Source organism: Heterodontus francisci, chromosome 33 (assembly GCF_036365525.1).
Source record: "Heterodontus francisci isolate sHetFra1 chromosome 33, sHetFra1.hap1, whole genome shotgun sequence".
Lineage (NCBI taxonomy): Eukaryota > Metazoa > Chordata > Chondrichthyes > Heterodontiformes > Heterodontidae > Heterodontus > Heterodontus francisci.
Genome location: NC_090403.1, coordinates 22,460,420 through 22,532,508, shown reverse-complemented (window position 1 = coordinate 22,532,508; position 72,089 = coordinate 22,460,420).

The window sequence follows — 72,089 nt, the reverse complement described above, 5'->3', positions numbered from 1 at the left end:
AGGAGCAGTAGGCCCTGAAAAGGGTCGGAAAGGTAAGCTCATTTTATTTTTCAAAGGTAACCTTGTGGGCCCGGAGGAGCAGGACTACTCTTCTGAGCCCTGTATGAAATCCTTGGATCTCCCTTCCCCTGGCTTCCCGTGAACACCTCAGACCCTCCCATTCCATTTGTTGGATACCAATCAGCCAACTAAGCCCCAAAGATATGGGGAGCAGGAAGCCTAATATGGTGGGCAAGAAGCTCATATTGGGAAAGGAAAAAAAAATGCATAACCAAATAAGGGATCTAATGTCTATTTGAGGTTCCCACTGCAAGGTTGATTTGCCCTGCGGAGCCGGTGCCAGAATGTTTACCCCACAATGTCGAATTCAGTTTTACCCTTGCTCCTAAATCCTTGAAATCTTTCTCTGAATAGTGTATTAATGCGATTGTTATTTTTTTACCAAGTGTTTAATGGACCATGCACTGACACTGTGAGACAGTTGGTGTACGTGTACCTGTCAGTATTGCAGTGTTGCACCATTCAGGATCAGAGTTTTGTTCGCAGTGGACCCAGCCCGTTGGAGCAGTAGCTGGGCTGCACAGGTTTACCTCACCTTATCCAGCTGTGCCACTAATCTTGTCGTACCTGGAATGGCTGATGATGAACTCCCTCGTCACCTGTCACCTACTTCTTGACAGGGAAGAAAGGTTTGCAATGGCCAGATCATCTGTTTTTTAGTGATGTTCGTTGAGGGATAAATATTGGCCAGAACACTGGGGATAACTCCCCTCCTCTTCTTCCAAATAGTGCCATGGGATCTTTTACATTCACCTGAGAGGGCAGACAGGGTATTGATTTAACATCTCACCCAAAAGACAGCACCTCTGACAGTGTGGCACTCCTGCAGTACTGTACTGAAGTGTCAACCTAGATCTTGTTCTCAGGTCTGTGGAGTGGGGCTTGAACTCATCACCTTCTGGCTCAGAGGCAAGAGTGCTACACTGAGCCACAGCTGACACCTAATAACAAAATAGCAGTGAGCAATAAATGCTTCGGGATCTCCTACCAAATAACAGGGAAGACTTCTTCTTTGTGCTATGTGTAACAAGATCATCAACGCACTTATAAAAAAAACACACACAAAGTAAAGTATATTATTTAAAAATAATATAGACCCTATTTCCAAATCACCTGCGGTGGAAGCACGACCCTGAGGAGACATTCATTCAGTATTAGTTTGATTTTGGTTAATCAGTGATATCTTTTGGATTAAATTGCTCTTGTAGCGATCCCTGAACAAATTAACTTTCCAGTTCCAATTTGTGTTCAGAGTCTGGGCTTTGAAGCTTTGAGTCCTATATACCTGCGTCATTACTGCTGCAGTGTGTGCATATCACACCTACTCAGCAGCACCAAACGGAAACAAAACCCACTGCTTTTCTATTTTAAAGCTGCATTCAACTCTTTCATGACCTAATGTAGGTGGATGAAATAATCGATGCGCTTTGCTTTGTATAATACATACAATTATTAGGTGGGATGGCGAGCAGAGTTTCGACCTGATTTTGAAGTCTCCATTCCAATATAGAACAAACCACTGATTTTCTTTGGAATTTTCTTTTGATCATTAGTTTCCAGCACAGCTGGAGATTATTGCAGCCATGAGCATAGGAACATGGGAACAGGAGGAGCCCCCTCAGGCCTTTGAACCTGTTCACCAGTCAACGAGATCATGGCTGATCTGTGGCCTAACTCCAGGTACCTGTCTTTGCCCCATATCATGAAATATCTTAATAACAAAAATCTATCATTCTCAGATTTAAAATTAACAATTGATCTAGAATCAATTGGTATTTATGGAAGAGAATTCCAAACTTCAACTACCCTCTGTAAGTAAAAGTGTTTCCCAATTTCACTCCTGAAAGGTCTGGCTTTAATTTTTAGGCTATGCCCTCTAGTCCTAGACTCCCCAACTAATGGACATAGTTTAACTCTACCTACCCTATCTGTTCCTACTTGAACACCTTGGGATCGATTTTCACTGCCTTTCCCTGTCACTAACAGAGTAAAAAGAGGCTCCGAATGTGGTTGGAGCCTTAATGGCCCATTAATACTAGCATTGCGGCCAGCACCATTTTGTAAGGGGCTTACAGCTGGGTGTCCGAAGTGACTGCCTGATTCAAGTGACAGGCCACTTTTAAGATGGAAATCTGGGTCCTGGACATAAATATGACTCAGATCAGCATTTTAGGGAGAAATTGGTTCGAGCCTAGGCTGTGCACACCCCGACCTGTTCAGCAGGCGATGGAAGTGAAGATGCCCACCAAAGGTAAGTTTGAATTATTTATCTGAACCTTGCTCAAAAAATAATGGCACATTAGTGGCAACTCTGTTATTAATGCACAAATCGGTCAGCAAATTCAGGGGATTAAGAAATATGCGTGAATTACGAATCACCAGAATTTGTTGGTTATTTTTAAGTATTGCTGGATTTGCACATTAATTACTCATTAAACTTGCCGCAGAAGGTTAGGGCTAGAACCTAACAGCGTAAGTACCTTTTTAACAACATGATCATTGTTAATGCCTTACCGATGGACCTCTTTGACCCAGAAAGGGAACAAATTAATCCGCTCAATCTCATTCCTGCATGTAGTAAACTGTTGTTAGAGATTTTAAAATTGTCCTGCGAAAGAGTGTGGGAAAAATTCTAACAGCGTAACATAACAACAGTGACTACATTTCAAAATGTACTTCATCGGCTGTAAAACACTTTAAGACATCCTGAGGGCTTGAAGGTCTGTATAAATGCAAGTCATCATTTTACTTTCTTTCTTATTTTTTATCTTTATAAGGTGCCCTCTGATTTGTTACCTTCAGCAACTAAAGACTCCAAATTCCTCGGATCTTTCCTCAGAACCTATTTGCCTGACACTGGGGATTGGATTGTTGCCTTCTACGTCCTGCTTCCAAGCCTTGAATATTTCCTCAGTCACCAGAACCCGATTCACATTGCTTAAATTGTAACTTGACCAGAGCACTATATAGCATCAGCATGACTGCCTCAAATATATGCTGTACTGCATATTCTTACTATGCAGTGAAAACACACAATAGGCATTGCATAGCAAACTAGTTCATAGTGTGACGTAGTTTGAGACATTTGGAGAGATGTGATAGGTGCAAAACTTTCTTCTAATAAGTTGAGTAGATGTTTAGTAGAAGGATTCTCAATCAGACTCTATGTTATGGTTCGGATGATTAATGTTTCCTTTATAAATGTCAAAGCTCTGATGAGCTAGTGTTTAAGTGTACTGTCTGGTATACTTGTGGTATTGAGCTAAACCCATGACCTAGAAGGTCAACAACAACAGCAAGTGCATAGGAACACCATCACCTCCAAGTTCCTCTTCAAGTTACATACCATTCCAACTTGGACATATTTCACCATTCCCCCATTGTCCGGGTCAACATCCTAGAACATCCTCCCTACTAGGGATTGTGGGAGCTCCTTTAACACAGGGACTGCAGCAGATCAAGAAGGTGGCTGAAGGGTACCAGCAATTCTCACGTCCCAAGAATTAAATTAAAAAAATACAGATTGCAGATGGGATCACAATGAAAGGGAGCTCTGTGGGAAAATTAAATCTTTCATAGTAATATCAACAAAGCCATAATGCAAACTACGCATTCATTCAGTTCCCCTTCAAGTACAGGGTTAGTGGGAAAGGGCCTGAAGTGATACCGAGTGCTGCACTCCAGGAAGGTCTCAGGTTGGGTCCCAGTTTAATGATCGGATCTTGGCCAGAAGCGGGAGGAAGGGATGCTGCAACTGATTTCAATGTTCTCAGGCCAGCCGGGGTTCATCGCCCTGACTGTAATACATCAACCCCTGTTAAAGGGACTCTGAATGAGGCCATGATGGAGCTTAGCCATGATGGCATCTAGAGCCAAATAGTCCATTGACATGAAGAATAGGCAAGGTATCAAATGGCTGGTGTCACCTCTGGAACTGCATAATGATCATGACAACTGAGGGAAAACTTTCTGGGGCTTTTCTGGTTATAAGAAATCCAATTCTTATATAGAACAAACTTAAAGGCTTTGTATCTGAATGCACGAAACATTCGGAATAAAATAAATGAGTTAACAGCGCAAATAGACACGAATGGGTATGATTTAGCGGTGATTACTGAGAAGTGGTTGCAGGGAAACCAGGTTTGGGAATTGAATATCCAAGGGCGCTCAGTATTTCGGAAGGATAGGCAGGAAGGAAAAGGAGGTGGTGTAACTTTGTTAGCAAAGGAAGAGATCAGTGCTGTAGTGAGAAACGATATAGGCACTGGAGATCAAGACATAGAATCAGTCTGGGTAGAAATAAGAAATAGCAAGGGAAAGAAGTCCCTGGTGGAAGTAATCTATAGGTCCCCAAACAGAAGTTCCGCAGTTGGGCACAGTATAAACCAGGAAATACTGGGGGCTTGTAAGAAAGGTACGGCAATAATCATGGTTGATTTTAATATTCATATAGACAGGATTAATCAAATTGGCAAGGGTAGCCTCGAGGGAGAATTCATTGAATGTATTAGAGATTGTTTTTTGCAGCAATATGTTGTGGAACCAACCAGGGAGCAGGCTATTCCAGATTTGGTATTGTGTAATGAGGTGGGTTTAATTAATGATCTCATAGTTAAGGATCCTCTAGGGAACAGTGATCATAGCATGCTAGAATTTCAAATTCAGTTTGAGGGTGAGATGCTGGAGTCCCACACTAGCGTTCTGGAGTTAAACAAAGGTAATTACATAGGCATGAGGACAGATTTGGCCCTAGTGGACTGGGCAGGAAGACTAAAAGGTAGGACAGGTGACGAGCAGTGACAGATGTTTAAGGAGATAGTCAATTCCTCCCAACTAAAATATATTCCAGAGAGGAAGAAAGATTGTAAGAGGGGAAAAAACATCCATGGCTAAGCAAGGAAGTTAAGGATAACATAAAGATAAAAACTAAGGCATACCCCATATTGCAAAGGCCAGTGGCAAGCTGGAAGATTGGGAAACTTTTAAAGATTAACAAAGGGTTACTAAAAAAGTAATAAAAAGACCAAAGGTAAATTATGAAAGAAAACTAGCACAAAATATAAAAACGGATAGCAAAAGCTTCTATAAGTATATAAAAGGGAAGAGAGTAGCTAAAGTGAGTGTTGGTCCCTTGGAGAACGAGACTGGGGAGTTAATACTGGGGAACACAGAAATGGCGGAGACACTAAATCAGTATTTTGCCTCAGTTTTCACGGTGGAGGACACTAGTACCATCCCAATAGTAACAGGTAATGCAGAGGTTATAGAAAGGGAGGAACTTAGAACAATCATCATCAGTAGGGAAAAAGTGCTGAGTAAACTATTGGGATTGATGGCAGACAAGTCCCCAGGGCCTGATGGCCTACATCCTAGGGTCTTAAAGGAAGTGGCAGTGGAGATAGTGGATCCATTGGTTATAATATTCCAAAATTCCCTGGATGCAGGTAAGGTTCCAGTGGATTGGAAAAAAGCTAATATAATGGCCTTATTCAAAAAGGGAAAGAGGCAGAAAGTAGGAAACTATAGACCATAGTTTAACATCTGTCGTTAGAAAATTGTTAGAATCCATTATTAAGGAAGTAATAACAGGACATTTAGAAAGTCAAAACACAATCCATCAGAGTCAGCATGGTTTTATGAAGGGTAAATCATGTTTGACTAATTTGCTAGAGTTCTTCGAAGCTGTAACAAGCAAAGTGGATAATGGGGATCCTGTAGATGTAGTATATCTGGACTTCCAGAAAGCATTCGATGAGGTGTCGCACAAAAGGTTAATACACAAGGTAAGATCACATGGGGTTAGGGGCAATTTATTAGCTTGGATAGAGGATTGGCTAACCAACAGAAAACAGAGAGTCGGGATTAATGGGTCTTTTTCTGGTTAGCAAGATGTAACTAGTGGGGTGCCACAGGGCTCGGTCCTCGGCCCCCAACTATTTACAAACTATATTAATGACTTGGATGCAGGGATAGAAGGTACTAATGCCAAATTTTCAGATGACACTAAAATAGGTGGGATAGTAAGTTGCAATAAAGAAATAAGAAATTTACAAATGGATATGGATAGGTTAGGTGAATGGGCCAAAATTTGGCAGATGGATAAGTGTGAGGTTATCTGTTTTGGTCGGAAGAACAGAAAGGCAAATTATTATCTAAATGGAGAGAAACATCAGAGTGCTTTGGTGCAGAGGGATCTGGGTGTCCTCAAGCATGAATCGCAGAAAACTAGTATGCAGGTACAGCAGGTAATAAGGAAGGCAAATGGAATTTTGGCATTTATTGCTAAAGGAATAGAGTGTAAAAGTAGGGAAGTGTTGCTGCAACTGTACAAGGCATTAGTGAGATCGCGCCTGGAGTATTGTGTACAGTTTTGGTCCCCTTACTTGACGAGGGATGTAGTTGCATTGGAGGTAGTTCAGAGGAGGTTCACTAGATTGATTCCAGAGTTCTATGTTTCTGTAGATATAGTTCTTGGGTCTCAAGGGATCAAAGAGTATGGGGCCGGAACAGGTTGCTGAGTTGGATGATCAGCCATGATCATAATGAATGGCGGAGCAGGCTCGAAGGGCCGAATGGCCTACTCCTGCTCCTATTTTCTATGTTTCTATGAGGGGTTTGTCTTATAAAGAGTGATTGAGCAGTTTAGGACTTTACTCTCTGGAGTTTAGAAGAATGAGAGGAGATCTAATTGAGGTATATAAGATTAGAATTAGAATTAGAACATTACAGCGCAGTACAGGCCCTTCGGCCCTCGATGTTGCGCCGACTTGTGAAACCATCTGACCTACACTATTCCATTTTCATCCATATGTCGATCCAATGACCACTTAAATGCCCTTAAAGTTGGCGAGTCGACTACTGTTGCAGGCAGGGCGTTCCACGCCCCTACTACTCTCTGAGTAAAGAAACTACCTCTAACATCTGTCCTATATTTATCACCCCTCAACTTAAAGCTATGTCCCCTCGTGTTTGCCATCACCATCCGAGGAAAAAGACTCTCACTATCCACCCTATCTCTTTTTTTTTTCTTTTTCTCTTTTGGGCCTCCTTATCTCGAGAGACAATGGATACGCGCCTGGAGGTGGTCAGTGGTTTGTGAAGCAGCGCCTGGAGTGGCTATAAAGGCCAATTCTGGAGTAACAGGCTCTTCCACAGGTGCTGCAGAGAAATTTGTTTGTTGGGGCTGTTGCACAGTTGGCTCTCCCCTTGCGCCTCTGTCTTTTTTCCTGCCAACTACTAAGTCTCTTCGACTCGCCACAATTTAGCCCTGTCTTTATGGCTGCCCGCCAGCTCTGGCGAATGCTGGCAACTGACTCCCACGACTTGTGATCAATGTCACACGATTTCATGTCGCGTTTGCAGACGTCTTTATAACGGAGACATGGACGGCCGGTGGGTCTGATACCAGTGGCGAGCTCGCTGTACAATGTGTCTTTGGGGATCCTGCCATCTTCCATGCGGCTCACATGGCCAAGCCATCTCAAGCGCCGCTGACTCAGTAGTGTGTATAAGCTGGGGATGTTGGCCGCTTCAAGGACTTCTGTGTTGGAGATATAGTCCTGCCACCTGATGCCAAGTATTCTCCGAAGGCAGCGAAGATGGAATGAATTGAGACGTCGCTCTTGGCTGGCATACGTTGTCCAGGCCTCGCTGCCGTAGAGCAAGGTACTGAGGACACAGGCCTGATACACTCGGACTTTTGTGTTCCGTGTCAGTGCGCCATTTTCCCACACTCTCTTGGCCAGTCTGAACATAGCAGTGGAAGCCTTACCCATGCGCTTGTTGATTTCTGCATCTAGAGACAGGTTACTGGTGATAGTTGAGCCTAGGTAGGTGAACTCTTGAACCACTTCCAGAGCGTGGTCGCCAATATTGATGGATGGAGCATTTCTGACATCCTGCCCCATGATGTTCGTTTTCTTGAGGCTGATGGTTAGGCCAAATTCATTGCAGGCAGACGCAAACCTGTCGATGAGACTCTGCAGGCATTCTTCAGTGTGAGATGTTAAAGCAGCATCGTCAGCAAAGAGGAGTTCTCTGATGAGGACTTTCCGTACTTTGGACTTCGCTCTTAGACGGGCAAGGTTGAACAACCTGCCCCCTGATCTTGTTTGGAGGAAAATTCCTTCTTCAGAGGATTTGAACGCATGTGAAAGCAGCAGGGAGAAGAAAATCCCAAAAAGTGTGGGTGCGAGAACACAGCCCTGTTTCACACCACTCAGGATAGGAAAGGGCTCTGATGAGGAGCCACCATGTTGAATTGTGCCTTTCATATTGTCATGGAATGAGGTGATGATACTTAGTAGCTTTGGTGGACATCCGATCTTTTCTAGTAGTCTGAAGAGACCACGTCTGCTGACGAGGTCAAAGGCTTTGGTGAGATCAATGAAAGCAATGTAGAGGGGCATCTGCTGTTCACGGCATTTCTCCTGTATCTGACGAAGGGAGAACAGCATGTCAATAGTCGATCTCTCTGCACGAAAGCCACACTGTGCCTCAGGGTAGACGCGCTCGGCCAGCTTCTGGAGCCTGTTCAGAGCGACTCGAGCAAAGACTTTCCCCACTATGCTGAGCAGGGAGATTCCACGGTAGTTGTTGCAGTCACCGCGGTCACCTTTGTTTTTATAGAGGGTGATGATGTTGGCATCGCGCATGTCCTGGGGTACTGCTCCCTCGTCCCAGCACAGGCATAGCAGTTCATGTAGTGCTGAGAGTATAGCAGGCTTGGCAATCTAACCCTATCTAACCCTCTGATTATCTTATATGTCTCTATTAAGACACCTCTCCTCCTCCTTCTCTCCAACGAAAACAACCTCAAGTCCCTCAACCTTTCCTCGTAAGACGTTCCCTCCATACCAGGCAACATCCTAGTAAATCTCCTCTGCACCCTTTCCAAAGCTTCCACATCCTTCCTATAATGCGGTGTCCAGAACTGCACGCAATACTCCAGGTGCGGTCTCACCAGAGTTTTGTACAGCTGCAGCATGACTTCGTGGCTCCGAAACTCGATCCCCCTACTAATAAAAGCTAACACACCATATGCCTTCTTAACAGCCCTATTAACCTGGGTAGCAACATTCAGGGATTTATGTACCTGGACACCAAGATCTCTCTGTTCATCAACACTACCAAGAATCTTCCCATTAGCCCAGTACTCTGCATTCCTGTTACTCCTTCCAAAGTGAATCACCTCACACTTTTCCGCATTAAACTCCATTTGCCATCTCTCAGCCCAGCTCTGCAGCCTATCTATGTCCCTCTGTACCCTACAACATCCTTCGGCACTATCCACAACTCCACCGACCTTAGTGTCATCTGCAAATTTACTAACCCACCCTTCTACACCCTCTTCCAGGTCATTTATAAAAATGACAAACAGCAATGGCCCCAAAACAGATCCTTGTGGTACACCACTAGTAACTAAACTCCAGGATGAACATTTGCCATCAACCACCACCCTCTGTCTTCTTTCAGCTAGCCAATTTCTGATCCAAAGCTCTAAATCACCTTCAACCCCATACTTCCGTATTTTCTGCAATAGCCTACCGTGGGGAACCTTATCAAACGCCTTACTGAAATCCATATACACCACATCCACTGCTTTACCCTCATCCACCTGTTTGGTCACCTTCTCGAAAAACTCAATAAAGTTTGTGAGGCACGACCTACCCGTCACAAAACCGTGCTGACTATCTCTAATGAACTTATTCTTTTCAAGATGATTATAAATCCTGTCTCTTATAACCTTTTCCAACATTTTACCCACAACCGAAGTAAGGCTCACAGGTCTATAATTATCAGGGCTGTCTCTACTCCCCTTCTTGAACAAGGGGACAACATTTGCTATCCTCCAGTCTTCCGGCACTATTCCTGTCGACAATGACGACATAAAGATCAAGGACAAAGGCTCTGCAATCTCCTCCCTGGCTTCCCAGAGAATCCTAGGATAAATCCCATCTGGCCCAGGGGACTTATCTATTTTCACACTTTCCAAAATTGCTAACACCTCCTCCTTGTGAACCTCAATCCCATCTAGCCTAGTAGTCTGAATCTCAGTATTCTCCTCGACAACATTTTCTTTCTCTACTGTAAATACTGACGAAAAATATTCATTTAACGCTTCCCCTATCTCCTCTGATGCCACACACAACTTCCCACTACTATCCTTGATTGGCCCTAATTAACTCTAGTCATTCTTTTATTCCTGATATACCTATAGAAAGCCTTAGGGTTTTCCCTGATCCTATCCGCCAATGACTTCTTGTTTCCTCCTCTTGCTCTTCTTAGCTCTCCCTTTAGATCCTTCCTGGCTAGCTTGTAACTCTCAAGCGCCCTAACTGAGCCTTCACGTCTCATCCTAACATAAGCCTTCTTCTTCCTCTTGACAAGCGCTTCAACTTCTTTAGTAAACCACGGCTCCCTCGCTCGACAACTTCCTCCCTGCCTGACAGGTAAATACTTATCAAGGACACGCAGTAGCTGCTCCTTGAATAAGCTCCACATTTCGATTGTGCCCATCCCCTGCAGTTTCCTTCCCCATCCTACGCATCCTAAATCTTGCCTAATCGCATCATAATTTCCTTTCCCCCAGCTATAATTCTTGCCCTGCGGTATATACCTGTCCCTGCCCATCGCTAAGGTAAACCTAACCGAATTGTGATCACTATCACCAAAGTGCTCACCTGCATCTAAATCTAACACCTGGCCGGGTTCATTACCCAGTACCAAATCCAATGTGGCATCGCATTGATTAAGGGGATTGAAAAAGTAGACGTAGAGAGGATGTTTCCTTTGTGGGGCAATCTAGAATGAGAGGTCATAGTTTTAGGATAAGGGGTAGCAGATTCAAAACAGAGATGAGGAGAAATTACTTCTCTCAAAGGGTCGTGAGTCTGTGGAATTCACTACCCCAGAGTGCAGTGGATGTCGGGACATTGAGCAAATTTAAGGAGGAGATAAACAGATTTTTAATTAGTAATGGGTTGAAGGGTTATGGAGAACGGGCAGGAAAGTGGAGTTAAGGCCGAGATGAGATCAGCCATGATCGTATTGAATGGTGGAACAGGCTCGAGGGGCTGAATTGCCTACTACTGCTCCTAGTTCTTATGTTCTCATTTATTGATTGACAATAAATCTTCAGTAGAACCGACCTTCTGTGAAAGCAGAAACATTGGCTTTTGGGTGGCTCTCTCCCAGTTGTCGGCCTGCCCTTCGTTGCTGTCCCTGCCATTTTCTTTTGGATTCCAATGGCCAACTCTTGGAAGGACAAGGCTTATTCATCCACTACTTTTACTGCCAGACAATAAATGATAGCACTATCAGGATAACCAATAGCGCAGCATTCCATTCTACAACCCTCGCGGCACTGCCAGGGCATCGTGGAATATATACCTTGAGTGCCATAAAAAGGACTGACCTGCATTTCTGTACCTGGTTTAGAACCATAGAAATGTTATGGCACAGGAGGAGGCCATTCCTCCCATCTTGGTGCTGGCTGAAAAAACTAGCCGTCCAATCTAATTCCACCTTCGAGCCTTGCAGGTTACAGCACTTCAGGTACATATCTAGGTACCTTTTAAAAGAATTGAGGGTTTCTGCCTCCACCACCGTTACTGGCAGTGAATTCCAGACACCCACCACCCTCTGGGTGAAAACGCTTTTCCTCATGGCCCCTCTTATCCTTCCACCAATCACACTCCAGATCCGCCTCCTCCCAGGTCTGCTGCCGACTGCCGCTGCTCTGGTCTAAGGTAGGTAAGGACCTCGAGCCCCACTCTTTATTTCTACAGGTCCCGTTCTGGATCCGTCTCCTCCCAGGTCCGCCACCAACTGCAGCTGCTCCGGTCTTTTTGTTCTTTTTGGCACAGGCATTGACAGCATTGAGACATTATTGCCTCCCCGTGTTTAATGTCATATGAAAACAGTGGCCAATAAAGAGACAGTGTCAAATGTATCAATGTTGTTTGTCAAGATACTCGCAAAGGTTCGCGTTTAAAACATTATCACCGCTTGCCTCAGAACTGAAATGAATTCTGGCTGACTTCACTTTCTTTTAAAAAACATTGGCATCAAATACCCTGCCATCTGATTGGCAAAGAGAATCCATTCAGCGCCATATGTAGCACACAGGAAGATATTTTAAAACTGTATCAAAGCTTAAAGTACTCACATTAAATCACTCTGGGTGTTCTTTTACATTCTGGGAACACATCCCACTTGCTCATCTTGAGGAGGATGAAAAGAAGCAGAGGAGGGATGAGAAAGGCGAAGCAGCCCCTGCCCACATTCACCCTTACCCAAACTCCTATGTCTACAGATTGAGTCACCTGTACACCAGATCTGCCTTTGCTGCCTACGCTGCGTTAAGCAGGAAGACATGGAATTATGTTGTCTCCTTGAGTCAGAGCAAGAGACAAGTTCCAATGGTTGTCCAAGTAACCACAGCCCTCAACTTTCACATTGCTGGATCATTTTGAGCAACAGCAGAGGATTTTCCCTATATCTGAACCAGCTGTTTATCAACATATACATAGATGATAGCTGCTTAGTTTGTCAAGGCAAACTCCTTCACTACCTGCACCATCGAATGGAGTCAGCAGCACAAGGGAATATTACACTTTTTCTATGTCATATCATTCCCCAATGTACAGGGCATTATTGGTGGGACATGTATTCGTTTGGCCCTGATTCACTATCTGACAGCCTACATGAATGAACAGGGCTTCCACTTCATTAATGTGCAACCAGCCTGTGACCTTGTACACAAATTCAGGCATGTGATAACAGTTATGAGGCTACTATTGAAGATGTGAAATAAATATCAATAAATCTAGTCATTTGTGAATTAGCACCCAAAAAGTAATCAAGATACCTGCCAGATTATCATAAAACCACAACTGCCACCCTAACCGCTCTGGCCAATATGTTACTCCAGTTCCACAGTAATTGGTAGATTGTTAATGTCCGAGCAAACCACTCAGTGTAAACAAGGGAAAATCAGTAAACCTAGGCATTATTTCAGGGCAAGACTCAGGCAATCTCAGCCCAGTAAACCCAGCCAAGACCTCCTCACAAGAGTTGGGAGGGTTGGCATAGTTACATGCACAAAATCCCATCTTCCAGCCTACATCACAGATTCCTCCATCACTATCCTTTGGTATATCTTGTCCCACCAGCAGAATAAATCCACCAGAGGTGGAGGCGCATTCAGGTGGGATTGGCCTTGAGAAACCTCAATAATGACCCCAGACCCAATGAAATCTCATGGTTCAAGGTCGAACAAGGTTAAGAAAACTGTCTAAAAGCAAAATACTGCAGATGCTGGAAATCTGAAATAAAAACAGAAAGTGTTGGAAATACTCAGCAGGTCTGGCAGCATCTGTGGAGAAAGAAGCAGAGTTAACAGTGAACTGTTCATTATTCTGCTATTAAAACTATCTCTGGACTAATGCTTTGTCTTTTACTGCAACTATTAGCACTCCCTTTGCCTTCTATTCCATGACACCTTTGCCATTTAATCTCTCCTGCCCTCCACCCTATCACTGACCTCCCCTTTTACACTTCTTCCCCCTCCCCCTTTCACTTGCTCAAAGACTATTACATTTCTTACCTTTGCCAGTTCTGATGAAAGGTCACAGACCTGAAATGTTAACTCTGCTTCTCTCTCCACAGATGCTGCCAGATCTGCTGTGTATTTCCAGCAGTTTCTGTTAAGAAAATTGCCTGCTGATCACCACCTACAGCACCACACCCCCACCCCGCTCACTCAACTGACAATCAATACTTCTCCAACTTGAGCATTACTTGAGGGAAGCAAGGACACAGAATGTATTCTGCCTGGGCGACTTCAATGTGCACCACCGAGATTGGCTCAGTTGTACCACCACTGGGGGAGTCCTGAAGAACTGATCTGCTAGACTGAAACTGGAACTAATACAAGGGAGTAACCAAGGAAGTGGCTTATAAGATTGCCAGAAAAAGTGGTAAGCAAGAGGATTGGGAGCAATTTAGAATCCAACAGAGGAGGACCAAGACACTGATAAAGAAAGGGAAAAGAGAATATGAATGCAAGCTAGATAGAAACATAAAGGCAGACTGTAAAAGCTTCTTTAGTAATGTGAAAAGGAAAAGATTAGCAAGGACATATGTGGGTTCATTACAAGCAGAGACAGGAGAATTTGTGGTGGAGAATGGGGAAATGGAGGAGAGACTAATCAATTACTTTGTGTCTGTCTTCACAGAGGAAGACACAGAAAATCTCCAAGAAATACAAGGGACCAAGGGACTTGTAAAATGAAGAACTGAAAGAAATTAGTATCAATAAAGAGGTAGTACTCGAAAAATTAATTGGATTGAAAGTTGATAAATCCCGTGGAACAGATTAGCTACATCCCAAAGTATCGAAGGAGGTGGCTACGGAGATAATAGATGCATTTGTGGTTATCTTTTGAAATTCTATAGATTCTGGAAGGTTGGAAAGTAGCAAATGTAACCCCACTATTTAAGAAGGGAGCAAGAGAGAAAACAGAACTACGGACCTGTTAGTTTGATGTCAGTAGTAGGGAAAATGTTAAAATGGAAATGGGCGGCACAGTGGCGCATTGGTTAGCACCGCAGCCTCACAGCTCCAGGGACCCAGATTCGATTCCGGGTACTGCCTGTGTGGAGTTTGCAAGTTCTCCCTGTGTCTGCGTGGGTTTTCTCCGGGTGCTCCGGTTTCCTCCCACAAGCCAAAAGACTTGCAGGTTGACAGGTAAATTGGCCATTAGCAATTGTCACCAGTATAGGTAGGTGGTAGGGAAATATAGGGACAGGTGGGGATGTTTGTTGGGAATATGGGATTAGTGTAGGATTAGTATAAATGGGTGGTTGATGGTCGGCACAGACTCGGTGGGCCGAAGGGCCTGTTTCAGTGCTGTATCTCTAATCTAATCTAATAACTGGACATTTGGAGAATAATGATATGATTGGGCAGAGTCAACATGGATTTGCGAAAGGGAAATCATGTTTGACAAACCTGTTTGAGTTTTTTGAGGATGTTACTTGTAACATAGTTAAAGGATAACCAGTGAATGTGGTGTATTTGGATTTTCAGAAGGCTTTTGATAAGGTCCCACACAGGAGGTTAGTAAACAAAATTAGAGCACATGGGATTGGGGGTAATATGGATTGAGAATTGGTTAACAGACAAAAAGCAGACAGTAGGAATAAATGGGTCATTCTCAGGATGGCAGGCTGTTACTGGTGGGGTACCGCAAGGATCAGTGCTTGGGCCACAGCTGTTCGCAATCTGTATAAATCATTTCGATGTGGGGACAAAATGTACTATTTCCAAATTTGCTGATGACACAAAACTAGGTGGGAATGTAAGTATTGAGGAGGATGCAAGGAGGCTTTTCGGGCATTTGGACAGGCTAAATGAATGGGCAGGAACATGGCACATGGAATATTATGTGAATAAGTGTGAAGTGATCCACCTTGGTAGAAAAAACAGAAAGACAGAGTATTTCTTAAATGGTGAGCGTTTGGGAAGTGTTGATGTCCAAAGGGACCTGGGTGTCCTTGTTCATGAGTCACTAAAAGCTAGTATGCAGGTACAGCAAGCAATTAAGAAGGAAAATGGTATGTTGGCCTGTATTGCAAGGGGATTTGAGTACAGTATTAAAAATGTCTTGCTGCAATTGTATAAAGCCTTGGTGAGACCACACCTGGAATATTGTGCAGAGTTTTGGTCTCCTTATCTAAGGAAGGATATACTTATCATAGAGGGAGTGCAACGGAAGTTCAACAGAATAATCCCTGGGATGTTGGGATTATCTTATGAGGAAAGATTGCAGAAACTGGGCCTGTATTCTCTAAATTCGTACAGGGCATGACAGGGTAGATGTGGATAGGATGTTTCCCTTGGCTGGTGAGTCTAGAACCAGGGGCAGGCCATTTAAAACTGAGATGAGGAGGAATTTCTTCACTCAGAGGGGTATGAATCTGTGGAATTCTCCATCCCAGAGGGCTGCGGAAGCTCAATCATTGAGCATGTTCAAGACAGAAATTGATAGATTTGATAGACATCAACGGATATGGGGATAGTGCGGATAAATGGCAGTGAGGTAGATGATCAGCCATGATCTGTTTGAATGCCACAGCAGGCTTGATGGGCTGAATGGCCTACTCCTGCTCCTATTCCCTATGTTTCTATGTTCCTATGATCTCATTCTCACCAACTTACCTGTCATAGACACATCTGGCCACAACACAGCTCCTGTGAAGACCAAGCCTTGCCTCCACCCTGTGGAAATCTTCCATCATGTAGTGTGGCTCTACTGCTGTGCTAAGCGAGATAAAGTAAAAACTGGTCTAGCAGCCTAAGACTGGGCATATATGAGCTGCTGTGCACCATCAGCAGCAGCAGAGTTGTCTACCATCACAATCTGTAATCTCATTTTTCAGCACATATCACATGCCTGCATAAGCAACAATCCAAGAGACCAATCTTGATTCAATGTGGAGTGTAAAGGGAGAGGTAGCATCCAGCCAATTCGGTTCAGTCCATATGATATTAAGAAGCGACAGAGTGCACTGAACACAACTATGGCTATGGGTCCTGACAATAACTCAGCTGTAGTACTGATGACCTGTGCACCAGGACTCACTGCTGCTCTAATCAAGCTGTTCCAGTACACCAGTGACGACATCTACCTGACAATGTAGGAGATAGACCTGGTGTGTCTTTTCCAAAAAAAGCAGGATAAATCTAACTCAGCCAATTACCGCCCTATCAGCTTACTCCCAATCATCGGTAGTGATGGAAGGAGAATTGAAGAATTACACTGACAACCAATTTAAGATTGTCAGTAGGGCTCGCAGTGTGATGCATTTGCGCGTACTGGAAGCTAGATATATTAATACACAGGGCCCTGTTATTTACAGACAGAAAGAACATGTACACACATTACGCCTGTTTCAGCTGAACAAAATAAGTGACAGCCATTCGCTGGTTCATTCCTCAGGACAATACCTTGACCATTCAGAGTCAAGTTGCCTGGTTTAAATTTCAAACAAAGCTTGACAGTTAACTGTCAGTCACCGTAAACTGGTGCATTCTCCATGGCAACGCCTGTACCAATCAGAGTTCACTTTCCAACCAATCAGCACTCTCTTCTCATGCAGTATATGTTGTTGTTTTCCCTTACATTGGTTATTCTTGTGTATTGTCCTGATGAGTACAAGCCAAAAAGCTGCAACAACATGTCTCTATTTACAGCAATTATCAGTTTATTATGAAACAAAATTTAACCAGTAATGAAGCAAGGCATTAACACACAGATTGAAATATGAAAGTTTCCCTTTTTAAATTCCTCACACACAAACTGTCACACACACTGAAAAAATACAGAAATTCTCTCTACAGAGGTCTGTTACAAAAAAAAAGACAAAAAAAGGAATACTTTGGCCAAATACTTGCTAATTCTTGATGAAAAAATAAAGGATATGGAAAGATGTCTGTTGTCCCTCTTTGGAGTGGTGTCCCAAATATGCATAGATGGCTATCACTGGGATCTTTCTAGAGTAGTTCTTTTCAGATGACGTTGAGGATCAGTTTGGCAGGCTTTTCAGGAGAAATGCAGCATCAGTTTCTCTATTTCTTACATTTGATTCTCAGGATGTTATCAAAGAGATGGAAGAGGGTGCTGATAGTGAATGCTCTCTTGGCTGGTTTTCTCCAACTGTCTTCAAAACAGTTCATACCCCAACACGCTGTCCAAAGCGAAACCAAAAACAATATCTCAAGAGCCAAGCCTCCTGACCCCTATAAATCTTAACCTGTTAATTCTCAGTAAACATCTTCCCTGGTCACCAAGTTTCTGTTGTTTATTGCTTAAAGCACATGACTTCCAGCAAGGCTATTTTTAAACAACATCTCAGTGTCCTTTCAATGAACTGTCAACAACAAAGCAAAGTCCAGCTTCAATGAAATCTTCAGCCTTCCAACGAATTCAGCTCCACAATTTAAATATAAGTCCTCAAAAACATATACATAACAAAAAAATAGAAGCACTTTTGTAACACTCTGCTAATACTAATTATCTTACGTCCTTTACTCTTATTCACCCCTTGATTACCCTCTAATTCTGGGATATAATTTCTGTCTTGTATTGTGAAAATAGACGCTAAATATGTGTTCACTGTCTCTGCCATTTCTTCATTCCTCATGATATTTTCTCCCATCTCTGTCTCTAAGGGACCAACATTTATGTTAGCTACTCTCCTTTTTATGTACTTTTAAAAGCTCTTACAATCTGTTTTTATTTTCCTGGCTAGTTTACTCTCGCGTTTTATTTTTTCTCCTTTTTATCAACGTTTTAGTGGTCATTTGCTGGTTTCTAAAGCACTCCCAATCCTCAGGCTTACTACTATTCTTTGCCACATTATAAATCTCTTCTTTTAATCTGATACTATCCTTAACTTCCTTTGTAAGTCACAGATGGATCTTTCTTGCTGAGTTTTTGTTTCTTAATGGAATCTATTTTTGTTGAACGTTTTGAATTGTTTCTTTAACCACAGTACCTTTTAGTCGATTTACCCAATCAAACTTAGTCAGCTCTCCCCTCATACTTGTGTCATTGGCTTTGTTTAAGTTTAAGATTCTTGTTTGGGAGTGGAGTATGTCGCTTTCAAACTTAATGTGGAATTCAATTGTATTGTGATCACTTTCTGTCTGTTATAAAGCCAAAGGTTCATTGACAATTCCACAGTACTTAGCTCCATTCACAAATTCTCTGATAATACCTACAACAGAATCTGCATAATACCCTGACTTGTGCAATTAATTGACAAATAACATTGGAGCCACATTAAGTGCCAGGCAATGGTTATCTCAAATAAGACAAAGCCCAGCAATCTTCCCCTGACCTTCAATAGTATCATTGCTACTGAGCCCCTTACATTCAACATCTTGGGGACACTGTTAACCAGAAACTTAACTGGACCAGCCATTTCAAAACTGTGGCTGTAAGAGCAGGACGAAGACTTGGTGTTCCCCAATGAGTGGCTCACCTCCTGACATCTCAAAGCTGCTCCATCATCTACAAAATACAAGTCAGGAGTGTGATGGAATATTTGCGACTCAGCAGGATGAGTGCACCTGCAACAACATTTAGGAAGATTGACACAATCCAGGGCAATTTGATCAGCATCCCTGTACTGGATATGTTCTTCACCCCCTCTATCACTGTTGCACTATGGCTGCAGAATGTACAATAATTAAGATACACTGCAGCAACTTCTTCCTCTGTGACTTCTATCATTGAGAAAGTTAAGAGCAGCAACGTCATGGGGCCACCATCGCCTCCAAAGCATCGTCCCCACCTCCAAGTCACACATCTTGGCCATTCCTTCATCATCACTGGATCAAAATCCTGGAATTCCCTACTTAACAACATTGTGGGAGCACCATCACCACGCGGACTTCAGCAGTTCAAGGAGAAGACCCCTTCATCTTCAAGTGCAAATAGGGATAGGCAATAAAAGTAGTCTGGCTAAGATTGCGCATATCTCAAGAACAAATTAAAGTTTTAACTGGATTGTTCCAGTTTACATTTTTTAAAATTCATTCAAGGGATGTGGGCATCATTGGCTAGACTGGCATTTATTGCCCATCCCTAATTGCCTTTGAGAAGGTGGTGGTGAGCTGCCTTCTTGAACCCCTGCTGTCCTTGGGATGTAGGTACACCCACAGTGCTGTTAGGAAGGGAGTTCCAAAGAGTAACATGCAGCTGGAGCCTGAGGACATTCTGCCACAGAGGGATTAATTGTTATTATTTGGAATGCAGTCAATATATTGTCAGGCAAGCTGATGAGGGAAATCTCAGCTTCAAGCTTCTTATCCAACTGTATCAGCAGAAGCCATCCCACTTCATGTCATGTTACATTGGATGGGAGTGTTGGGATATACTGCACTGCCCTGATGTGTGCACTTGTGACAGGCTGACAGTGCACTTTTTGTTCCTTGATGAGTTCCATGCTTAAGGAGAAAGAGAAACAAATAATATTGATAATGATTAGGACTGACACAAACTAAAACAGAGAGACTAATTAATCCATGCCCTCTAGTAAAAGGCATTAGAGGAAAATGAAGAAAATTCCAAGTGACATGGGATTAAAAATGTCTTGGCCTATGATTTGATTGCTTGATATAGAAATTGACAAAACAGAAGCTAGTGTTGGAAGCAGGTAGACTATTAACCTCGTATGATTCCATGTAAAGAAAATGTTTCAATGTTTCATTAACAAAATGTGAAAGCTTCGACTTTGAACATCAGTCATTTGCATAACACTGAACAGCTAACATATCATTACAATTAGTTGGCAATATATATTTTTTGATGCTGTCATTGTATCAAAATAATTGTTCAACCACTGCAACCTGCACCTCTTTAATTCACCAAAGCTTGGGCTGATTGGCCTGCTTTTGCGTTGTTGATTCTGTGTAATTCTATGTAATGTGATGCCAGCTTTTAGAGCATTGTATTAGTCAAGTCTGGAGGTGTCAGAAGGCATGAATGAAGGTTGCAGCATCAGCTAGCCTAAGGGGCAGAGTGTGTGATATCACTAAGGTGGACATAGATGGTCTGTGTGATGGAGATGAGGGGTCAGAAACACAGCTCAGGGTTGAAGAGGTCACCCAGGTTGCGATATGTCTGGTCAGAGAGGGGCTTGGAATCAGTGGGAAGGGTATAGAGTTTTTGATGGGGGCTGAATATGATGGCTTCAGTCTTATCAACATTTAACTGGAGGAAATTGCAGCCCAGCCAAGACTGGCTGTTAAACAAGCAGTGTGACAAAATAGAGGTTGTGGAAGGGTCAAGATATATGGTGGAGATGTTGAGTGTGGTGTCATCGGTATACATGTGTGTAATGTAATGTAGTGGTGACTTCATCTTTAAGAAACTGTACCTAAAAGGTCACTGATGCAACTGATGACATCATCAGGCATATATAATGAATAGACACCATTTTGAGAGGCACATTCAGCACATGACTATATAAAGGGCAGACACACATCAGCAATGAAAAGACCTGTACCTGAAATCATACAATGTAGATAAGTAAGACAATAAATAGTGTTTGTGTTGAATCTGAATATAAAGCCTGTGGTTATCATTAATGAAGACTTAAGAACAGAGCATAACACTGCAATGTGCAAACTGACCTCATGTCTATAGATGATAGCACATGTAGATGAAGAAGAGGAGGGATACATCCTTGGGAGACTCCAGATGTAACAATGAAGGGGCAAGAAGGGAAGCCATTGGTGGTGGTCTTTGGTTACGAGTGAATAGATAAGAGTGGAACCAGGCGAAGGCAGTTCCACTGAGCTAGCCAACGGAGGAGGGACATTGGAGGAAGGTTGTATGGTTGACTATGTCAAAGGTTGCAGTGAGGTCAAGGAGGATAAGGAGGGAAAGTGCACCACAAGATATAATTTAAGACTGATTACAAACATATCAAAGGTGTGGAGAGATTTAAATATGGAGTTGCAGGAAAGATGGGCATGACTTTGAGAGGCAACAGCATGTTCATGGACTTTGGAGATGAAAGGGAGGTTAAAGTTGGGGTGGTAGTTTTGCAAAAACAGAGGAATGAAAGGTGAGTTTTTTGAGGGGAGAGATGATAATAGTGGCTTTGAAAGGGAGAATGACAGTAACTGAGGACAGGAAACCATTTACAGTGCCAGCTAGCATGGAGACCAGGAAGGGAAGTCAATGGTCAGCAGTTTAGTGCGAATAGGGTTGAAGAAGTAAGAGTTGAGTCTGATGTAGCAATGACCTTGGAGATGATACAGGAGTTAGTAGGAGAGAAAGTACAGAAAATAAGGTCAGGAGACAAAAAATTGAAAGGTTTGAAAGGCTCCTCTAAGACCTGAAGTGGCGCGTATCCATTGTCTCTTGAGATAAGGAGGCCCAAAAGAAGAAGAAGAATTAGCCAGCAGCCATATTGCAGTAAACCATATATTTATTTAGTGACTGGGTGAAGAAAGGGAATGCCTGAATGCATTTAAAGGAGTAAAACATAAACTCTGTGTAAAATAAACACAATTAAAAAAATTAAAAGCCTTCTCTAAGCTTTCTGGAGTTTTTCCTAGAATTTCTATAGTCTGCACCCAGCCGGGGACAGAATGCTCGTGGGGTAATTAATTACTTATTTTTGTTTGAACTCAAAACAACTGAGAATCTCTAAGTACATCTAAAGCACCAAATGTGTATAATTAGTGCAGAAGAAGCACAATTAAAAGGTTTCCAAGGCTCTTGTTTGGCTTCATTGGCTTCATGGATAGGACAAGGAACCAGCAGATATATTCACTGTCCGAAACACAATGGTGTTAGGGAAATGAGGAGAGAGAATTAGGGGTGGAGAGGCAGAAAGGGGAGGGGAGAGGAATAGAAGGAAAAGGTGAGGAGGGGAAAGAATAAGGAGGGAGAGCTGGGGCAGGGCAGAGGAGAGGATCAGAATGCGGGGTGCAGAAGGGGATGAGCACAAGGAGAGGATAAAGTATTAGGAGGGAGACAGACAAGGGGGAGTGGACAGGAGGGGATAGGATTAGGAAAGAGGGACAGAGAATGAAGGGAGGGTTAAGGAATAGGAAGAAGAGGCAGAAATGGGGTGGAGAGGAGGGGGAGAGGTTTAGGAGGGATGGGCAGAGGGGTATGGGAGAGAATAGGATTAGGGCTGGTTCTGTGCGGGGGAGAGAGCTAGGATTGCCCATTCACCAACTCCAGGATGGACAGTAGATTTACCAGTCATATGAAAAGTGGGGGCAGAAGGAAGGAGTCAATTCTGAATTGCTTTATCAGTGGGACGGAGCTCAAATCCCTTTCTCAAGCTCAGCCAAGGGGGTTGAATCCCCATTTTACACTCAAAGTGGGTTTTAATCCTGCTTCTATGGTCAACCTGGGGGAGGGGTGGGTTGAATCAGATTCTACTCCCAGAGTGGGTGGGTTTCAGTCCTAATTCTGTGCTCAACTGGTCCTGGGTGAGTGGAGTGGAATTCTGACTCGATGCTCTGTAGGGTGTGGGTGAACTCTCGACTCCACAATCCAGGGGGAATGGCAGGGATGCTATGGGAGGATCTAACACTCTGGGGAATCATAGAATGATACAGTACAGAAGAAGTCCATTTGGCCCATCATGCCTGTGCCACAAAAGAGCTATCCAATTAGTCCCACTCACCTGCTCGTCCCCCGTAAATCTGCAAATTTTTTTCGTTCAAGTATTTGTACAATTCTGATTTGAAACCTCTGCTTGAATCTGCATCAACCATCCTTTCAGGCAGTGCATTCGAGATCATAACAACTCGCTGCATAAAATAAATTCTCCTCATCTCTCCTCTGGTTCTTTTGCCAATCTGTGTCCTCTGATTACTGATTCAGCTGCCAGTGGGAACAGTTTCTCCCTGTTGCCTTTACTAAAACTCCTAAATGGAGGGGCCAGGATCAGTAAAAATATCAGGCTATCCACAGGCTGTGAGTTTTGTGCGATCAGACTGGTGAGCAGTTAATTATTTATCATTCACAGAAATAGCACCAAGCTTTGCATTCACTGGGTGTGCTGGAGTTGGCTCTTCATAAAAACAGAATAGGAGCTGGAGTAGACCATACGGCCCCTCGTGCCTGCTTTGCCATTCAATATGATCATGGTTGATCTTCAACCCAAACTCCACTTTCCTCCCCAATCCCCATATCCCTTGATTTCTTTAGTGCCCAAAAATCTATCTAACCCAGCCTTGGAGCCTCTTGGGTCGAGAACTCCAAAGATTCACAACTCACTGAGTGAAGAACTTGCTCCTTTTTTTTATCCTTTCATGAGATGTGGGCCTGGCTGGCCAGGCCAGTATTTATTGCCCATCCCTAATTACCCTTGAGAAGGTGGTAGTGAGCTGCCTTCTTGAACTGCTGCAGCCCTTGGGATGTAGGTACACCCACACTGCTGTTAGGAAGGGAGTTCCAGGATTTTGACCCAGCGACAGTGAAGGAATGGCAGTATAGTTCCAAGTCAGGATGGTGTGTGGCTTGAAGTGGAACTTGCAGGTGGCATCTCCTGCCCTTGTCCTTTTAGGTGGTAGAGGTCACGGGATTAGTAGGTGCTGACGAAGGAGCATTGGTGAGTTGCTGCAGTGCATCTTGTAAATGGTACACACTGCTTCCACTGTGCATCAGTGGTGAAGGGAGCGAATGTTGAAGGTGGTAGATGGGGTGCCAATCAAAAAGGCTGCTTTCTCCTGGATGGTGTCAAGCTTCTTGAGTGTTGTTGGAGCTGCACCCATCCAGGCAAGTGGAGAGTATTCCATCACACTCCTGACCTGTGCCTTGTAGATGATGAACAGGCTTTGGGGATTCAGGAGATGTGTTCCTCACTGCAGAATTCCCAGCCTCTGAGCTGCTTTTATTTAGAGATACAGCACTGAAACAGGCCCTTCAGCCCACCGAGTCTGTGCCGACCATCAACCTCCCATTAATACTAATCCTACATTAATCCCTTATTCCTACCACATCCCCACCTTCCCTCCCACCTATCTATACTAGGGGCAATTTATAATGGCCAATTTACCTATCAACCTGCAAGTCTTTGGCTGTGGGAGGAAACCAGAGCACCCGGCGAAAACCCACACATTCACAGGGAGAACTTGCAAACTCCGCACAGGCAGTACCCAGAATCGAACCGGGGTGGCTGGAGCTGTGAGGCTGCGGTGCTAACCACTGTACCACTGTACTGCCCCAGCATTCTAGCCACAGCATTTATGTGGCTGCCCCAGTTCAGTTTCTGGTCAATGGTAACCCCCAGGATGTTGATAGTGGGGGACTCAGCGATGGTAATGCCGTTGGACATCAAGAGGAGATGGTTAGATTCTCTTTTGTTGAGATGGTCATTGCCTGGCAATTGTGTGGCGCAAATGTTACTTGCCACTTATCAGCCCAAGCCTGAATTTGTCCGGGTATTGCTGCATGTGGGCACAGACTGCTTCAGTATCTGAGGAGTCACGAATGGTGCTGAACATTATACAATCATCAGCGAACATCCCCACTTCTGACCTTATGATGGAGGGAAGGTCATTGAAGAAGCAGCTGAAGATGGTTGGGCCTAGGACACTACCCGGAGGAACTCCTGCAGTGATGTCCTGGGACTGAGCTAATTGGCCTCCAACAACCACAATCATCTTCCTTTGAGCTAGGTATGACTCCAACCAGCAGAGATTTTCCCTCTAATTCCCATTGACTTCAATTTTGCTAGGGCTCCTTGATGCCATACTCGGTCAAATGCTGCCTTGATGTCAAGGGCAGTAACTCTCACCTCTCTTCTGGAGTTCAGCTCTTTTGTCCATGTTTGGACCAAGGCTGTAATGAGGCCAGGAGCTGAGTGGCCCCAGCAGAACCCAAACTGAGCGTCAATGAGCAGGTTGTTGCTGAGCAAGTGCTGCTTGATAATACTGTCAATGACACCTTCCATCACTTTGCTGATGATTGAGAATAGACTAATAGCGTGATAATTGTCCGGATTGGATTTGTCCTGCTTTTTTGTGCACAGGACATGCCTGGGCAATTTTCACATTGCTGCGTAAATGCCAGTGTTATAGCTGTACTGAAACAGCTTGACTAAGGGCACGGCAAGTTCTGGAGCACTAGTCTTCAGTACTAGAGCTGGAATGTTGTCATGGCCCATAGCCTTTGCAGTATCCAGTGCCTTCAGCCGTTGCTTGATATCACGTGGAATGAATTGGATTGGCTGAAGACTGGCATCTGTGACTGGCATCTGGCACCTGCTGGGGAGCTCAGTGTGAGGCCGAGATGGATCACCCACTTGGCACTTCTGGCTGAAGATTGTTAAAAATATTTCAGCCTTGTCTTTTGCACTGATGTTCTGGGCTCCCCCATCATTGAGGATGGGGATAATTGTGGAGCCACCGCCTCCTGTTAGTTGTTTAATTGTCCACCACCATTCACGATTGGAATCCTCATCTCAGTCTTTGAGAGATACAGCACTGAAACAGGCCCTTCGGCCCACCGAGTCTGTGCCGACCATCAACCACCCATTTATACTAATCCTACACTAATTCCATATTCCTACCACATCCCCACCCATCCCTATATTTCCCTACCACCTACCTATACTAGGGGCAATTTATAATGGCCAATTTACCTATCAACATGCAAGTCTTTGGCATGTGGGAAGAAACCGGAGCACCCGGAGGAAACCCACGCAGACACAGGGAGAACTTGCAAACTCCACACAGGCAATACCCAGAATTGAACCCGGGTCGCTGGAGCTGTGAGACTGCGGTGCTAACCACTGCGCCACTGTGCCGCCCAATATGATATGATTGCCTATATGATTGACCCCTGATCCTAAGACTGTGGCTGTTGTGTCTCAGGAGCCATCTCGGGAGGCAAAATCATTTGTGCAACATTAATTTTTACAATGACATTTAAATCTTCTACTTTGCTGGTTGAGTTCACACTTCAGAGGTGGTGTCTGGGCAGTGAGACAGGGAAGTGCAGAGAGAAAAGGATGTCAGCTGACTTTTTTTCTCAGCTTGACAGCGTGGACAGCATGGAGGAAGATGATTAACTTTGTGACAAGGGAAAAGAAATGAAATTTTAATGAAACTATGAAACTGTGATGAAAAATCTACAACTTAGGATGAAAACATTCCTGAAGTGCAAAGATGACGGTACTGGACTACAAAGCGTACCTAAGGTGGACTTCCTGAGCCTGCACAAAGTCAGCTGAAGGCTAGACTGTGAAACTGCAGTGTGACAAGTTCTCATAGATTAAACACATTGTAAATGTGGGCTGGAATCTTACTTCGGGTGGGAGGCCCCACTCATTGACCAATAAGTCTGGGGCGAGCCCGCCTCCACCGGGCCTGGGGAACCACGCTGGGTCTTTACACTCACCAGGCCCTTAATTGGCCTTGGGCAGAACTTCCACCACTCTGAGGTAGGAAATCCCGCCTAATGTAGCTGCCTGCCAATCAGCGGGCTGGCAGCTTTAAGTCCCAGCAGCGCCACCGGGAGCGGTGGCCACTGCTGGGACTGCACCCAGCCAACAGAAGCCAGAGGGACAGCCCCGGAACCAAGATAAGTTTTTGGAGTCTCATCGGAGACAATCGGCCAGGCCCCAGCAAGGCAAGGGGTGTCGGTTAGGAGTGGGGGGGGGGGGGGGGGGAACGCTGTGCAGTGGGCACAGTGTGCCCTGTTAGGAAGGCCCCCCCAGCCTGCAAGAAGGCCACCAGGTTTTACTTGGTGGCATTCTGGGGGTCTTTGCTGCCCGGCCCCTATGGTAGAATGCCAGCGGTGGCTGAATGAGGCCCTTAAGTGGTAGTTAATTGGCCACTTAAGGGCATTGATTGGCCTGGGGCCGATGGGCCATTTCTTGTCACCGCTGCCCCACGTAAAGTTGCAGCGGGGGCAGGAAGGCATCAGGAACAGCACCCCCCCACCCCCCCCGTTTCCCATTCAACTTTATGGCCCCCCCCCCATGCCACCAGCCGCACGAGTGGGGGGTGGGGGCGTAAAATTCTGGCTGTGGACAACAGCAATTAAATAAAAAAGGGTAGAAATTGGTTCACATCTGTTTTATGGCATCAGATCGGTGCTGTACACACTGGCCATGCCTGAACATATAGGCACTGTGAGGTAAAGATATTGGTCCCCATTAACATTGAATATACAGAATACCAGTGCTATTCACGCTGTTCCTTGGCAGTTCGTCCAATTGGGGACATGAAAATGGCATTTCTTAAAGAGAGCCCACATGTCTTAACATGGTGGGGGGTGCACTTTGATTGCCAAAGGCTAACATTTTCCCTCAGAATTCAGACGCTGCTGTTATAGCTGCTCTGAGGATCCCCACGTTCTTATGTTGCACTGGAGATCTTGGTAGAGTCGGTCCTCCGGAGGAGTGAGATGCTGTTCCCACCATGGAGCCAAAGAATTTCCAGACAAGTAGCCAGGAGCAGTGGCAAGAGTGGTAAAGGAGGTCAATCCCAGGAGCATTGTATCCAGGAAAAGGAAGAAAGACCCGCATTTATGTAGCATCCACAGGGCAACCTAAAGTGCTTTACAACCAATGAAGTACCTTTGAAGTGTAGTTGCTGTTGAAATGTAGGAAACACAGCAGCCAATTTGCACACAGCAAGATCCCACAAACAAAAGTGCGATAATGATCAGATAATCTGTTTTAGTGATGTTGGTTGAGAGATAAATGTCTTTCTTACTCTGTGTTGCCTGCCAGTGAACCTCCAAAAAGAGTGACAAAACATGCAACATGAAGTCAAGTGACCTATGTGGAAATAGGATTTTTGATAATATATTGATAAAAATATATGTATATATATATATATTTAGGATAGTTGGGCAATTCAGCTGAATTCAGTTCACATTTAAATCACAGTTTATTATCCCAGCTCTGCACAACAGCATTGTGTTTCCAATAAAGCTTTTGTAAAGTTCAGGCTGAAGCTGTTATTTGAAACAATTCTGTTAAACTCTTTATTGGGCAGCATCTGCTCGGCGGATTCTTCATTCTTTGAGTGCCAGATTGATGCCAGGTTTTATTGATGGTACATAGAATGAAAGTGGCATGCTGCCAAACTAATAAATAGAAACGAACACCATGCTCATCCCTCAAGTCTGGGGAAAGGTTTATTACTTCTACATATTTTTCCCATGATAAGGCAAGATGATACAACAGCACAGGGTGAGAAAAGCCAGGCCAATAAACAAAAGAAACTGTCTGCCTGCATTTTGCAAAGGCCTTGTAAAAGGATCTAAACAACAGAGGTTTAAAGACAGAATGGAACAGCAAGATTCATTGGACTCAATGTTCCTGGGAATTGCACCGTTACGTGGCACAGTGACTTCTGAACGGCATAAAAATGAGGGAAGTATGGAGTAAGCAACGTATCCCATTAATTACGCCATTCCATATTTTCCTCGGAATTTCTGTCCTTTTGCTGTTACCCTCGCCAAAGACAATTGGACGGTAATTATCATAGATAATAGTGACATGGTAATTAACGTAGCTCCGCCACCATTGAAATTAATGGTCTCGCCATTTTCCTGTAGTTCAGCCAGTTTTCACACTGCTGCCACTTAGACTTAAATCTAAAAGACAAAAAGAACTTGCATTTATATAGCATCTTTCATGACCTCAGGATGTCTCAAAGCACTTTACAGCCAATGAGGTATTTTTAAACTGTAGTGGAATGTAGGAAATGCAGCAGCCAATTTGTGCACAGCAAGCTCCCACAAACAGTAATATAACATTGTGATAATGATACTCTTGCAAAGTGCCTTAGAATGTTTTACTATGTTAAAGCTATATAAATGCCAGTTGTTGTTGACCAGATCATCAATTTGTACTGATGTTGGGAGAGGGATAAATACTGGCCAGGACAATGGAGAGAACTCCACAAACAGTGCCCTGGATCTTTTATGTTATGTTCACCCGAGTGCACATTTGGGGCCTTGGTTTAATGTCTCAACTGATGTTAAATATAATGCTGCTGTGCCTGTCGGTGATGTGATATCGACTTTATAAAGCATTCCCCAAACAAAACTGTTCCTTTTAGAAAATGTTGAGAATAATTTGGAGCTCCTAAAGAATTTGTTTCCTTTCAGAGGACAAATAGCAATGATCCCTTTGCCAAAGACACAGTGAGGAAAGAGGTTCCAGCAAAATGCCTGAAGCTCAAGCAACAAACTAATGTTCCGGATAAAAATAAACATCCATAAAGCACCAGAGAGTTAGTTTCACTAACTGGTGCACATTTGCTGGCCTCTGTTAGAGTTCAAATTAAAGCCAGTTTCAGAAAACGTCAGTTAATGGCCACCCTGTCACTATTTGTCTTTTAAAAAATGAGATTTCAAAAGACCTTACAGCTCAAATCCAACGGGCAATTACTCAATGAAAATAAAAACTGGTTGAAATGTGCTGTCAGCAATCCCAACTTTGATATTTATTTCTATCATTGTAAAAAGTGAAGCAGCTTAATAAGAATTACAATCCAAAGTAGGGTTTACTATGAAATGAACCTCTTGTAAACCTGCTTCAGTATAATTCTGCATACATGATTGAAAAAAATCAAGACCATATGAAGAAAAGTGACTATAACCATTATTGCCTCTCTCCTGTAAAAAAAAATCACTGTAGGGTATTTGAAGTAGTTTTCCAGTAATATTGGGCTTCAGTTCACCGCTGGAGGATCAGGGCAACCAACGGCCTAGCTCAAGGTGCTGAATCTTTGCGACGGAGGAGGAGGAAACATGAGTCGGGTTTGTTTCGGGTCAGGAACCCACTTCCGGTGGGAAACTGATTAAAGTCAAGATTTTCACATGGATGATCTCTTAATTGGCATGCAGGCAGGTTCGCTGTCCAATTAAGGGGGGCAGGCAGAGGCCTTCCAGCTTCAGACGAGCACCCAGCTGCAGTACAAGGTAAGTAACTGAGAGGGTGCCTTAACAAGAAGATGCTCTCTCAGTCATTTATTAAAAACTATTCTAAAAAATAGAAAAGTCCTCCACAGGGTGGTCATTGGTTGCACCTCCACCCAGGTGGGTAGAAGGCCTATAGGCCTTCCAGGGGCGCTGGGACCCCAGCCTGTAGCTGGGTGCCCACCTCCGGGCAGTTGATCTGCCCCTGTCCCATCAGGAAACTAGAGGCCAACTGGGGTATACTAGTTGCCTCCTTTATTTACCTTTAACAAGGTTCTTAATGAGCCTAATTGTTTGCCACCACTTGGGGCGAGCAGCCCTACCCGGACCCTGAACTCACCTCCTTCAGAATGACTGGCACCAGGGATGGCGTCCCAAAACTGTCACACTGGCCGTTGCCGGTATTTTCGGCCCTCCCGTCCCACCCCCCGCAACCCACCTTCGTTCCTATCCTTGGGAAGAGGCCTGAAAAATCAGTCCCCTGATGTTTCTTCTTGAAGTCCTGGTCAATATTTATCCCCAAACGAGCACCACTAAAACAGATTATTGTTTCATTATTTCATCGATGTTTGTGGGAGTTTGATGTACACATATTGGCTGATGTGTTTCCTACATTACAACAGTGGCTATACTGGGAAAGGTACTTCATTGGCTGCAAAGCACTTTGAAATGTCCTGAGGTCATGAAGACACTATATAAATGCAAGTTCTTTGTTTGTATTTACATTCAGTTACATATGTAAATACACACAGACATTTAATTGTCAATGTGGAAAATTGCCCAGGTAGGTCCTGTTCACAAAAAACAGGACAAATCCAATCCGGCCAATTACCGCCCCATCAGTCTACTCACGATCATCAGCAAAGTGATGGAAAGTGTCATTGACAGAGCTATCAAGCGCCATTTAAAAGCAATAACCTGCTCATCAATGTTCAGTTTGGGTTCCGCCAGGGCCACTCAGCACCAGACCTCAATACAGCCTTGGTCCAAATGTGGACACAATAGTCGAATTCCAAAGGCGCAGTGAAAGTCATTGCCCTTGACGTCAAGTGTGGCATCAAGGAGCCCCAGCAAAACTGAAGTCAATGGAAATCAGGAGGGAAAGCTTTCCACTGGTTGGAGTAATACCTAGCACAAAGGAAGATGGTTGTGGTTGTTGGAGGCCAATCATCTCAGCCCCAGGACATTGCTGCAGGAGTTCCTCATGGTAGTGTCCTAGGCCCAACCATCTTCAGCTGCTTCATCAATGATCTTTCCTCCATCATAAGGTCAGAAGTGGGGATGCTCGCTGATGATTGCACAATGTTCAGTACCATTCACAACTCTTCAGATACAGAAGCAGTCCATGGCCACATGCAGAAAGACATGGACAACATTTGGGCTTGGGCTGATAAGTGGAAAGTGCCAGGCAATAACTAGCTTCAACAAGAAAGAATCTAATCATCTCCCCTTGCCATTCAACGACATTACCAGCAGCGAATCCTCCACTGCCAACATCCTGGGATTATCATTGACCAGAAAGTTAACTGGACCAGCCATATAAATACAGTGGCTAAATGAACAAGTTAATAACTGAGAATTCTGTGGCAAGTAACTCACCTCCTGAGTCCCCAAAGCATGTTCACCATCTACAAGGTGCCAGTCAGGAGTGTGATGGACTACTCTCCACTTACCCGGATGAGTGGAGCTCCAACAACACTCAAGAGGCTCGAAACGATCGAAGACAAAGCAGCCCAATTGATCAGCACCCCATTCACCACCTTAAACATTCACACCCTCCACTACCTCGCCAAGGCTCCTTCAACAGCACTTTCCAACCCTGTGACCTTGACCACTTATACGAACAAGGGCAGCAAATACATGGGAACACCAGCACCTGCAAATTCCTCTCCAAGTCACTCAACATCTTGACTCGGAACTATACCATTCCTTCACTGTTGCTGCTGGGTCAAAATCCTGGAACACGCTCCCTAACAGTACTACGGGTATACTTACATCACAAGGACTGGAGCGCTTCAAGAAGGTGACTCACCACGACCTTCTCAAGGGCAATTACATATGGGCAATGAATGTTGGCCTTGCTGGCTACGTCCACATCCCAAGAACAAATAAAAAAATAAAAATAAAGGGACATTGGTTGAAATGCAATTACATTTGTGATGGAAAACCCACATACCAAATGGAAAAATATTAATTTTGTCATGCAAAACTTTGCCTGAGACCTTTTACTGCACATTATTACAAATAAGAAGACGGATAAAGCCTCTCTCCTGCCTTCCAGAACCAGAAAAGCAAGCCCAAATTGTGCACGTGGCCCTAGCGAGGACTTCAAGACTTTAACATCAACGAAGTATTTGAATTCCATCTATTATGGACTTTATTTCAACCTCCCAATTTTATTTTCCCTCGGTATTCTATTTGTCTGTGTGTGTGTCTCTCATATGAATGTGAGCGTGGATACATCGCGTTTTTCAGTAATTTTAACTGGGTTAGAGTGATAAGGTTAATAAACTTGCATCTTCCTGGTTAAAAATCAAGAAAACCTGTCTGATTGGTTCATTTCCAATTATAATTAGAGGAACAGTGAGCAATTGCTCACTGAGGTAGTAAGTTAAACCACTGTGTTTAAACAATAAACCCTGTTGCAGTCAAACCAGAGAAGGGGCAAAAGGGGAGCCTGAGACCCCTTCCTTGCCTGGTCGTAACACATTTTAAATATGCCATTTATTGCAACGATTGCACGGTTGTCAGTGGACATGGTCACTTGAAGCTTATTTCAGCATCAGGAACACTACTGATAGAAGGGGGAGTGAAAAAATAATGATCTCTTTCTTCTTTTCTCATGAATCACATGTGTTAAAGCAATATTAGAAATCATTAAGTTAACAAAAGCATGGCTGTTTCCAGCAGTGTTAGTTGTAATGGGGAGGACAAAGCAAGATTGTTGTTTATTCAGTCAGTTAATGTGGAGCTGATGTTTTGCTGGCTGGTTTTATTTTTCTTGTACATTCACAGGATGTGGGCATCACTGGCAAGGCAAGCATTTATCGAGCATTCCTAATTGTCCTTGAGAAGGTGATGGGGAACCACTTCTTGACAACTGACTGGCTTGCTCGGCCATTTGAGAGGGCAGTTAAAACTCACATTGTTGTGGGTTTGGAGTCACATGTAGGCCAGAGTGGGCAAGGATGGGAGATTTCCTTCCCTAAAGGGCATTAGTGAACCAGATAGACTTATACAACAATCTAGGAACATTCCCACTCCTCCTGGCCCACATAATTGCTTACCTGCCTGGGCCTCTTCCGGCCCACGATGCCCCTCCCAACAGGTGTGGCCTGGAGGTGGGGCCAGGGTGTGGTGTGGAAATAGCATTGTTCCTCTGCTCCCACCCTTGACTAAAATTACACAATGGATCTTAATGACATAATTAGGCTCCAATCTGTAAAATTATAGAAGGATCCGCTGCTTCCCGCAGGCGTCCAACCCGCCTGCTCAAAAAAGCAATTTAACATCGGGACACGATATGGTAAGTGATTGCCTACATTTTAATGCCCCAGATTCCAGCAGGTGGTGGGAGTTAAAATCAGGCTTACAGTATCTGTAAATAATTGCCTGGATCCATGACGGGCCTTACTGTGGTCCACATGTGGATGTTGGCAATCATCGGGAACGCTACCCATCAGGGCTGCCTGTGGTTTTCTGCAGTCTCCTTCCACTCTGTATGTTCATTGCTGTTGCCCCATTCACCCAGATGCTGATTGTGTTCATATTCAGGTCACTTTATCCACTTCCTTTATCCCTGTCCCTGTTCTGAGCCAATAACACCTCTTCTGTTTGGAATTTAGGAAATAAATTCTTTGACTGCCGCTTAATAAACCATTAACAAGAAACATCATTAAAGCAGGGTTCAGTACATTATCATGTTTTTCATCTGCTTACTACCAGGTGCCTGCCTACAATAGCACAGGATGAACACAGCTTAATGCATAACTAGTATACACAGCTAATTGTGACAGAGTGGGTTTGAGGCCACGAGTGAGGTAAAAATGAGGTTACAAAGGAAAGAACAGTAACTCCGTGATCCTGCACTAATAGTTGGTTACTGACAGGGACACTGGAAGTAAGGAAGAACTTGCATTTTATAGTGCCTTGCATGACCTCAGGATGTCCCAAAGAGGTTTGCAGCTGATGAAGTGGTGAAAACTGTGGGGGTGGGGAGGGGGTTGTTCTGGTGGTGGAGGGGTGGCAGAAGGCGGCAATGCGATGGGAAAGTGTGTGTGGGAATGAGCAGTTGTGATCTGGGAAGGGGGGAATGGTGGCCAGTAATGGCCCATGTTAGGGCGGCACAGTGGCGCAGTGGTTAGCACTGCAGCCTCACAGCTCCAGCGACCCGGGTTCGGTTCTGGGTACTGACTGTGCGGAGTTTGCAAGTTCTCCCTGTGACCGCGTGGGTTTTCGCCAGGTGCTCTGGTTTCCTCCCACAGCCAAAGACTTGCAGGTTGATAGGTAAATTGGCCATTTTAAATTGCCCCTAGTATAGGTAGGTGGTAGGAGAAGGTGGGGTTGTGGTGGGAATATGGGATTAGTGCAGGATTAGTATAAATGGGTGGTTGTTGGTTGGCACAGACTCGATGGGCCGAAGGGCCTGTTTCAGTGCTGTATCTCTAAATAAAAATAAATGTTCTTTGAATGTCGAGTTGTGGGGAGCACTCCAGTTTCTCCGGCTCCACATTCAGGGAAGTATATTTTTAAATCTTACCCAACCATTACCAATATGGCAGGTCGCTTTTCCTGCGGCCCGTATTGGAGACGTAGGAGGCCCCGTAGCGCCCAAAGAAGGGGTGTTGCGTGGTTAAATTTCTAGGCCTTTCTGTTTTGTAGGCTCGGTGCTGCAAGGCCACACACACACACCAAGAAGGTCTTTAGTTTTATCCCTGGTCTCTACTGAGTTAAGCTGATCTGAGTTGCAGACAGGAAGTTATAATGTGCCTCAGTCTCCCTGAGCTCATTCAATGAAAAACAAATCAGCCAGGGTTCCCAGTCCTGATCATTATCCAGTCACTGCTATTGGAGAGTGTGAATGTGTGAATGTTAGCTAAGGGCAGGATCAGTCATTGTTGCAATGCTTTCCACTGAACAACCTGTGGGACACTCTCTGCGGGAAACTGTGAGCGCTGATGCAAATCAATCACATGCTCAATTCCCAATATCCACTCCCAACGGATGAAGCTCTACATCCAGACCACTAAAGGTGAACAACTGGAATTGATGTGGGGCTTCTCCTGTGGGAGAACGCCCAGAGACACGACATAAATAGCAAGAATGGAATGTCTATGCCATTTCTCTGGGGGAGGGGGGTGTGTTGAACCATGAGAGAAGGGAACTGAATTCCCTGAAACCATCTTGGCATATTCTACTAACAACAACAACAACTTGTGTTTATATGGTGCCTTTAATGTAGTAAAATGTCCCAAGGCACTTCACAGGAGCATTATCAAACAAAAATTGGACACTAAAAGCTTGGTCAAAGAGATAGGTTTTAGGGAGTAACTTAAAGGAGGAAAGAGAAGTAGAGTTAGAGTGGTTTAAGGAAGGAATTCCAGAGCTTAGAGCCTTGGCAGCTGAAGGCAAGGCCATCAATGGTGAAGGAAATCGTGAGTCTGCAAGAGGCCAGGATTGGAGATCTAGGAGGGTTGTAGGTGTGGATGAGTTTAGAGTTAGGGAGCGCCAAAGTCATGAAGGGGTTTGAAAGCAAGGATGAGAAGTTTAAAATTGAGGCATTGTCAAGGAAGCCAATGTCGATCAATAAGCACAGGGGTAGTGGGTGAATGGAACTTGTGTGAGTTAGGATACAGGAAGCAGAGTTTTGGAGCAAGCTTTTTCTGGAATTGAATTTTAAGCCTTAATCTACTGATTCTATTGGCAGTAGTTTCTGACATAAATAAAACACATGTAAGAGGTGAGAATTAATTTGACTTTGGTTTGTGCCTTGTGTGTGTGTCTTGGCATTAGCTCCTGTATAAATGCTGCCAATTGGGCAAATCACACCGGACAAGTGTAAGTATGAAACGAATATGTGGGTGCCAATTCATGACTTTAATGATATTTTACAATTCCCACAAGAAGCACTGTACCCTCTGTCCTTAACACTGGTAAATCTTACATTCATCAGACAACTCCAGGTGGAGCCAGGCTGATTCCAAAGGCTGCTAGATCACAGATGAAAGTTTCTATTTTAATGCCACCCACAAGGTCAGTTTTCAACAGGTATCACTCCATGATTGGCGGTGTTGTCAATGAAATACCAGTCAAGAGCAATGGCTGGTTTGAAAAATGGTCATACTGGGTCCATTCGAAATATGTCTGATGACACAATTATTGATTTTGGCTTTTCAAACATGGGCTGCATCTAGAGAGACCATTTGGAGTTGTCTAACTATGAAGACCACTGCAGCTGACCCGTTCTCACCCAACATGCAGCAAGAGTCACTGTTCAGCCATCCTGACCACTCTTTTTTTCCTTTACTAGCCTAGAATTACTGAGGTCAATACAAGTGTCCCAAGTGAGGTGAAACCAGTGACCTGTCTGTTCTGTATGACTCAGTTCTGCACCACACAGTGCACTAACACACTGAGCAATCATGGGGCCTATAAACAGGTCTCATACAGAACTGAATGCTAACTTCAACTCTGATATTATCCCTTTAACCGCTGCCGTATGCCCTGTCACTAACAAACCATCTGAGAGCTGAGAGCAAGGCGATCACACTGAAAACAACCTAGGCAACATTAAACTAATTAATAATCTAATGAATAGGAGCTGGAGGAGGCCATTTGGCCCTTCAAGCCTGCTCCCGCCATTCAATAAAATCATGGCTGACCTTCTACCTCAATTCCACTTTCCCGGCCTATCCCTTGATTCCCTTAGTGTCCCAAAATCTATTGATCGCATTCTTAAATATATTCAATGACTGAACATCCACAGCCTCTGGGGTGGAAAATTCCGAAGTTTCACAACCCTCTGAGTGAAGAAGTTTCTCCTCATCTCAATCATAAATGGTCAACCCCCTTATCCTGAGATTATCAACTGTATTTCTGGAGTCTCCAGCCAGAAACAGTTGCCTCTCAGCATCTATCCTGTCAAACCCTTTCAGAATTTCTTATTTTTCAATCAGATCACCTGTTGTTCTTCTAAGCTTCTGAGAATATAGACCCATTTTACTCAATATCTCCTCATTGACAAACCTCTCATCCCAGGAATCAATCGTGCATCTTCATTGCACAGCCTCCAAGGCAACTCTTTCCTTAGCAAAGGAGACCAAAATCGTACACAGTACTCCAGGTATGGTTTCACCAAAGCCTTACAAAATTGCAGCAAGACCTCCTTACTCTTATATTCCAAACCCCTCGCAATGAAAGCCAACATACGATTTGCCTTCCTAATTGTTTGCTGTACCTACATGTTATGATTTATATACAAGGATACCCAAATCCCTCTGAATACCAATATTTACTAGTCTCAAAACATTTTTTTTTTTTTATTCTGCTTTTCTATTCTTCCTGCCAGAATGGATGATGTCACATTTCTCCACATAATATTCCATCTGCTGCCTTCTTGCCCACTCATTTCATTCACTTAATGGGCTGGATTTTAAGGATCCCTCAACGTCAGATGGCCCCGGTGAGGCCCACCATGGACCTCGACGCCGGCAGGGCCTGGTCCGATATTACTGGCAGTGGCGAGGCCTCGTGGCGGCCCCTCCCCTACCCCCACTGCTTGGCGACGGCACCGCAATTTAAATATTTAAATAAATTAGAATACCTGAATTAATTAATACCATGTCGCTTCCTGATGTCCCACCACGATCGTCACCACGGTGACCGGCACTACTGTGCCTTCGGAACCCTGTCCAAGGAAACAAGGCGGAACACTTGTGGTCGAGGGGTCGCAAATTTATTAGTGCAGGGTGGGGGGAATAGAGTCAAATTAGCATCATGGGTGTAGGGGTTGGTGGGAAGGGTTGTAGGTGAAAGTTCATTCTGTTTGGGCAGGATAGGTCAGATGGTAAAGGTAAGTGTTTTGCGGGGAAAGGGCAAATCATTAATTTAATTGTTTTTTGGGGAGTGGGAGAGGGGCAAAAGAGATATATATATTTTTTAAATTCCATTTAACTTTAAATATTTGAATTTCCCGGTAGGGCTGATAGCCCTTCAAAAATGGCGCCAGCACCTGCGCGTAGGCAGCACTCGCCATTGCCAGGGACGGACATCCCGCCCCCTTCATATGATCAGGGGGGATGCCCGCCCTGGCTATTTAAATGAGCTGCCTCGCTTGGAATTGTGGTGGCCCTTTGGCGTCTGGCCTGCATTGGCGGTGGCCTTATAAATTCAGCCCATAAAACCTGTCTGTTTATATATATATATATGTGTGTGTGTGTGTGTGTGTGTGTGTGTGTGTGTGTGTGGCTTAAGAGTGATATTTCCAATTGCACATTCGTACCAACATGCTACAGCAACCACAAGATCAAATGAACTGGTATCGCTTGACTTCATCCCGGTGCCAGGCCAATGAAATGAAATGAAGTTACTTTTTAATGGATGTCTAAAGATGTGCTGACTTGCTCAGAATACAGCTGCCAGCAGCTGCCTTTCTTCCTGTCCTGGGTTCACATTTTGGTGTAAACGACCTGAAGCAATGTGTTTGTCAAATCTTGATATCTGACTAAGGCCACCTCTTCATGCAAAGTAAAATCGGGGAGTCTGACCTCCATGTTTGCAGGAGTCTAATCACTGTGACTGTACAGAGTGGAGCCCCCATGTGTACAGGGAGCCATTGCCCCAAGATTTGTATAGATCCTTAATTCCCTTTTGGAAGTAAGCCAGGTCCTGCCAGATCCCTATTTTTGACCAGGTATCCATGCTTGCAGGAAGCAGATCCCCGCCCTAGTAAAAAGAAAAAGAAAGAATTGCATTTATATAGCACCTTTCACAACCTTAAGTCACTTCAAAGTGCTTTACAGCCAATGAAGTAGCTTTGTAATGTAAAGGACGCAGCAGCCAATTTGTGCACACCAAGATCCCAAAAGCAACAATGACATAATGAGCAGATAATCTGTTTTTAGTGATATTAGTTGAGGTATAAATATTGTTGAGGATACAGGGCCTCATTTTAATATCTCATCCAACAGATGGATTATTGTATTCAACAATAATTAGATCATCACAGCACACAGTGTAACAGGAACTCTATTGAAATTGTTACGACCTCAGTGAGATCGTTAATGTGAAAAATACAAGATATCAACCCCTAGACAATTTAAAGAATTCCACAACAAGATTTCATGTTTTAAGACTTTTATTATAACAACTAAACTAAAAGAAATCCCCATTGACTAAATAGTACTTTGTAAGCAGCTGATACCCCAAATTACAAAGAAAGGTGTTTTCTTTACTTATTAAAATACTTGAAAACCTCGCACAACACTTATATGTGACACAGTCCTCTTTGATGGCAAAATTCTTTGCGGTTAAAAGTTCCAAACTCCTCCCGGTTGCAATGGGTTGGCTCTTCCAGACCTTTTCAAAAATCAATGTCCTCGTCGCTCTCTGCTCCGAGCACTTCCAACCTGGACGTCCATGAATAAGGCGATTCCTGGTGATCCTGCTGGTTTTCTACTTCTCCACCAGCTTCAAATTTCAAAACAGCTTCAAATCTTCACAGCCATTTTCTGTATCAGGCTTCTGAGAGCAGGTGTTCCCTCTTGCTCTCTCTCTCTCTCGAGGCTGCAACTACTAGTTGTCTTCCTTATAGCCTGCTCTCAGGCTGCAACCACTGCTTTCCTCTCGTACAGACTGACTGCCTTCAGAAAATTGGTTAAATTTATCTGGACTCAAAAGTCAATATCCAATATGCAGAGTCCAGAAGTCTGGTTTCACAGAGCCACATGGGCCGTCCATTGTTCCAAGGTGTTAACAACTGCTTGGTACATTTGCATCTTCAGAACGACTGATCCCTTGTATTACGACCCGACAGTGTGGGAGCGTGAAACACATTCCTCTTCAGGTGTTACCCTCGCAGTCTCTGTTTTTTACTGCCTGCAGCAGTAGTAGATTCGCCAACTTTAAGGGCATTTAAGTGGTCATTGGATAGACATATGGATGAAAATGGAATAGTGTAGGTCAGATGGTTTCACAGGTCGGCGCAACATCGAGGGCCGATGGGCCTGTACTGCGCTGTAATGTTCTAATTCTAATTCTAAGTCTTTGACCTGCATTCTCTGTTGTCCTGGTAGCCAAGACTTCTGACTTGTCCTTTCGCAGAGTGAATGAGAGGTCACCTGACCTTCCAGACCCCCATATTAAACTTTTAAAAATCTAAACTTTTAAAAAATATAATCATGTTACAAAGTCCAGTGTTCATAAAGAAGTGGAAAATCAAAGGATAGTGATATTTGAAGGTCATCGTAGACAGTTTCATCATGTGGTTTAAAATTGCCCTCCTCACCAGTTGATGCTGTCTGATCCAGAATGAGCTATCTGTTAATGTAGGATAAATGATTATCAACTAGAATTAGATGCATTTCTATATTTGCCTAATATTCATTTTAAAAATATTCCACCCAACAGGGGGAGTATTCTCCAGGTGGGCAGTTGATCTGAGCATGATGCTACCCTGTCACCTGGTATCAGAAGGTGCATCGAAGAGTATCCTGTGTACTCTGAACTTTCTCCCGCTGCTCTGTCTGTCTCTCTATTTTTCCCTTATTGACTTTGCGTTTTTCTCCATTTTTTACCTCAGCCAGGAGATTAAGGTGGGGGAGGGGTGGGAGCTGAGAGTGGGATGTGTGTGGCCAGGATGCTGCAGCCATCATGAGTGTGGGGCAGGCTTTCTGGACCTGCTGGTCTTTTGCAGCATCTCATTTTGTAGATTCATATATTCCGTGGTATTACCAAACCAGGGGAGTGAACAGGCGGGGGAAATTGTGAGTGTTAGCCAGAGTGCTGCCATTTTCGGCCACAAAGAAGCCTTGTTACCATGACAATGTTTTCGATACTGCTCAGGGTAAACGGACAGGAGGCAGCTGTGGCCTAAGTGCTTCGTTAGGGATGCAATCTCTAAGGTTTAACACTGCAACGTTCAACCAGCTGAATTAAAGCTGAGGGAGGGGAGGCTGGAATCGAGTAACTTCATTGGATTTCAATAACCCAAATTCCACATCAGTTCCTCGGAAAACAGCCATTTGTTTGAGAGTGAGGAGCCTGCACAGCTCTATCCAGGCCGATCAAATCTCCTAAAGTTTCAAGCGACTGAATGCAGGGACCCGATGAATAATTCAACAGTGAGTGGGTGGCCAGATTTCCAACCACCAAAAGCTTATCATTATGAATTGCAATCTACAGAGAAAGGAAGAAGTGGCACCAGCAACTTAATCTGGCAGGAACCGTGAAGACAGATAAACCTAACGACACCTTATCAAAAGTGGCAGACCCCATCTTCAATTTCTTTTTTCATTTTGTAAAGAAAGAACTTACATTTACATAGCATCTTTCACACCGCAGGACAGCCCAAAGCATGTTACAGCCAATGAAGTAACCTTTGACCCCAGACACTGTTAATGTAGGAAACGAGGCAACCAATTGGTACACAGCAAGCTCCCACAAACAGCGATGTGATAATGACCAGATCAACTGTTTTAGTGATGTTGGTTCAGGGCTAAATAATAACCAAGGCACCAGGGATGACTGCCTTCCTCTTCTTCATAAGAACATAAGAAATAGGAGCAGGAGGAGGCCATTCATCCCTTCGAGTCCATGCTGCCATTCAATGAGATCATGGCTGATTTTTGACTTCAACATCATTTTGCTAAACTATCCCCATATCCCTTGATGTTTTTGATATGTAGAAATCTATCGATCTCAGTCTTGTACACAATTGACGACTGAGCCTCCATAGCCCTCTGGGGCAGAGAATTCCAAAGATTCACCATCCTCTGAGTGAAGAAATTCCTCCTCATCTCACTCCTAAATGGCCTACCTCTTATTCTGAGACTGTGTCCCCTGGTTCTGGCCTCTCCAGTCAGGGAAGCCAAAGTTCTACTGAGGGATCTCTTGTGTCCACCTGAAAAGGCAGATGGGACCTTGGTTTAAAAAGAAAGGCTTGCATTTCTAGAACACCTTTCACAACCGCTGGACATCCCAAAATGCATACAGCCAATGAGGTACCTTTGATGTTTAATCACTGTTGTAATTTAGGAAATGTGGCAACCAATTTGCACACAGAAAGCTCCCACAAACAGCAATGTTATAATGACCAGATAATCTGTTTTTATGATGTTGATTGAGAGATAAATATTGGCCAGAACACCAGGGAGAACTCCCACTGCTCTTCTTCAAATTAGTGCCATGGGATCTTTTGCTTGCTGAGAGGGTAGATGGGGCCTCAGTTTAAGAAGGCAGCACCTCCAACATTGCAGCAATCCGCCGGAGTGTCAGCCTAGCTTTTTGTACTCAAGGCCTGAGCTGGGACCTCATACCACAATCTTCTATTTCAGAGATGAGAGTGCTACTAACTGAGCCACAGCTGACAGCTAAATGCTTTCAGTTGATACGTTTCTTGGCAGCCTGTGTGACTCACAGGTTTGCCATTGCCTTTTCGTTCAGGGCACCGGGAAGCCAGAAGGCACTCTGGGGCACAATTTTCCAGTTAGGTATGCATCAGGTGAACAATCAGACATCCAAAGGCACCAGCAAGAAGCCTAAACCATTCTGACGGTCGGTCCGCGCTCGTGCACGATCAGTGAACAACCAGCGCTGAACAAGTGTTGGCAACTAGCTTGGCAATCAGGTGGAGAAGCGGGGAAATCAGAGAATCATACAACATAAAAGGAAGACATTTGACCCATTGTGCCTGTGCTGGCTCTTTGAAAGAGCATAAGAACATAATAAATAGAAGCAGGAGTAGGCCATTCAGCCCCTCAAGCCTGCCCCGCCATTCAATAAGATCATGGCTGATCTGTCCCGGGCCTCAACTCTTCTTTCGGGCCTGCTCCGCATAACCCTCGACTCCCCAAGATTTCAAAAATCTATCTACCTCCTCCTTAAATACACTTAGTGACCTAGCCTCCACAACTCTCGGAGGTAGAGAATTCCAGAGATTCACCATCTTCTGAGAGAAGAAATTCCTTAGAGTTATCCAATTAGTCCCACTCCCTTGCTCTTTCCTCATAGCCTTGCAATTTTTTCCCCTTCAAATATATATCCAAAACTAGCAGCTCCTCTGGAGCCAAGCTAGAAGTCAGTGTTTCAAGGGGAAGTAGGAAGGTAATCCTGGAGAGGGGAATGGGGCATAGGGGGACTGGCAGTGGATGGGAAGTTTTTTGTTTCACCTAGCCCACATAAATCAGTGGCAGAGCTTTTTTTTTTAGCATTTATGGAGCACTCTATACCAGTCCCTTCAAGGACCAGTGGATTGGCCATTCAATGTCCAGTGGATGACCAAAAACTGTGTGTCCTACAAATAGCAGAGGACGCTGATTTAAATAGTTAAATAAGCCTGTTTTGGGAAGAAGTGTTGGTCACCTGTTTCAAGCCTCCAGGGGGCGTGTGAGCTGTAGTTGTTTCAAAAAAAATGGTCTATCTGTTGTCTCATTTTTCAGTGTGAACAGGGAAGTAGGCAGAAGAAAATCGTCCCTCTCTGTTTGAGCTGTCAGTCATGCATTCTCACTAATTGCGTCACTAAAGCCCTTGTGATTGAATGCAGTTTGATGCTTTACTTAATGTCTTGGCTCTAACCTGTGAGTCAGAAGGTTGTGGGTTCAGTCACTCCAGTGACGTGAGCACAAAGTCTGACACTGTAGTGGAGGACTGAGGGAGTGCAGCATTATTGGAGATATCGACTTTCAGAAGAGATGTTACACCAAGGCTCCATTGGCTCTCACAAGTCCCATGGTGCTGTTATGAAGACGAGCAAGGGAGTTCTCCTTGGTGTCTTGGCCATTATTTATCCCTTAACCAACATTACGGTAAAACATATTATCTGGTCATTGTCACATTGATGTTTATGGGAGCTTGCTGTGCATAAATTGGCTGCTGCATTTCGTACTTTACAACAATGACTACACTTCAAAAGTACTTCATTGGCTGCAAAGTGCTTTGGAATGTCCTGAGGTCATTCAAGTCTTTCTTTCTTCGAAATCTCTCACTCCAAGCAAGGATGACACCTTATTCCAACTGGACCTTCCTGTCAGTTTGTGCTGGAAACAGACCAGCATTCCAGGCTAAACCTTTCGTTCTGGGCACTTGTTTTCTTAGTAAAGGTTGCATTTCAGTTTAAATCACTAGAAAGGAAATTATAGAAATGGTCACTTTTCTGTACTGAATTTGAAAGGAACAGGCTCGGAGGCCATCAGATGTAGTAGTCTCCAGTTTTAAGGCATAAGTGTTTTGCCTTTGCTGCTGTCTCAGCAGCTGTTTTTAGACTGCTCAGTCTCTCCCTGGCACTTGGAGTAATAAAATTCGATATCCGCGATTAGTTTCAGGCGGGTGATCACCTGATCAGTATTATTCTATTGTCCACCCCGAACCATTTGATGTTCGAAGCCATTGCTACACAATGGGGGATGGATGGTGTCCATTCACAATTACTTATGATTTAACTGGTTTCTTACAGTTTTCTTTGTTAAGTTTCGAGCTCAGATACAGTGAGTGTAGGAGTGAGATAATTGAGTTTGGGGCAAGACCACAAATAATAGGAGGTGTGAATTCCGCAAATGTTTTCATCTTGGTGTGTCCATTCAAGGGAGGCAGTCCACCCATGGTCATTCAATTAGGAACTTTCCAGAGACTTCTGAGCCTGGGTCGAAATTGCAGAAGTCACCTGACCCTCAGCAGACATCATATGCAGCATTTTAATGTCCAGTGTGGTTCATTTGAAAAGAAAATTCAGTTTCAGAAAACTCTATGCTGAATACAGCCCATCTTTACGAATATTACATGCCTTTACAGGGCATGATACTGTTCCTGTGTCATTCTTTACCTGAAATGCCAGTCTAGATTATGTGCTTAAATTTCTGAAAAGAGGCTTTGAACTCACAGCCTTCTAACTTCAAGGTGAGAGTGCCGTCACCAAGCTACAGTGTAAGGCCACAAATTAACCTGCTACATCACCCAGTTATCATTGCCTGGAAAAACAAAGTTCAAGATTTTTATTTCTTTTATTATCCTTTGCATTTCTGCTATTACCTAGGACTATGGGCCAAGATGCAGAGAGCTAACTCCTCCAATTATAGCGGAGAACCCAAAATATTAAACAGTCTTTTTAATCTTCCCTGACAGACCTGGTGTGGCCTTCTAACATTTACTATTTTTGTTCCCTTATTTCAAATCTTAGATTTCATGTCTTTTTATGTCGACAGAAATCTAGCACTTTCTAAATTAGTTTCAGCCAACCACCATTCAGAGGCAAAGAGCTGTTGTTACCATGGAAATTTCAAATCTGAAGGTGTTTTTCACTTCATTTAAATGTAAGATTATAACAGGCAACACGATGTTACTCTACCTGATAGTTCAGAATTAACATCGGCAGCGGGCATTGAGATAGAACCTTTAACGTAAAGACATCAATTTGTAAATGGATGAATGTACACTTAGTCAATGTAATCTCATGGTCTAATTTTGATTGCCTGATGAGGTTGGAGAGGAATTTTCCAGATTTTCTTCTCCCTTATTGCTCCTTTCCCAGGGGATTCCATGGTTGTGGAAGTTGGGGTAGGAAGTTTCTGGTCATGATGCTCCAAGTGGGTCAGAATTGATGGACTAGCTGATCATTTCCTGCCTGTCAGTCACAACGGTGTGAAGGGATAAAAATTACTTCCAGGCCAGTTAGGGAGAGGTTGGGACAAGTGGCCAAAAGCTCAGTCAAAGAGATGAGTTTTAAGGAGGAGAGTGAAGTAGAGAGGTTAGTTGGCATCCTTCCATCTATGAAAGATGATGGACATGCAGCAAATAATCCATGCAAGTTGGGTGTCTTCTCGGTGCACCTTTGTTGATGGCTGTGAAGGCCAATCCTTCAGAGGGAGGTTTTGCCACAAGTGTTGTACATGAAGCTGCCAAGTGCTGCTGTGAGTTGTTGTTTTTGACGTTGGCGCCTGCTGCCAAGCTGCTGTAGCAACTGGTCGTCATGGTAGTGCACACCAGTCCACAGGATGTGGCGCCATTTCCCTCTTTCACCAGCTAGTGATCCCAGGTGCGATAGTTGACATTTAGGGCCTTCATGTCAGCATCCTTGAGGTGGAGCTTTGGGAGCCCCACTGGTCATCTGATCCCTGCTACCTCACCGTACAGAAGATCCTTGGGTATGCGACCATCTTCCATCCTGTGGATGTGTCCGATTCACGGAAGCTGCCTCTGTTTGATTAGTGTCAACACACTTGGGAACTCTGCCTTTGCCAGGACTGCTGCATTGGTAATTTTGTCCTGCCAGGACATACCCATAGTGCATCGCAGACAGTGAAGATGGAAATTATTGAGCTTTCAACTTACATCTGCCAGAGATGTACAGGGAGGGAATTCCAAGAAATTAACTGATCTTTTACTTCAGAGACTGAATTATTCAAGGATGACTGATGGGGGAAGTATTTCTCTCTCTCTCTCTTTATCTCTCTCTCTGCCTGGCTCTGTGGGGGTAAGTTAAACTCAGAATGGGAGGGGGTGGGTTAAAGTTTCAAAAATTGTGAACATAACCCAACCCAGCTCCAACTTGTGGTTTTAAAATAGGTTGGGGTGTGGGGACTAACCTGCTCTCCAGAGGCGTGTCCCTAATCTAAATATTTTAATGACACTGCGTGTCTCAAATTCTAGTAGCATTTTATTTTTAACAGCTGTGAGTCCGGTTTCCCAGGGCTCATGAAATCCAGCAGCTGAAGGAAGTCAAGAACGGCGGATCCAGCCCTTCCAGCACTGCTTGTGGGCCAGGAGGAGCAGGACTGCTTGCCTCTGGACCCCGGGTTAACTTGCTTTTCTCCCTGAAATTAGACCCCACTCAACCAGAAAGTGCCCATGATCTGCTCTTCTACCCTGACCCATGATCACCTCCTGACCTCCAATTCCCCCAAGGCTTCTGACCTCTGATCTCCCCCATTAGCTTCCGATCCTCAACTGACTCCTGATCTCCCCAAGGCCTTTCCAATCTCTCCCTCCCTCCCCTCCTCCTCTCCACTTCCTGTCTATGGCCTGGTGCCACATGCCTTCCCACATGGCATCCAGCCACTCTCTCAATCTGCCTGGCTGCCAACTGAGAAACAGAGAAAGAACATTTAACTGTTGTCCTGACATTAAATTCAGCAGGACAACCACATGACACACATTTCCAGGTTTCTCAAATATTACAACCTACCCCTGCTCCATCCCCACCTCCCCATAAATATTCTGGCCTCTGTTGTAGTCCATCTCTGTCCACTATCTCTCTTTTTCTCTCTCTGTCTTTCCCCTCTCTATCCTTTCACTCTTTCTCTGTCTTTGTTTCTTTTTCTTGCTCTTTCTCTTTCCTTCTTTCTCTGTCTTTCCCTGTCTCTTCTCTTTGCCTCCCCCCCCACCACCCCCCACCAACCCCCCCCCCCCCCCCCCCAACCTTTGTCTCTTTCTCGGTCTCCGCCTCGCTCTCTCGTTTTCTCTCTGTGTCTTTTCCCCTCTCTTCCCTCTCCCTCTCTTTCTCTTGCATTGTCTCTTTCTCTCTCTTTCCCCGGCTTCCCTCTCCCTCTCTCTCTCTCAGTGTAAAGACTTCTTGCATAAAGTTAGTTTGGACAGTCTGAGTCTAGCTCCACTTGGATAAAATCAATAAAAACCTGTCACTGAGTTGATGCCCTCATTGAAGAAAGCTGGTGAGGGTTACAGGAACATTTTGCTGGTGCAATAGGGGGTTTACAGTCTGTTCTTACCCATGAAATCGAATGCTTAGGGCTGGAATAGAGCAGAAAAGATCCCCCACTGACTTGTTCTTGATTATTACACAGGACTGGGGAGGCTTCCTATCAATGATTACTTTGAATCTCTGTGCAGCTTGTGGTCATTCAGAGATTCGATGGGATGTTGCTTTGAGGAATTGAAATCTCCTCTGTTAAAAATGTGGAGACTTGGATAACCCAAAATAACAAAAAAAGGTGACTGGGACATTAATGTTTCATTACAGTTCAGAGCAGGAGTGTGAGAAAACAGCACAAGCACCAAACACACTGTCACAATAAACTACAGTTAGAGTGACATTGCTCCCTTCATTTTGTATGGTTCATGTTGGATTGCAGTGAGAATGGATTCGGTAAGCTTGCTTCATCTTGGCTCTACCCAGTGAGCTCAGGTGTAATCTTTATGTTCTGAAACAGACAGAGCCGCAGGTGCAACTAGCTATGTCATTGCACTAAGTGGGGTGAGGAATAAGATCTGCTGCTATGGCTGTTGATCCAGTAAATCAGTTCGTCTCCATATTGATTTAATTCCAATGTGTTTACCAAACTCACTGAAAACAAGCTGCTTTATCATATAAAGAAAGGTTTGCATTCATATAGCAACTTTCACAACCGCAGGACATCGCAGAGCACCTTACAACCAATGAAGTACTTCTGAAGTGTAGTCAGTAGGGAAATGTAGAAAATATAGCCATCAATTTCTGCACAGCAAGATCCCACTAACAAGAGCGTGATGATGATCTGCTTTAGTGATGTTGGCTGAGGGGTAAATACTGGCCAGGACACCGGGGATAACTCCCTTGCTCTTCCTCAAAATAGTGCCATGGGATCTTTCATGTTTATCAGAGAGAGCAGACGGGGCCTTGGTTTGATGTCTCATGTGAAGGACAGCAATTCCGACAGTGCAGCACTCTCTCACTATGCTAGAGCATCAGGTTAGATTATGTGCTCAAGTCTTTGAGTGGGTCCAAGTGAGCCCATGACCTTCAGATTCAGAAATGACAATACTGTCACTGAGTCACGGCTGACACCAGGACTAAATTACCTTGTCATTCAGACACGGGTATTGGACAATGAGAGCACACATCAGAAGCTCTGGCCTGTGCTGCAAATTGATGGTCACAATATTGTGCATTAGGAGGCTCCAGCATGCGAGGCACCCCACCCGGGTGAGAGAGTTACCCCCTGCTATGGACACATAAACCTGTAGGCAAAATTAGCTGGTGAACATTTCATTCCCTTTTATGACCTCTTCCACTGTCTTGTTTGTGTACATTAATGTGTGTGTGTGCGAGTTAGTCTGTGTGTTCGTGCCATTCATTCTAGCACTTTTCAAAGCAGCTGTCATTGGGTTAAGAATGAAACTTTTGAATGAGACGTTAAACCGTGGCCTCAACTGTCCTCTCAGGTAGACATAAAAGATCACATGATACTATTTCGAAGAAGAGCAGGGGAGTTTGTGCAACCTTGCTATGCATTAACTGGCTGCCACGTTTCCTACAATTACAATAGTGTCTAGAACTCAAAAGTACTTCATTAGCTGTAAGGCACTTGGATCATCCTGAGATTGTGAGAGGCGCTATATAAATGCAAGATTTTCTTTCTAACCCATTGAAATTCCAGGATTACTGGAGATCCTAAGATTGGTCAATAAATCTTTTGATAGCAAAAAAACTAATCAACAAGATACTAAGTAAAGTAACTGATCTGAATTATTGATCTTTCCAATATAGGCGGCACAGTGGCGCAGTGGTTAGCACCGCTGTCTCACAGCTCCATGGACCCGGGTTCGATTCCGGGTACTGCCTGTGTGGAGTTTGCAAGTTCTCCCTGTGTCTGCGTGGGTTTTCTCCGGGTGCTCCGGTTTCCTCCCACAAGCCAAAAGACTTGCAGGTTGATAGGTAAATTGGCCATTATAAATTGTCACTAGTATAGGTAGGTGGTAGGGAAATATAGGGACAGGTGGGGATGTTTGGTAGGAACATGGGATTAGTGTAGGATTAGTATAAATGGGTGGTTGATGTTCGGCACAGACTCGGTGGGCCGAAGGGCCTGTTTCAGTGCTGTATCTCTAATCTAATCTAAAAATATCGGCTGGATTCAGTTGTTAAAAACGACCACATTTTCAGGTCCTTGTAATAGGTCACTGTGATAAGCATCGGTCCAGGCACCAAGCTGCATGCGAGACAAGCTTTTATATTTTATTAACAGATTAAGCACTGGTTTATTTTAAGAATTATGTTCAATGTAAATATGCCAAATAATCAGTGAAGCAAAACATCTGTCAGTATATTTTTAATATGTATAATGAGATCCAGTAAGGGACTTGTCTGCAGGACAGCATCAAACAACATTAAACAACGTAGAAAGCTGTCATTTTATTAAGTTAGTTCTTTTGTGTCAATAGTAGCGCAGTTGTGGCACTCTCGCATCTGAGTCACAAGGTTGTGGTTTCAAATCCTACTGCAGTGACTTAAGCTCAAAATTTGTACCAATACTTCCATGCAGCACTGAGGGAGAGCTGCACTGTCGGAGGCACCATCTTTCAGATGAGATGTTAAACTGAGCCCTCATCATTTGTTCAGGTGGATATAAGAGATCCCATGATACTATTTCAGAGAAGTTCCTTCTACTTTGAACTGGCAGTCTTGACCCAGAGCCCAGTTGCTTGAGTTGCGCTTCTTCAGTTGCTAGATCATGGTGACTGTTGCCAGCTCACTACACACTACACAATTTCTGCCATATACCAGGGCTGGGTGAGCACTAAGAGCGAAGGGGAAGTGAGGGGGCGATTCTCCCACCATTATTAAATTGTGCCCCTGTGAACTCGTATCTTTAGCGACAGCATGGGCCCTGGCCTTGCCACACACAGTTCATGGCAAATGACTAAAACATTTGCTCCCAAATCTAATTTAAATTCAAGCTATTTCCAATGAGTCTTTTTTTTATGCTTTCATGGGATGTGGGTGTCGCTGGCAGGGCCAGCATTTGTTGCCCATCCCTAATTGCCCTTGACAACTGAGTGCTTGCTGGGCCAGCTCAAAGAGCAGTTAAGAGTCTGGAGTCATACGTATGGATATAAGGATGGCAGATTTCCTTCCCTAAAGGACATTAGTGAACCAGATGGTTTTTTATGACAATTGTTGATAGTTTCTTAGCACCATTATTGAGACTAGCTTTGAGTTCCAGATTTTGTTTTTATTAATTGAGTTAGTTATTAATTAATTGAATTTGAATTCTCCCAGCTGCTGTGGTAGGATTTGAATCCATGACTTCTGTGCATTAGCCTGGGCCTCTTGATTAACTAGTCCAGTTATATTACCACTACGCCACCACTCCTCCCTACATCACTATTCCCCCAATTCCCGCTCAGTCTTGGTGGGAAAGGGCCATTCTGTTGATTTTTATCTTTTTTTGGAGGGCACAAGTGAGATTAAAGTTTACATTGCATTCCCTTCTCCCTCTGAGGACACTGTAGATTATCGGCAGTCTAATTTAATTGAGGCCTGAGGCCCAATTTCAATCAGCGCTCTCCGGTTCCACTTTTGTACATTTACAGCACAGGAGGAGACCATTTCGTCCATTGTGTCTCTACCAGCTTTTAACTAAAGTTATGCAAAACTAATCCTACTGTAATGTTCTTTCCCCATAGCCCTTCTTCAGCTTCAAATGTTTGTTAAATTTCACTATTTAATCTCGACTGACATTGCAGTACAGTGCTGAATGAGTGCTGCGTTCTCAGAGCTGCCATTTTTGGATATGATCTTAAACCAATCCAGAGCCCCTAGCCAAGCTAACTACAACACTGGCATCTACCTGACAAGGAAAAATATTGCCCAGGTATGTTCTGTCCACAAAAAGTAGGACAAATCCAATCTGGCCAATTACCACCCCATCAGTTTTCTCCAGTCATCAGCAAAGTGATGGAAGATGTTGTTCACAGTGCTATTAAGCGGCACTAACTCAGCAATAATCTGCTGAGTTTGGGTTCTGCCAGGGCCACTCAGCTCCTGACCTCATTACCGCCATATACAAACATGAACAAAAGGGCTGAATTCCAGAAGTGAGGTGAGAGTGACTGCCCTTGACATCAAGGCAGCATTTGACCGAAATGGCCCTAGCAAAATTGAAGTGAATGGGAATTGGGGAAAACTCTCCACTGGTTGGAGTCATACCTAGCACAACGGAAAATCATCTCAGCCCCAGGTGATCACTGCAGGTGTTCCTCAGTGTAGTATCCTAGGCCCAACCATCTTCAGCTACTTCATCAATGACCATCCCTCCAATACAATGTCAGAAGTGTGGATGCTCGCTGACAATTTCACAGTGTGAAGCACCATTCATGACTCCTCAGTTACTGAAGCAGTCCGTACCCGCATGCAGCAAAACCTGGACAATATCCAGGCTTGGGCTGATAAGTGGCAAGTAACATTTGTGCCACAGAAGTGCCAGGTAATGACCATCTCATCAAGAGAGAATCTAACCATCTCTCCTTGATTTTCAATGGCATTATCATCACTGAATCCCCCAACATCCTGGGGCTTAACATTGACCAGAAACTGAACTGGATGAGCTATATAAATACCATGGCTACAAGAGCAGGTCAGAGGCTGTGAATTCTGAGGTGAGTAACTCACCTCCTGACTCTCCAAAGCCTGTCCACCATCTACAAGGCACAAGTCAGGAATGTGATGGAATACTCTCCCTTTGCCTGGATGGGTGCAGCTCCGACAACACTCAAGAAGTTCGATACCATCGAGGACAAAGCAGCCCGCTTGATCAGCACCTCGTCCACCACCTTAAACATTCACACCCTCCACCACCAGCACATAGAGGCAGCAGTGTGTACCATATGCAAGATGCACTGCAGCAACTCACTAAGGTGCCTTTTTGACAGCACCTTCCAAACCTGTGACCTCTATCACCTAGAAGAGCAAGAGCAACAAACATTTGGGAACACCACCACCTGCAAGCTCCCCTCCAAGTCACACACCATCTTAACTTGAATATATATCGCTGTTCCTTCATTGCCAATGGATTGAAACCCTGGAAGCCCCTACCACAACAGCACTGTGGTTGTACCTTCACCAAATGAACTGCAGCAGTTCAAGAAGACGTCTCACCACCATCTTCTCTAGGGCATTTAGGGATGGGCAAGAAATGCTGGTCTGGCCAGCGACACCCACATCCTGTAAAGGAATAGAAAAAAACAGTGACGACACTTCAAAACGTGGATACAAGAATACGATAGTTTTCCATACAAATGCATGTTCTTTCTTCAGAAGTCTCTGAGCTGTTGGCCCATTCCATATCAGGTACTGTCAGACTGTGGAGACCCTCATGAATGGACATTTTAAACAGGAAGATGTCAACAGGGAAAAGTGCATTTAATTAATATCAGTCTGGATAGGTGGATTGAAGGGCCCAGAATGACAACAAGTCCCACCCAGCTCTCAACTGTGGGCTATTACTGTCACATCCACTCAGTAACTGTTACTTTTAACAGAGAGAATTCTGTCCCAGCTTCCAGAAGGAACTCCAGTCACACAGCCCTGAAGGAACCTGATATGTTTCTGCACTATAATTTGCAAACGTTTTTGCAATGCAAACGGCATACGTGCACCATGAACGATGACCCCATGACACATACTTAAAATTTAAAGGGAGGGGCTAGACATTTTCTCTCCCTTACCCCTCCTCTTCTGAAGGCAGTGATTTCTGGGACTATATCATCTGTGGGCACGGCTACCTGCAGCATCTCATAGAGACATAGAAAATAGGAGCAGGAGTAGGCCATTCGGCCCTTCGAGCCTGCTCCGCCATTCATTATGATCATGGCTGATCATCCAACTCAGTAACCTGTTCCCGCTTTCTCCCCATACTCTTTGATCCCTTTAGGTCCAAGAGTTATATCTAATTGCTTCTTGAAAACATGCAATGTTTTGGCCTCAACTGCTTTCTGTGGTAGTGAATTCCACAGTTTAGTTTAGTTTAGTTTAGTTTAGAGATACAGCACTGAAACAGGCCCTTCGGCCCACCGAGTCTGTGCCGACCATCAACCACCCATTTATACTAATCCTACACTAATCCCACAGGCTCACCACTCTCTGGGTGAAGAAACTTCTCCTCATCTCAGTCCTGAAAGGTTTATCCCATATCCTTAGACTATGACCCCTGGTTCTGGACTCCCCCACCATCGGAAACATCCTTCCTGCATCTACCCTGTCAATGGGAATATGGGATTACTGTAGGGTTGGTATAAATGGGTGGTTCTTGGTCGGCACAGACTCGGTGGGCCGAAGGGCCTGTTTCAGTGCTGTATCTCTAAATAAAAAAAGTCCTGTTAGAATTTTATAGGTTTCTATGAGATCCCCCCTCACTCTTCTGAACTCCAGCAAATATAATCCTAACCAACTCAATCTCTCCTCATATGTCAGTCCCACCATCCCAGGAATCAGTCTGGTAAACCTTCGCTGCACTCCCTCTATAACAAGAACATCCTTCCTCAGATAAGGAGACCAAAACTGCACACAATATTCCAGGTGTGGCCTCACCAAGACCCTGTATAATTGCAGCAAGACATCCCTGCTTTTGTACTCAAATCCTCTCGCTATGAAAGCCAACATACCATTTACCTTTTTTACTGCCTGTTGGACCTGCATGCTTACCTTCAGCAACTGGTATATGAGAACACCCAGGCCTCGCTGCATATTCCCCTCTCTCAGTTTATAGCCGTTCAGATAATAATCTGCCTTCCTGTTTTTGCTACCAAAGTGGATAACCTCACATTTATCCACATTATACTACATCTGCCATGCATTAGCCCACTCACTCAACTTGTCCAAATCATCCTGAAGCCTCTCTGCATCCTCCTCACAACTCACCCTCCCACCCAGTTTTGTGTCATCTGAAAATTTGGAGATATTACATTTAGTTCCCTCATCTAAATCATTAAGATATATATTGTGAATAGCTGGGGTCCTAGCGCCAATCCCTGCGGTACTCCACTAGTCACTGCCTGCAATTCGGAAAAAGACCCATTTATCCCTACTCTTTGTTTCCTGTCCGCCAACCAATTTTCTATCCATCGCAATACACTACCCCCAATCCCATGCACTTTAATTTTGCACGCTAATCTCTTATGTGGGACTTTAATTTTACATGCTAATCTCTTATGTGGGACTTTGTCGAAAGCTTTCTGAAAATCCAAATAAACCACATCCACTGGCTCCCTCTCATCAACTCTACTAGTTACATCCTCGAAGAATTCTGGTAGATTTGTCAAGCATGATTTCCCTTTCGTAAATCCATGCTGACTCTGCACAATTCTACCACTGTTCTCTAAGTGCTCTGCTATAAAATCTTTGATAATGGACTCTAGAATTTTCCTCACTACCAAAGTCAGGCTGACTGGTCTATAATTCCCTGCTTTCTCTCTACCACGCTTTTTAAATAGTGGGGTTACATTAGCTACACTCCAATCTGTAGGAACTGTTCCAGAGTCTATAGAATCTTGGAAGATGACCACCAAAGCATCCATTATTTCTAGTGCCACTTCCTTAAGTACTCTGGGATGCAGACCATCAGGCCCTGGGGATTTATCGGCCTTCAATCCCATCAATTTTCCCAACACCATTTCCCTACTAATGCTGATTTCCTTCAGTTCCTCTCTCTCACTAAACCTTGTGTTCCCCAACATTTCTGGTATGATATTTGTGTCCTCCTTTGTGAAGACAGAACCGAAGTATGCATTTAGTTGGTCAGCCATTTCTTTACTCCCCATTTGTCTTCAACAATCTTTTTCTCTTCACATACCTATAGAAACTTTTACAGTCAGTGTTCCCCGCAAGCATGCTCTCGTACTCTATTTTCCCCTTCTTAATCAATCCCTTGGTCCTCTTTTGCTGAATTCTAAACTGCTCCCAATCCTCAGGTCTGTTGTTTTTTTCTGGCAGATTTATATGCCTCTTCCTTGGATCTAATGCTATCTCTAATTTCCCTTGTAAGCCATGGTTTGGCTACTTCCCCGTTTTACTTTTGCACCAGACAGGGATAAACAATTGTTGCAGTTCATCTATGCGCTCTTTAAATGTTTGCCATTGCCTATCCACCTTCATCCTTTTAAGTAACGTTTCCCATCCGTCATAGCCAGCTCGTGCCTCATACCTTCGTAGTTTCCTTTACTAAGTTTCAGGACCCTAGTCTCAGAATCAACTACGTCACTCTCCATCTTGATGAAGAATTCTATCATATTATGGTCGCTCATCCCCAAGGGGTCTTGCACCACTAGATTGTCAATTATTCTTCTCTCATTACACAATACCCAGTCTAGGATGGCCTGTTCCCTAGTTGGTTCCTCAACGTATTGGTCCAGAAAACCATCCTGTATACACTCCAAGAATTCCTCCTCTACGGTATTATGACTAATTTAATTTGTCCAATCTATATGCAGATTAAAGTCATCCATAATTACAGATGTTCCTTTATTGCATGCGTCTCTAATTTCCTGTTTAATGCTATTCCCAACATCACCACTACAGTTTGGGGGTCTATATACAAGCCCCACAAACGTTTTTTGCCCCTTAGTGTTTCTCAGCTCTACCCATACAGATTTCACATCGTCAGAGCTAATATCTTTCCTCACTATTGCGTTAATTTCCTCTTTAACCAGCAATGCAACTCCTCCACCTTTTGCTTTTGGTCTGTCTTTCCTAAATACTGAATACCGCTGGATGTTCATTTCTCATCCCTGGTTACCTCGTAGCCATGTCTCCGTAATCCCGACTATATCATACCCGTTTACATCTATTTGCACGATTAATTCATCCAATTTATTGCGAATGCTCCGTGCGTTAAGGCACAAAGCCTTAAGGCTTGTCTTTTTAACATTACTTGTCCCCTTCCCACTATTTTTCACTGTGGCCTTGTTTGATTCTGGCCCTTGATTTTTCTGCCTATCACTTTTCTTATTCCCCTTACTGTCTTTTGTTCTTGTCTTTGATCCCCCCTCCTCTGACTCCTTGCAAAGGTTCCCATCCCCCTGCCATTCCAACCACTCTAGCAAATAGCCTAGGTGTAACCCGTCCAGTTTGTATTGGTCCCACCTCCCCCAAAACCAGTCCCAATGTCCCAGGAATCTAAAACCCTCCCCCTCACACCATCTCTTCAACCACGTATTCATCCGATATATCCTGCTATTTCTACTCTGACTAGCACGTGGCACTGGTAGTAATCCTGAAATCACTAACTTTGAGGTCCTGCTTTTCAACTTACTTCCTAGCTCCCTATATTCTGCTTTTAGGACCTCATCCTTTTTTTACCTATGTCGTTTGTACCAATGTGTACCACGACCACTGGCTATTCACCCTACCCCTTCAGAATGTCCTGTAACCGCTCTGAGACATCCTTGACCCTAGCACCAGGGAGGCAACATACCATCCTGGAGTCTCTCTTGCAGCCGCAGAAATGCCTATTTATTCCCCAAACAACTAAATCCCCTATAACTAATGCATTCCTACACTTTTTACTCCTCCCCTGTGCAGCAGAGCCAACCGTGGTGCAACGAATTGGGCTGTTGCTGCTTTCCTGCAGTATACCTGTTTTGCAGGGGAATAGCCACAGGAGATTCCTGAACTGCCTGCCTAGTCCTCTTGCTCTGCCTGGTGGTGATCCATTCCCTAAATAGTGAATACCCCTGGATGTTCATTTCCCATCCCTGGTCACCTGTGGAGTCCTTCCTGCCTGTGGAGTCTGAGTCTGCGGTGTGACCACCTCTTTATACGTGCTATCCACGATACTCTCCACCTCGTGGATGCTCCACAGTGTCCCCAGCTCTGAAACCCGGGCTTCCAGAAGCTGCAGCTGGAGACACTTCCTGCACACATGCTGGTCCCGGGCACTGGAATTGTTCCCGGCTTCCCATATAGAACATGAGGAGAACACCACGGCTTTGAGCTCTCCTGCCATGACTTAACCCTTTAAATTAAACCTTTTGGAAAATCTTAATATCAAATAATATCAATTACTCTAGGGCCCTTCTTCCCTTGTCCTCGTTACTGCAGAACTCCCTAAAAAAAAACACTACTTACTATATATGAAAAAAACTGTAAACCTTAGACACTTACCCAGCTGTTTAGAGCTATTCCCTACAGCAGTGGCTCACCAACCAATCACCTTACAGCTTTCCTATGACATCACATCCAAGTGTTGATTCTTTAAACACCCAGTGGACATCGGTGGGATCCAATCATGTTTGTATTTGATATCTGCGCAGACATATGCTTGCAGGCACACATCCCTTGTGCATACACATTCTGCAGTACATCCATATCCACTGCACAACACTTGCACACACATACAAGAGTCACTGGAGAGGGATCAGAAGCATCAACCCTGACTGATTTCTCCTCTCCCTCGAGGGGAGAAGCATCTCCAGTCCTGACTGGCTGATATCAGCTGAATAAACCTAGACTAGAGATTGAACTAGGAATGATCTTGGTCGGTTTGGTCAGGGCCTCACAGGATGGTATTTACCCACTAAATGATGATTCTTTCCAGTAATGAGGGAAATGCACCTCAGACAATGGCGCACGCTTCTTTTTCTGTATGTTTTAATCCCTTTCTTTGCCTGACTAACCCTGATGCTGGGAGCCGCCTGTTCTCCTGGCCTGCTGCCAACATCTCTTGTTGCTGCCAACCAGAGGGTGCCAGAAGCCAGCCAGGCTTGGCACTCCCATCTCAGTTACCCCGCTCCCCTCAGCCACCTGTCCACTCATCACAGCTTAGATTGTGAAGAGAATGGTGTGGGTCCTGAGCCTGTACCCACCCCGACCCCCCTGACAGCAGCCTAACAGCATGCTCATGTGGCACACTGCTGCATCCCCCTCCACTTATACCAGTGACTCCTTCCATGTGGGTATTAAATAGCCTGGAATAAAAATCCTTATTATAAACACATTGTACAATGTTAATGTCTAACTTGGGTAGTGTAGTAATCAAGTTCCCAGATTAGCAAACCAGAGCTTCAAATTCAACCCTGGCAAGTTATGAAGCAAAATTAAATTACTCTGGTAATTTAACAGGTGGCACCAGGTAAATCTGCCATTTCAGCTACTCGATTATTATAAAAACCCAACATTCTGTAGAAAAGAGCAGACTGAGGGCTGATCTGATAGAAGTCTTTAAAATTATGAAGGGATTTGATAGGCTAGACGTAACAAACATATTTCCACTTGTGGGGGAGACCAAAACTAGAAACGATAAATATAGGATAGTGAGCAATAAATCCAATCGGGAATTCAGGATTAATAACTTTATCCAGAGAGTGATTAGAATGTAGAGCTTGCTACGACAAGGAATTGTTGAGGCGAATACTATAGATGCATTTAAAAAGAACACATGAGGGAGAAAGGAATAGAAGGATATGCTGATAAGGTGAGATGAGGAGATCTCAGAGGAGGCTGTTTCTGTGCTGTAAATTCTATGTAATACCATGTCATACAGCAGGTCATTTCTTTGCAATTCAAAATAATAAGTCGCACCATCCAGAATGGGCATGATGGGGAGGAGTCCAGTAAATGAAGAGAATTAAAAATGCATCCTTCAGCACCAAGAGCAGGGAAGGACTGGGTGAATAACAAGTCCCAGCAGTGGAACTGACACTTGCATTTTCATCCTCAAAATAATTGGTTTGGCTCATTATGCCAGAACTCATAAACCTTGAAAGCTGTGATGGATGCCGAGTCCTGGAATAATAAACAAGCGAGATCAGCAAAAGGCATCCAAATGATCATTCTGAATCTTCAGTGGAGGAAGGGGGTGGCAGGGGTGGTGGTGGTTTCTAAGTTTAGGGACAGTGTTAATGGGCCAAGGTTTGCTGGTGCAGGCACTAATGGTGTGCCCACTGTTGCTTAGACCTTTCCCTGCAGCTGTCAGCTCACTTTCTTTTTGCTGGGAGTGCGAACTGACATTGGCGAGGTGAGAGCAGCAGGCATCTGAAACCTTCAGTGAACAACGGGGCCTACAGTGTTTCTCCTTAACCAATGAGATTTAAGGAACGAGAAAGAAACAGAAGAATGGCAGAGAAGGAAATCGGATGAAATGATGAGTCAAATCAGGAATTTGAAAAGGACAAGGCAATTAATTCAAGCACAATTAGGTCCCAAGGAACAGCCTGTGGCCTGCAGACCGTGGTTGGACAATCCAGGGCTATATTGGCAAAGCTCTCTGCTTTAAGATGATAATGAGGCCCAGTCTTTCAGGCTGTTCACCTGCCTAAACCAAAAATGAGTGGTTTGCAACAAACCTTTGTCAGTAGGCGGCAACTATTTAAATGGGAGATGAATGCTCGAGCCTGGAATGTCTCTGGTGAATCTTCCTTTCTTATTTGTGAGTAGAAATGTGAACATTACTGACAAGTGGAAACCATTTGTTCGATTATCCCTTAGAGACCCAGAGAAGGCATCAGAGTAGAAAAGCCCATTTGCCCTAAAGTAATTGGCTTGACTAAGCATGGGCATTACATCGCTCAGGTTTCAATTTTTACAGTGACTGTAGCCTAAATTCATCAGATAACGGGTATAAAGGACCCCTGAGGATAGTCAGTGATCTCATTCAAACACTCAGGCAAAAGCCATGAGAGTGAAGTTTGACTGGTTTACAGTTGCGAGCTCGCTCCTATGCTGAGAATACTATCTTGTAATCATCATCACAGTATTGTTACGGCCAGGTGGTAAGGGGTGTGTGTGGTTCCCACTGTTCACCTCCCAAATGACCGCAGCAAGTGTTTGTGTTACAAGGAGTTTAATCTCGTTTGTTTTATTTGTCAAATATTTGTTCCGGCACAGACACCAAGTGGCCTCTTTCTGTGCCTTAAACTTTCTATGATTCTATAAACAGACAGCAACAGGTTTTCTTGTAGGTTTAAAAGAGATTAACTATTTATTGAACAATATCAATTCCTGAAATGGTCACAACCGCACCCATGCATGCATTCACTCACACACACACACACATACAAGAAGAGATAGAGAGGAAAAGCGGTCAACGGTTTGAAATGAGGTAGGTGTTTGGAGTTCACGGTAATCCTGTTGAAACTTCTCAGACATCAATTTCTCTTTTAAAGTTGCAGGCCTGGGTTGTATGTAGATTTTTCTGTTGGTTGAGATTGCAGTCTGGAGGTGGTGATCACTTTCAGTTCTCTGCTGCACAAGTTGAAGTGTAGCATTCACAGCAGGGCACCTTCTTTGGCTTTTGCTGGAGAGTTCAGCTTTCGGCAGGACAGGCTTTTGATGATGTTGTTCTGATTCTCTCTCTCTCTCTCCACAGAGCTACTTCTTAAGGTCAAAATGTTGCCTCTGTTGGGAGACACAGAGCCCCCTCCCTGTGGTGACCAACAATGGCCCAGGATGCGGCTACTTCACAACTTCTTTGTTTCAGAAGAACCCATTCAATTCAAAAGTGTCTCTTGATGGGTTCAGGATGGGTGTGTCATGCAGGCACCCACCTGCCAAGAATGAGGCACACATTATTTTGCCACATGGACATTGAAACTTAAAATTGTTGCTGGGAAGAATAGAGGGCCCATCACAAGGAATTGCCAGGCCTCTGGCCGGAAAGACCTGTTTTGCATACGAGCAGACAGCGTTGGAACAAAAGAGCCAGTCCCTGTTTCCCCAATACACCAAAGATGTGGTCAGACCAGTTTAGTCACATGACTAACTGGCTGTTGGAGTATTTTGAATTTGAACTTTCCACAGAGTTTTAAAAACTCAGAAAGCTGTTTGCTCCTGGACAGAAAAGACCTCTCTCCTGTCTGCTCTCATCTTGCTCTCACCAGCTTCGGAAACCATTGAAGGGATATGAACCCCAAGAGAGAAAAGTCCCCGACAGTGAACAAGATTTAAGAAGAATATTGGGCCCCAACGAAAAGTAAGAATTACCTACAAGCAAGAATTACCTTCAAAAGGACTACAGTGAACTTGAAACACAGTAACAAGAAACTCTTCTGATATTGCCTCAAACCTCTCTACTTTATTTTTCTTCTGCTCTTTTCTGTTTCTATTTGCATGTTTGTATCACTATTGCATGCTAGCATGAGACACAGCGTGTATCCCATGGGCGTTAACCGAATTAGAGTTTAAGTTTAAGTTTTAATAAATTTCACTTTTCTTCTTTAAACCTAAGAAAGCCTAGTTGTGCTCATTTCTGTGCCTTATAATTGAAAAGCGGTGAACAAGGATTCACTAAGGGGGAACTCAAAACACAGTGTGTTTAAAATTAAAACCCTGTTACAATAAGACCAGGTGAAGGCTAAAAGGGACCCCTAGACACCTTTCTTACCCAGTCGTAACGGATGTAATTGACATCTCTTAGCTTGGAATGTATCCTTTTGTCCTTATCAGACAGTGAGACAGTTTGACTATACGGAGCCCGGTCATTTGAACTTCAGCGGCCATTTTGCAGCACATTGTCCACTTTTTAAAGGAAAAGTAAATTTTTATAACTCTTCTGTTTGGGTTCTGTATTTCAATCACTGCACATCTCATGAGCGTTACAGTTTCCAGTAGATTTTCTGATAGACACTAAAATCCTGATTTTAAAGTAGGTGAGGAAGGACAGCTTGTGTGAGCACTGAAGCGGGCGGTGAACCTGAGGACTCCATGGACATGGAGGCCTGGCCGTCATTTCGATAACTTTTCTGCAACTCTTGTCCGAAACCCTAGACAGTACGTAACAAGTCCAACTAAAAGGGGATGTATTTCGAGATTTTATTTTTGGTAATGAAGCTGGGCAAGTGGATGAAGTAATAGTGGGTGACCATTTTGGACATAGTGACCATAATACAGTTAGTTTTAGCATAATCATGGAAAAGGGCAAAGATAAAACAGGATTAAAAGTTTTAAATTGGGGGATGGTAAATTTTTACGAAACTGAGAGGTGACCTGGCGAAGGTGGACTGGATACAGCTACTTGAAGGAAAATCAGTAGCAAACCAGTGAGAGGCATTCAAAGCGAGATACTATAGGCACAGTGTAGGCATGTCCCCACAAAGACAAAGGGTGGTACTGCCAAATCTAGAGCTCCCTGGTTATCTAGAAGCATACAGGTTAAATAAAAGCAAAAAAAGAAAGCTTATGATGATCACAAATATCTTAATACTTTAGAAAGGAGTATAGAAAGTGCAGGGGTGAAGTAAAAAAGGAAAATAGAAAAGCAAAGAGAGAACATGAAAAGTTATTGGCATGTAAAATCAAGGAAAGCCCAAAAATGTTTTATCAGTTCATTAAGAGTAAGAGGATGACTAAGGAAAGGGTAGGGCCTATCAGAGATGAACAAGGGAACTTACGTGTGGATGCAGAAGATGTGGGCAGGGTTCTTAATGAGTTTTTGTCTCTGTCTTAACAAAGGAGAGGGTTGATGCAGACATTGTAGTTAAAGAGGAGGAGTGTGAAATATTAGATAAGATAAGCATAATGAGAGAGGAAGTACAAGAGGGTCTAACATCCCTGAAAGATGATAAATCACCAGGGCCGGATGGATTGTATCCCAGGCTGTCAAGCCGGGTGGAAATAGTGGATGCGCTGAGGATCATCTTCAAATTCTCACTGGATACGGGCGAGGTGCCAGAGGATTGGAGGTCTACGAATATTGTATCATTGTTTACAAAGGGTGCAAGGGATAAGCCAGGTAATTATAGGCCGGTCAGTCTGACCTCAGTGGCGAGTAAATTATCAGAATCGATTCTGAAGGACAGGATAAACTGTCACTTAGAAAAACACGGATTAATCAGGGATAGTCAGCATGGATTTGTTAAGGGAAGGTCATGTCTTATTAATATAACATAATAAAAACAAGAAATGCTGGAAATACTCAGCAGGTCTGGCAGCATCTGTGGAGAGAGAAGCAGAGTTAACATTTCAGATCAGTGACCCTTCTTCAGAACTGGCAAATATTAGAAATGTGAAAGGTTTTAAGCAAGTAAAGCGGGGGTGGGGCAAGAGATAACAAAGGAGAAGGTGTAGATAGGACAAGGTCACAGAGAATAACTGACCAGAAGGTCATGGAGCAAAGGCAAACAATATGTTAATAGTGTGGTGAAAGGCAAAGCACAGATAGGGTATTAACAGACTGAAAACTGAACAGCCACAAGTACAAACATGAAAAAAACAGTGACTAAGCAAACTGAACAAACTAAAATGAAATAAAATAAAATAAACAAAAAAAAAAGAAAAAAGAAAAAATAACTAAAAATAAAAGTGAAATGGGGGGGCTGTCATGCTCTGAAATTATTGAACTCAATGTTCAGTCCGGCAGGCTGTAGTGTGCCTAATCGGTAAATGAGATGCTGTTCCTCGAGCTTGCATTGATGTTCACTGGAACACTGCAGCGATCCCAGGACAGAGATGTGAGCATAAGAGCAGGGGGGGAGTGTTGAAATGGCAAGCAACCGGAAGCTCGGGGTCCTGCTTTCGAACTGAGCGGAGGTGTTCTGCAAAGCGGTCACCCAGTCTGCGCTTGGTCTCCCCAATGTACAGGACACCACATTGTGAGCAGCGAAAACAGTATACTACATTGAAAGAAGTACAAGTAAATCGCTGCATCACCTGAAAGGAGTGTTTGGGGCCAGGGATAGTGAGGAGAGAGGAGGTAAATGGGCAGGTATTACACCTAATGCGATTGCAGGGGAAGGTGCCATGGGAAGGGGATGAGGTGGTGGGGGTAATGGAGGAGTGGACCAGGGTGTCACGGAGGGAATGATCCCTTTGGAATGCTGACAGGGGAAGGGAGGGGAAGATGCGTTTGGTAGTGGCATCATGCAGGAGGTGGCGGAAATGGCGGAGGATGATCCTTTAGATATGGAGGCTGATGGGGTGGAAAGTGAGGACAAGGGGACCCCTGTCACAGTTCTGGGAGGGAGGGGAAGGGGTGAGGTTAGAGGTGCGGGAAATGGGCCGGACACAGTTGAGGGCCTTGTCAACCACATTTGTGGGGGGGAGTCCTCGGTTGAGGAAAAAGGAAGACATATCAGAAGCGCTGTCATGGAAGGTTGTATCATCAGAGCAGATGCATCGGAGACGGAGAAACTGGGAGAATGGAATGGAGTCCTTACAGGAGGCAGGGTGTGAAGAAGTGTAGTCAAGATAGCTGTGGGTGTCGGTGGGCTTATACTGGATATTAGTAGACAACCTATCCCCAGAGATGGAGACAGAGAATTCGAGGAAGGAAAGGGAAGTGTTGGAGATGGACCATGTAGAGGTGAGAGAAGGGTGGAAATGAGAAGCCAAATTGATAAAGTTTTCCAGTTCGGGGCGGGAGCAGAAAATGGCACCGATACAGTCATCAATGTACCACACCACCAAACGTATCTTTCACTCCCTTCCCCTGTCAGCATTCCGAAGGGATCGTTCCCTCTGTGACACCCTGGTCCACTCCTCCATTACCCCCACCACTTCGTCCCCTTCCCATGGCACCTTCCCCTGCAATCGCAGGAGGTGCAATACCTGCCCATTTACCTCCTCTCTCCTCACTATCCCAGGCCCCAAACACTCCTTTCAGGTGAAGCAGAGATTTATTTGTACTTCTTTCAATGTAATATACTGTATTCGCTGCTCACAATGTGGTCTCCTCTACATTGGGGAGACCAAACGCAGACTGGGTGACCGCTTTGCAGAACACCTCCACTCAGTCCGAAAGCGTGACCCCAAGCTTCTGGTTGCTTGCCATTTCAACACTCCCCCCTGCTCTCATGCTCACATCTCTGTCCTGGGATTGCTGCAGTGTTCCAGTGAACATCAACGCAAGCTCGAGGAACAGCATCTCATTTACCGATTAGGCACACTGTAGCCTGCCGGACTGAACATTGAGTTCAATAATTTCAGAGCATGACAGGCTCCATTTTACTTTTAGTTTCAGTTATTTTTTATTTTTTATTTATTTTTTGTTTGTTTTATTTTATTTCATCTTAGTTTGTTCAGTTTGCTTAGTCACTGTTTTTTTCATGTTTGTACTTGCGGCTGTTCAGTTTTCAGTTTGTTAATACCCTATCTGTACTAATGTTTTGTCTTTCAACACACCATTAACATATTGTTTGCCTTTGCTCCATGACCTTCTGGTCAGTTATTCTCTGTGACCTTGTCCTATCAACACCTTCTCCTTTGTTATCTCTTGCCCCCCCCCCCCCCCCGCTTTACTTGCTTAAAACCTTTCACATTTCTAATAATTGCCAGTTCTGAAGAAGGGTTAACTCTGCTTCTATATCCACAGATGCTGCCAGACTTGCTGAGTATTTCCAGCATTTCTTGTTTTTATTTCAGATTTCCAGCATCTGCAGTATTTTGCTTTTATTTTAGTCTTGTCTTACTAACTTGATTGAGTTTTTTGAGGAAGTAACAAGGAGGATTGATGAGGGCAGTGCAGTGGATGTGGTTTACATGGACTTTAGTAAGGCATTTGACAAGGTCCTGCATGGCAGACTGGTCAGTAAAATGAAAGCCCATGGGATACAGGGGAGGGTGGCAGGTTGGATCCAGATTGGCTCAGTGACAGGAAACGAAGGCTCGTAGTCGATCGATGTTTTTGTGAATGGAAAGTGGTTTCCAGTGGTGTTCCACAGGGCTCAGTGTTGGGTCCCTTGCTGTTTGTGGTATATATTAATGATTTGCACTTAAATGTGGGAGGCATGATTGGGAAATTTGCTGATGACACAAAAATTGGCCGTGTAGTTAATAGTGAAGAGGATAGCTGCAGACTCCAGAATGATATCAATGGTTTGGTTGAATGGGCGGAAAAGTGACAAATGAAATTCAATTCTGAGAAGTGTGAGGTGATGCATTTGGGGAGTGCAAATAAAGCGAGGGAATACACAATAAACAGGAGGATATTGAGAGGGGTAGAAGTGCATGTCCACAGGGCCCTGAAGGTAGGGACAGGTGGATAGAGTGGTGAAGAAGTCATATGGATTGCTTGCCTTTACTGGCCTTGGTTTAGACTACAAAAGCAGGGATGTGATACTGGAGCTGTATAGAGTGCTGATTAGGCCGCAGCTGGAGTATTACGTGCAGTAATGGTCACCACATTACAAAAAGAGAGTACAGAGGAGATTTACAAGAATGTTGCCAGGACTTGAGGGTTGCAGCTATGAGGAAAGATTGGATAGGTTGGGATTGTTTTCCCTGGAAATGAGGAGACTGAGGGGTGACTTGACTGAGGTGTACAAAATTATGAGGGACCTAGATAGAGTAGACAGGCAGGACTTGTTTTCACTGACGGAAAGGTCAATTACCAGGGGGCACAGAGTTAAGGTGATTGGTAGAAGGATTCAAGGGGACATGAGGAGAAACCTTTTCACCCAGAGGGTGGTGGGTGTCTGGAATTCACTGCCAGAATCGGTGGTGGAGGCAGAGCCCCTCAATTCTTTTAAAAGGTACCTGGCCATGCACCTAAGGCGCTGTAACCTGCAGGGCTATGGACCAGGTGCTAGAAGGTGGGATTAGTTTGGGTGGATAGCTTATTCGTCCAGCACGGACACGATGGGCTGAATGGCTTCTTTCTGTGCTGCATTTTGTTCTATGTTCTAGATCAATAAACCTGGCCGGAGGACGAGAGTGGGAATTCGGGTGGCAAAAGACTGGAGCAGGGGACTCATGGAACTCTCCCCAGATGCCAGTTGAGGGACATGGGTGTGTGGTTCTCGTCATTATGTAGGGGAGCCCAGGACAAAGGAGGCCCAAGACTTCCTCGTGAAGTCCAAAGGAACACTCCTGCTCCTCCTGGCCCATGACAAAACCTAAAATAAAGTTACCAAACTTACCTGCTGAGCCTCTTTCTAGCTCACGATCTGGCTCCTGATACGTCTGCTTCCGCTCTGGCCCCCAAGTAATATTGGAGATCACTGGCCCACAGATGCCAGTGACCAGCTGTTACCTTATTCTTGGCCCATTCTTCAAGTGTGAGTCGCGGCAGTTCAGTTGCAGACAGCACCATAGCTAAGCCCAGAGCCGACAACCATGAAAAGCACACATATGCTTACACAACAGAAACACACATGCACACTCCAAGACACACACACACACACACACATGCATTGAAACACACTCATAGACACATACACTGAAACACACACACCCACTCCCGAAACACTGGCATACACACACAGACACACACAGACACACCTGCTCCCAACACACTGGCATAGACACACACAGTTAGTTATATGCACTCACACACACACACATTACCTTCTGGCAGAAGGTAATACATGTTGGTCTGTAGTGAATACTCTTCCTTCGCCAATACAATTTGAGGCTTAAACTTTTGCCTTGACATCAGCTAACTGAACAGAAACCGGGAATTGAAACTGGCCATTCTGGCCAGGCTGTTTTAGTGCTACACCTGATTATGACTTTACTCATTTGGCCATCGAGGGAACACCATGCAAAATTCATGCATCTCTTCTAAATAAATCCAGCTGGACACGTTCACCCATCAGTTGGGTTTCTCTCATGAGCAGGTCTGGATCAGCCTCTCCATTTATCCATTTGCGAGCACCTTTCTTTAAATTGAATTGTTACCCTGGCTTCAGTCCTCCATCGTTCCCTGATGACTCATTGATGCAATTCATTAGCAACTCCTCTGACCTCGGAGATCATTTTTTTTCTCCCTCAAGGATTCCTTGCCTCGACCTAGCCTGCTAACCTTCACGCAAAAGCCGCTGCACTGTCAAGGGACAAAAGTTCAACTCCGGAACGAGATGGTGTTTGTCAGTTGGCTTGGGAACTGTGAAGGAAATGTTTCATTACTTCCACACTTGGACCGTCAGAATAATGTAAATGAATTTTAAAATTTTACTTTCAATTTGTGATACCAGATAAGTCATCACAGGTAGGGAAATGTGGTAAGTCTGTTCAGTTGTGAGGCTGATCATGGTTCAATGTCACTGCAAGTTTAGGAGGCATTTATCACTCTGCACGTAAAATATCTTCAGTTGAACATATAGGCAGACATAAACGCACATTATACTCTCATTCAGACACACGTACGAATGTAGAGATATGTATATGTGAGGGGCACTCTGACAGCAACCCTTCCTAAGGCCATAACTTAAATTAATGTTGGAAATCACATCACAATTCTGAGCAGCTTTTAAAGGGCCATTATTGGCACAGTAGGGAGATTCTGTGGCTCTTAAAGTTGGTAGCAATTCTTAGAAAAAGATGATGCAGCAAATTTACAGGAAGTGTATTGACCTAAAGAGCATGCGAGAAAAAACCACTAGGAAAATGTTGTAAACTGGATCTGAGGAATGAGGGAAATATCCTACATATCACCTGAAATAAATATGTTGTATCTCTTATTATTAAAACACAGGCAATATAATAGAAGGGTAGATGGAAGCAGACTACTTCCAGTAGTTGTAAGACTAGAATGTGAGCCCAGAGATACAAGATTAAATGTAAGAGATTTGCAACAGAGAGCAAGAGGAACCTTTTTACAAAACTAGTTATGTGGCTGTGGAATTCACTCCCTGGGTTGTTGGTTGAGATGAAAGTTTTGTCAACATTCAATAGATTGGATAGATGGATATAGGAAAAGAGGTTAATGGGATATGAGAACAAGGCAGGTAAATACAATTAGAACTATTTCACATGTGGAGGGTAAATGCCGACATCAGCTCGTTGGACCAAATGGCCTGCTTTGAAGTATTTATATAGAATGAGAACTGTAAACTCTGTTACTGGTCAGCCTTTCTTAAACACCGTAGTGCTGATCTTCACTTGTTTTTACTGGGTGTTAACAGGGCAGTAACAGCCTCAAAATGTGTCCGCCGCCTCACCATCCTCATGGATCCAGCGCATATTGAAAGGTCTACCATTGAAGGAGCAATGTGACTGGCTGCTCAGGTGCGAGGCCCTTTTTAATATGGATATAAGAGTCCTATGAGGGAATTACCACCCTGATTGCCATTTTAGGTTGGAACTGGTCAGAGCCTGGGCTGTGAACATTCTCACCACTTCCATTGGGCAATGGAAGAGGGGGGTTGCCAAAGGTCAGTGTTCAATTGCTTCCATGGGCCTCAGAGCAACATGGGGGTTCTCCTCCAGGGCCTACAAAAATAACCTAGGCAACAGTCGCCCTGGGACACCCACCCTCCATGATCAAAGCATTCCCCTCCCCCCACAACCCCGTAACATATCTCGCTGCTGACAGCTCGAGCCTGATTTTGAGGCTTTTGGTGAGCTGCACCTGTTCGGCTCCCCGTAGCTCGCCTGTCAGATTTAAATGAGGTTGGGAGCTCAAAATCATGGAGGTAGCCACTTCACTGCCAGAACTGGCAGCCAACCGGCTTGCTCCGCCTGGTCCATCCCCCAAAAGTCAAAAGAGACCCCTGTTTCTCTCTCAATGGCTGAATCAGATTCCCCATCTGTGAGCCACTCCCCTCATAATCTGGAAATCTGCACTTGACCTTGTGTAGCCCAGTATAGCCCAGATTTTAGGCAGAGAAAACCATGGGGACTGCACGTCTCAATTTCTGATATGTTTTACCATCGGGTGCTCTCCCAGTCAGGAGGGTCAACTCGTAAAATTACCCCGTAATTCCTGTCAATCTGATAAACTGTAAGGGCCACTTTGTGAAGGTTAAAATACACAATTCAGATACAAATACATAGGGGAAGAAATTGGCAAACTCCCCCAAAAGACACAGGGATTGTGATACGTGATTAACCCATGTCCATTCATTGCGCTGTAGGCAGCACGTTAAAATCATGCTGCCTGCTGATTTCCTTGATTGCTGCATACGATCAGCTCTCCCCATACTGTTCACTGACCGAACACATCAGCAGGGAGCCCAATAGCATGAGTGATTAGCACTACTGAAAGGCAACCTGTACTAATGGGCTGTGGGAATAGAGCCAGGGAATGGGACTGATTGGATTATTCTGCAGAAAACTGGCATGGACTTGATGGACTGAATGGCCTCCTTCTGTGCTGTTATGACTCTATGATCTCTTAAAGGGGAGGTACAATGTGGCTGCAAGAAATCAGGGGAGCTTTTTCAAAAATCATTCCGGGCTGTGAAACTTTGAGCAATGGCTGAACACATGAGAGAGTGAGCACCAAGGTATTCAACCACTCCACTGGAGACCTTGGTGAAGCTAGTGGAAAGCAGGATAGACATCCCATATCAGCAGAAGATAAACAGGCAATCAAGGCATATACTCAGAAAGCAGTGGGAGCAAGTAGAATGTTGTTCCAAGAACATCAATGCAGTGCAGGAAGAGGTTTAACAATCAGACCCAAGTTGTCAAGGTCAGTGAGTTCAACTTCAAATGCCATACTCTACCATGAGCTTCATCCATTGCTCAATTCACTGCAATCCATCACCCATCAACCAACAATCTCTATCAATCAGCACTCAACTCTCAAATTCCAATCCTTCACCTGATCTTCACACATTTAGCATTGTTGCAAACCTCACATCCACACCTCACACCCTCACACACTGGCAGTTATTCAACCATGACAGTCATATCACCCAAATATATTGCAGGACACTTGCTGACACACTTCCCTCTTTCTTGCAGGA